The sequence below is a fragment of the Panthera uncia genome, chromosome B4 (genome assembly GCF_023721935.1).
Source record: "Panthera uncia isolate 11264 chromosome B4, Puncia_PCG_1.0, whole genome shotgun sequence".
Classification (NCBI taxonomy): domain Eukaryota; kingdom Metazoa; phylum Chordata; class Mammalia; order Carnivora; family Felidae; genus Panthera; species Panthera uncia.
In genome coordinates, this window is record NC_064809.1 from 79,298,898 (window position 1) to 79,361,798 (window position 62,901).

Below are 62,901 nucleotides of genomic sequence, written 5' to 3' on the forward strand. Positions count from 1 at the left end.
CTCTCCTTCTATTCTAAATGACAGACTTGCTGGATAAAGGATTCTCGTCTGCATATTTTTTTCTGTTCATCACATTGAAGATCTCCTGCCATGCCTTTCTGGCCTGCCAAGTTTCAAAAGAGAGATCAGTCACAAGTCTTATAGGTCTCTCTTTATATGTTAGGGCATGTTTATCCCTTGCTGCTTTCAGAATTTTCTCTTTATCCTTGTATTTTGCCAGTTTCATTACGATATGTCATGCAGAAGATCGATTCAAGTTACGTCTGAAGGGAGTTCTCTGTGCCTCTTGGATTTCAATGCCTTTTTCCTTCCCCAGCTCAGGAAAGTTCTCAGCTATTATTTCTCAAGTACCCCTTCAGCACCTTTCCCTCTCTCTTCCTCCTCTGGGATACCAATTATGCGTATATTATTTTTTTTGAGTGTATCACTTAGTTCTCTAATTTTCCCCTCATACTCCTGGATTTTTTTATCTCTCTTTTTCTCAGCTTCCTCTTTTTCCATAACTTTATCTTCTAGTTCACCTATTCTCTCCTCTGCCTCTTCAATCCGAGCCATGGTCATTTCCATTTTATTTTGCATGTCGTTTAAAGCATTTTTCAGCTCCTCCTGACTGTTCCTTAGTCCCTTGATCTCTGTAGCAAGAGATTCTCTGCTGTCCTCTATACTGTTTTCAAGCCCAGCGATTAATTTTATGATTCTAAATTCACTTTCTGTTATATTATTTAAATCCTCTTTGATCAGTTCATTAGCTGTTGTTATTTCCTGGAGGGGAATTTTTTGAGGGGAATTCTTCCTTTTGGTCATTTTGGATAGTCCCTGGAGTGGTGAGGACCTGCAGGGCACTTCCCCTGTGCTGTGGTGTATAACTGGAGTTGGTGGGCGGGGCCGCAGTCTGACCTGATGTCTGCCCCCAGACCACCGCTGGGGACACAGTCAGACTGGTGTGTGCCTTCTCTTCCCCTCTCCTAGGGGTGGGATTCACTGTGAGGTGGCTTGGCCCGTCTGGGCTACTTGCACACTGTCAGGCTTGTGGTGCTGGGGATTTGGCATTAGCTGGGGTGGGTAGGCAAGGTGCACGGGGGGCAGGAGGGGCAGGCTTAGCTCACTTCTCCTTAGGTGATCCACTTCAGGAGGGGCCCTGTGGCAGCGGGAGGGAGTCAGACCCGCTGCGGGAGGGTTGGCTCCGCAGAAGCACAGCGTTGCGTGTTTGCACTGAGGAAGCAAGTTCCCTGGCAGGAACCGGTTCCCTTTGGGATTTTGGCTGGGGGATGGGCGGGGGAGATGGCGCTGGCGAGCGCCTTTGTTCCCCGCCAAACTGAGCTCTGTCGTCCCGGGGCTCAGCAACTCTCCCTCCCTTTGTCCTCCAGCCTTCCCGATTTCTGAGCAGAGCTGTTAACTTATGACCTCCCAGATGCTAAGTCCCGCTTGCTGTTGGAACACACTCTGTCTGGCCCCTCCGCTTTTCAAGCCAGACTTCGGGGCTCTGCTTGGCTGGGGGGCCGCCCCTCCAGCCCGGCTCCCTCCCACCAGTCCGTGTAGTGTGCACCGCCTCACTGCCCTTCCTACCCTCCTCCGTGGGCCTCTCGTCTGCGCTTGGCTCCAGAGACTCCATTCTGCTAGTCTTCTGGTGGTTTTCTGGGTTATTTAGGCAGGTGTAGATGGAAAGTTTATAGCAATACAGGTCTATCTCAAGAAGCAAGAAAAAATCTCAAACAACTAATATTATATCAAAATAGGAATAAATAAGACATAAACCCAGGGGAAGGAAGAAAATAATACAGATTAGAGCAGAAATAAACAAAATAGAAACAAAAAATAGAGACTGGGTCTTTGAAAAGATCAATAAAATGGATAAACCTTCAGTTAGACTCAAAAAAAAGAGGACTCAGATAAACAAAATCACAAAAGCAAGAGGAGAAACAGCAACTGACACTACAGAAATACAAAGAATTATAAAAGAATATTATGAAAAATTATGTCGAAATATTGGACAACCTAGAATAAATGTATAAATTCTTAGAAACATATAAGCCACCAAAACTGAAACCAGAGGAAAATTTGAACTGATAAATTACCAGCAATGAAATTGAATTGATAATCAAAAAAACAAAAACAAAAAAACCCAACAAACAAAAGTCAAGGACCAGATGGCTTCACAGGTGAATTCTACCAAACATTTAAAGAAGAGTTAATACCTATTCTCAAAATTTTCCAAGAAACAGAAGAGGAAAAAAAGCTTCCATATTCGTTCTATGAGGTCAGCATTACTCTGATACCAATACCAGATAAAGACATTAAAAAAAGAAAACTAGGCCAATATCTCTGATGAACATAGATGCAAAAATCCTCAACAAAATATTAGCAAACCAAACCCAAAAATACATTTAAATAATTATTCACCATGATCAAGTGGGATTCTTTCCCCTGAGATACAAGGGTAGTGCAAAGCAATCAATATGTTATATCACATTAACAAAAGAAAGGATAAAAATCATATAATCATTTTAATGTAGAAAAAGCATCTATTTGACAAAATATAATATTCATTCATGATGAAAACCCTCAACAAGGTAGGTGTGAAAGGAACATACCTCGATAAAATAAAGGTCATATATGAAAAACTCACAGCTAACATCATAGTCAATGGAGATAAACTGAGAGCTTTTCCCCTAAGGTCAGGAATAAGACAAGGATGTCCATTCTCACCACTTTTATTCAACATAGTACTAGCAGTCCTAGCCATAGCAATCAGACAAGAAAAAGGAATAAAAAGAATCTAAGTTGGTAAAGAAGAAGTAAAACTCACTACTTGCAGATGACATACTATATAGAGAAAACCCTAAAGACTCCACCAAAAAACTACTAGAACTGATAAATGAATTCAGTAAGAAAACAGGATACAAAATCAATGCACAGAAATCTGTTGCATTTCTATACACCAATAATGAAGCAGTAGAAAGAGAAATTAAGAAAACAAACCCAGTTAGGGGCACCTGGGTGGCTCAGTCAGTTGAGCATCGGACTTCAGCCCTGGTCATGATCTCACAGTTCATGGGTTTGAGCCCTGCATCAGGCTCTGTGCTGACAGCTTGCTCAGAGCCTGGAGCCTGCTTCAGATTCTGTGTCTCCTTCTCTCTCTGCCCCTCCCCCGCTCACACTTTGTCTCACTCTGTTACTCAAAAATAAGTAAATGTAAAAAAAACATTAAAAGAAAAGAAAAGAAACCCATTTACAATTACACCAAAAAATAAATAAATAAATAAAATACCTAGGAAAAAACTTAACCAAAGAGGTAAAAGACCTGTACTCTGAAAACTATAAAACAATTGTGAAAGAAATTGAAGATGACACAAATTGAAAGATATACCATGCTCATTGCCTGAAAGAACAAATATTGTTAAGATGTCTATAGTACCCAAAGCAATCTACACATTTAATGCAATACCTATCAAAATACCAACAGCATTTTTCACAAAACTAAAACAAGCAATCCTAAAATTTGTAAGGAACCACAAAAATAAAAAAACCCAAATAGCCAAAGAATGTTGAAAAGGAACAAAATCAGAGATATTACAATTCCAGACTTCCAGTTACATTAAAAAGCTAGCTACTAATCAAAACCATAGGGTACTCGAAGAAAAGTAGACACCTAGATCAATAGAACAGAATAAAGAGCCCAGAAGTAAACACATGATTCAATAACTCTTTGACAAAAAGAAGCAAAAATATGCACTGGGAAAAAATGGGAAAAACTTCACCAATGGTGCTGGGAAAACTGGAAAGCTACATGCAAACCACTTTCTTACACCAAACACAAAGGTAAACTCAAAATAGATAAAAGACCTAAATGTAAGACATAAAACCATAAAGTTCCTAAAAGAGAGAACAGGTAATAATTTCTCTGGCATTGGTTGTAGCAACATTTTTCTAGATATGTCTCATGACATAAGAAAACAAAAGGAAAAATCATGTTAGGATGGCTAAAAACAAAAACTAAAGAAACAATAAGTACTGTTGCTGATGTGGAGAAAAAGGGACCTTCATGCGCTGTTGGTGGAAATGCAAACTGGTGCAGCCACTGTCGAAGACAGTATATATGGAGGTTTCTTAAAAAATTAAAAGTTGTGGGGTGCTTGAGTGGCTCAGTCAGTTGACTCTTGATTTCGGCTTAGGTCATGATCCCAGGGTTGTAGGATTGAGCCCCACACACTCTGTATGGATACAAAGCCTGCTTGATATTCTCTCTCTCTCTCTCTCTCTCTTCCTTCTGCCCGCCCCTCCCTCCATCTCTAAAAAAAAAAAAAAAAGAACTCCCATAAGATCCATTAGTTCCACTACTGGACATTGACCCAAAGAATATGAAAATACCAATTTGAAAAGATACATGCACCCCTATGTTTCTGAGGCATTATTTACAATAGCCAAAACGTAGGAGCAGCCCAAGTGTCCATGGATAGATGAATAAAGAAGGTGTATGTGTGTATATATATAAATATACATGTGATGAAATATTAGTTAGCCATAAAAGAGAATAAAGTCTTGCCATTTTCATCAACATGGATGAGTCTAGAGAGTATAATGCTAAGCAAAATAAGTCAGTCAGAGAAAGACAAATACCATTTGATCTCACTCATGTGGAATTTAAGCAACAAAACCAATGAAGAAAGAAAAAAAAAAGACAAACCAAAAACAGACTCTTAACTATAGATAACAAAGTGATGGTTACCAGAGGGGAGGTGGGTGAGGGGATGAATGAAATAGATGAAGGGATCAAGAGTACATTTATCATGGTGAGCACTGAGTAATACATACAATTGTTGAATCAGTATATTGTACACCTGAAACAAATACAACATTGTATGTTAACTACACTGGATTAAAAATTTTTAAGTGTGCTTATAGTCAACTTAAAGAAAAAACAAAGAAAAAGGAAAAAAAGAATTTGCAACCAACATTCTTGAAAGTGAAGGAAAGACAGGGACGCCTGGGTGGCTCAGTTGGTTAAGCATCTGACATTGGCTCAGGTCATGATCTCTCAGTCTGTGGGTTTGAGCCCCGCGACCAGCTCTGTACTGACAGCTCAGAGCCTGGAGCGTGCTTCAGATTCTGCGTCTCCCTCTCTTTCTTCCCCTTCCTTGCTTGCACTCTCTCTATCTCTCTCAAAAATAAATAAACATTACCAAAAAAAACTTAAAAAAAAAAAAGAAAGTGAAAGAAAGACTAGGGAACTATTCCAAATTAAAGGAGACTAAAACATGGTAATTAAAGTAACATGCAATTCTAAATTGAATTTTTTTTGTATAAAGAAAATTTTTAGACAATTGGTGAAACTTAAATAGGATTGGAGAAGAACATGTTAATAATGTAGCAATGTTAATGTCCTGATAACAATGGTTATATTGTACTTATCTAGTAGAACATATTCTTTTTTGTCATAAACACATACTACTCTACTGAGAGCAGATGGAGGATCAAATGGTGCAGGAATAAAAGATCTTCATCGTGTATTTGTTCTTTTTATTTATGTTTATATTGTTTCAAAATTTAAAAATAAGGAAACATGTAAGTACTGCCGTACACCTTCAATTTGGGGCATGTGTCATAAATTAATGAAATCCTAACATTGACTAGGAAGCAAGAGAGAGGTTTCTTTTTGGGGTAAACCCTCTTACATGTAGAATTGGTCATATTGTCCCAGGGAAGTGGAATATGTGAAATTCTTGTTGGCATCAACTTTAGAGTTTAAATTAGTTCTAGCTACCTTTTGGGGGGAATATCTGTTCTGTTTTATAGTCAAAGAAATTAAGTTTTTTCAATTTATTTATTTTTGACAGAGAGAGAGAGAGAGAGAGAGAGAGAGAGAGAGAGAAGTGGGGGAGCAGCAGAGAGAGAGGGACAGAGAGGATCCCAAGGAGGCTCCACACTGTCATGAACTGTGAGATCATGACCTGAGCCGAAATCAAGAGTGGGATGCTTAACCAACTGAGTCATCCAGGTGTCCCAAAGAAATTCAGTTCTATGGTTAAAGCAATTCACAGTTTTTATTTCCTTCCTTCTTTCTTTTGGTTGTTATTGTTTTTATTTTATATTTTACATACACGCCCCCTGACACTAGTCTTAGGGGGCATTATTTTTTTTTGGTAATTTTAATTAATCCCCATGTGTCTCTTATGAGCAAAATGATAAAACTGTGGCTCTAATTGTTAGCACACAATTTGAAGCAATAATTCTTTGTTACAAAATTCGGGTTCCTTTCATATGGGAAACTTCCTAAAACATCTATTTAGAGCATTGCATTTTCACTTAGAATTTTTATGGAGATATTCTCCTTCATTTTAATATATAAGAAAAGAAGACAGAAAATGAATCTTATCTGGCCTGAAAGAGGATTTTAACTGAATTATTTGTAATGTCTGGGTCATTTTAATGAGCGTGAGTGAAAGTGAAAGATATTAAAAGATGCAGATAATTTCCAGAATACATATCTGTTTTAGAATTCTTCTCCAGAAAACCTTTGGAATTAAATTTCCTCTTAAAATATTGAATTTTTTTATAATATTGTAAGAGAGAAAATACTCATCATTTATTTTTTACTCCTGTTTTTGCCATATTCCCACAGGGAGAAAAGTATATCAATGTATCCAAGATATGGTAAGTCATTTATAATTAGCAATAAATATCTAGATCATATATAAAAAGCAATTCTGCAAGTACAAGTCAGATAATATCCATTGACTTTAGAACTGTCATAGATTTTTCTATTTTCATGCAGATGCAATAGTCAAAACTTCCTGATTAAATGCAACTAATATGAGAAGACTGATGTGTTTGAAACCAAAGAAAAATAATAAAGTGAAATGAGATGAAGGAACAATGGGGATGTACTACATCAGGACTAAGTAATTAATGAATATTAATTATTAGAATATTTCAATCATATAAAAATATGTAATTGTCATTATTTCTATATTTCACATATTTTTTAAGTGTTTTAGTGAGCTAAGGACTTTTGAATAAACGCTGTAAGTTGACATTGGTACAATTTTCTAGATGTTATGAGCATTTTTCAATAATTTATAAGATATACAAAGAAAATACATTTAAAGTCATACTTATGTTTATTTAGAACATTTAAACAGAATTCAGCTCATTTGGAGATGATCAGCTCAAATTTAAATTATCTTTCAATTGCAAATAGGGAAAAAGAAAAAATTCAATACTGTTGTTATAACTGTGGCTCAAATGGAACAATCAGAGGCTGCACAGGTTGATCTATGCTATAATTTTAAGTATCATGTCTTGTTAAATTGGATCAACCTTTTAAACTTGTTTACATTTCTATGTTTATCTTTCTGTTTGTAGTTTTTTAAAGAAAAATTTTCTTCTTTCCACTTTTGGGGTTGTTTTCCTATGTCTATTTCATAGGACTCAAATCTGAAATGAGGAATCAGTCAAGAGAGATGGAGTTCATTCTCCTAGGACTGACCGATGACCCACAACTGCAAATTGTGATTTTTGTATTTCTCTTTCTAAATTATGTGTTGAGTGTAATGGGGAACTTATCCATCATCCTCCTTACCTTGCTAGATCCCCGCCTCAAGACTCCCATGTATTTTTTCCTCCGAAATTTCTCCTTCTTGGAAGCTTCATTGACAACAGTCTGTATTCCCAGATTCCTGATAAGCATCGTGACTAAAAACAAAACGATATCCTATGACAGTTGCGCATCTCAGTTATTCTTTTTCCTCTTATTAGAAATTACAGAATTTTACCTACTGGCTGCCATGTCTTTTGACCGTTATGTAGCAATCTGCAAACCCCTACATTACCCAGTGATTATGAACAACAAAGTGTGTTACCAACTTCTATTCAGTTCATGGACATCAGGCTTTCTATTTACATTTCCACCATTGGCCTTGGGACTGACATTGGAATTCTGTGCTTCCAGAGTAATTGATCATTTCATGTGTGACATTTCCCCTGTGCTGCAGCTTTCTTGCACTGACACTCGTTTCCTGGAATTATTTTCATTTGTCTTAGCTATTTTAACCCTCCTGGTCACACTGCTGTTAGTGATTCTTTCTTACACATATATTATCAAGACCATTCTAAAAATCCCCTCTGCTCAGAAAAGAACAAAGGCTTTTTCTACTTGTTCTTCTCATATAATTGTGGTCTCCCTTACTTACGGTAGCTGTATCTTTAATTACATAAAACCAACAGCAAAGGAAAGGGTGACTTTATCCAAAGGTGTAACTGTTATCTATACCTCAGTTGCCCCTTTATTAAACCCTTTCATTTACACTCTAAGAAACCAGCAAGTGAAACAAGCCTTCAAAGATATACTCCAAAAGACTTTCTCTTTTTTCAAAAAATGAAAAGAAACTTTAATTTTTAAATCTTGGAGAAAAAAGTAAATAGAAATGTTTACTCATTTCATAAATTAACTTAATCTGCCCTTCAATTAGTTAACCTGATAATATTTTAACCAGAGCTTTCAGCACAATACATCTATCCTTTCCTGTTTCTCTTTATGATTAGCATTCCTTTCTGTGCCTCAGCAGGAGTCCTCTCTTTAGTTAACAACACAAATGTTAAATTTCATTTACTTTACAAAACATGGTACTGACCTCCTCAAAAAAAAAAAAACGTATTAGATATTCATCATAAGGATGTTATCAATTATACAGACATCAATATAACAACATGCGCTACCACTGGGGCTCTAGGAAATTCTTCAAATGTCATTCCAATATTTTCAACAAGGCAAGAAAAAAAGGCAGGCTTCAAATCATAAAAGGCTCATATGTCCTAAAATGCACCAGGACTTTATCTGGTAGGTCTAGAGACCTAAAAATCTGGAGTGAATAAGAATCACACACCTGGTTAGCTTTTTTTAAACAAAGTCAATGTTCTTATCCCTAAAATGTCTTTTCAATTTGTCTGGATTGCTGTATAGAAACATGGACTGTAGCCGATTCTGATGCATGTGGCTCCAATGAGAGTTTTATTTCTTGTTTTTTTTTTTTTTTTAATGTTTATTTATTTTTGAGAGAGAGAGAGAGAGAGCAGAGGAGGGGCAGAAAGAGAGGGAGACAGGAACCAAAGTGGCTCCATGCTGACAGCAGAGAGCTGGGGCATCCACAAACCCTAAGATCATGACCTGAGCTGGAGCCAGGTGCTTAACTGACTGAGCCACCCAGGCACCCCGAGAGTTTTCTTTTTTAATATAAGAACCTATGCAAGTAGATTTTTATTTTTAAAGACTGCTATGTTAAACATATTGAGGATGGGTTTTTGGATGTTGGAGTCAGGAGGACAAGTTAGAGGGCTAATATTTTAAATGAAATGAGTTTTCTGAGAGTTGAAATGCAATAGAGTCAATGAATCTGAAGCTCCAGGTGATGGTTCCAGGGATATTTAGGAAAACAAACTGAGCCAAACTGTTGAACATTTGGATATATGGCATAAATGAAAACAGACTTTTTGTGTCTTCCTTGGACTTTCCTTCTGCCCACTCCTGCATGTACTCACTCATATATTTAATTCTTTTAAAGAAGGGAGCATTACTGATACCCTGTCAGATTTTTTAAAAATGACCTTCAAAGAAATCCCTGAAATATATAGAGTCCCATATTGAATATAATTTTCCATCAGAGAAACATGAGTGAAAAAATCACTAAGGTATTTAATGCTGTAACTACTATGCATGTGGCCCTGAAAAGAAAAAAATTAAGTTCAGTTTGTGTTCTGATTTATTTTACTATTTTAAGCCTGCACTGTTAACCATCTTCTTTTCTATGGCAATTAGAAGGAAATAAGCTCAAGTTATTATATTCTAGGCCCCCAAAGCTTTCTAATAAGTTCTTTAAAAACTACTAGGCTCTTATTAGATATGGTTTGTGAGTATTTTTTCAGTCTTTGGGTTGTTGTTTCACTTTCTTGATAGTGTACTTTGGCCACAAAAGTTTTAATTTTGATGAAGTCAAATGTATTTATTTATTTATTTTATTTTGTTACTGGTGCTTTTGGTGTCATATTTGAAAAATCATTGCTTAATCCAAAGTTGCAAAGATGTATATTTATCATTTATTGTAAGAAATTTATAGTTTTAGATCTTATATGTAGGTCTTTGATTTCTATTGAGTTAATTTTTGTGTATGGTTTGAGGTACAGATTAAAGTCACATTTTGCATAAAAATGTTCAGTTATCATTAACGTGATTTGTTGAAAAGGATATTATTTCCCCATTAATAATCTTGGCACCCTTGTGAAAAATCAATTAACCATACATGTATGGGTCTAGTATAGGATTCTCAGTTCTCTTCCTTTGAGCTATGTTTAATTGCTATTTCAGTATCTCACTGTCTTGATCAACGTAGTTTTATATTAAGTTTTGAAATTAGAAAGTATTACTTTCAATTTTGTTCCTCATTTTCAATACTGTTTTGATTATTCAGGGTCCTTTGAAATTCCAGATGAATTTCAGGATTACCTTGGCCATTTATGCAAAAAGAGCAGTTGAAATTTTAATGAGGATTGCACTGATTCCATAGAGTAGATAAGTTTGGGCAATATTACCATCTTAATTAACAATGTCAAATCTACTATCCAGTAACATGGGATGCCTTTATTTATTTAGGACTTTTAAAATTTTTTTGTTTTGTTATTTCTTTTGTACAAGTGTTGCACTCCTTGGTTAAATTCATATAAACTCACTTCTATAAGGGAACAATAAAAAAAACCAAAAACTCAACAAAATATAGACAAAGGCCCTGAGTAGACATTTCTTCAAAGAAGATAGACAAATGGACAAAATGACATGAAATGATGCTCTAGAACAGTAGTCACTAGGAAAATGCAAGTCAAAACCACAATGACATACCATTTTGCAGTCACTGGGGCAGTTATGATATGTATGTGTGCTGTGTACATATATGTTGGTTATATACATCACAAAAAATAACAAGTGCTATTATACAGAATAACAAGTGATGATGTACAGAAATTGGAATGCTCATACATTGCTGGTGGGAATGTAAAATGTGCAGCCACTCAGAAAAGTCTGGCAGCTCATCAAAAAGTTACATATAGAGTTACCATATAACTCAGAAATTCTACTTCTAGGAATTGAAAACACACGCTCACACAAAAACTCTTACACACATTTCCATAGCAGCATCATGCATAAGGGCCAAAAAGTAGAAACAACCTAAGTAACCTTGAAATGATGAATGGACAAAAAAAATGTGGTACAAGAATATCTCATTTTATTGAGATATTGCTTTGCTTTATTGCACTTTGCATATATTGCATTCCTTACAAATTGAAATTTGTGGCAATCCTGCATCAAGCAAATGTAGTCACCATTTTTTCAACAGCATTGCTCATCTCTGTATCACATTGTGGTAATTCTCACAATAGTTCAAGCTTTCTCATTATCATTATATTTGTTATGGTAATCTGTGACCTTTGATGTAGTAACATACAATAGTAATTGTAATTGTTTTAGAACACCATAAACAACGTCCATATAAGGCAGCAAATGTGATCAGTAAATGTCATGTGTGTTCTGACTGTTCCACTGACCAGCTGTTCCCCTTTCTCTCTCTCCTCTGGCCTCTCTATTCCTTGACACACACCAATATTAAAATGAGGCTAAATAATGACCCTACAGTGGTCTCTAAGTGTTCAAGTGAAAGGAAAAATCACTTGTCTCTCACTTTAAATCAAAGCTAGAAATGACTAAGCTTAATGAGGAAGACATGTCAACAGCCAGGACAGGCCAAAAGCTAGTTCTCTTGTGCTAATTATTCAGTTGTGAATTCAAAGAAAAAGTTCTTGAAGAAATTAAAAGTGCTACTCCAATGAACACATGAGTGATAAGAGAGTGAGTCTTTTTTCTTTAAATTTTTTAACATTTATTTATTTTTGAGAGGCAGAGCGAGACAGAGCACGAGTGGGGGAGGGGCACGGGGGGAGACACAGAATCCAAAGCAGGCTCCAGGCTCTGAGCTGTCAGCACAGAGCCTGACAGGGAGCTTGAACTCACAGACCACGAGATCATGACCTGAGCTGATGAGGCACCTGAACTGACTGAGCCACCCAGGCACTCCAAAAGTGAAACAGTCTTATTGATGACATGGAGAAAGTTGTAATGGTCTGGTTTTCTAACCAGATCAAACCAGCCACCACATTCCCATAAACCAAAGCCTAATCCAGAGCAATTTCTTCAATTCTATGCAGATTGAGAGAGGTGAGGAAGCTACAGAAAAAAAAAAAGTCTGAAGCGAGCAGAGATTGGTTCATGAGGTTTCATTTTTGTATTTTTGCTGTTTTTGTATTTTTTTATGCCAGTTAGTTAATATACAGTGTAATGCTTTCAGGAGTAGAACCCAAGTATTCATCACTTACATATAACACCCAGTGCTCATCCCAAGTGTCCTCCTTAATGCCCATCACCCACTAGCCCATCCCCCTACCCAATACCCCTCTAGTAACCCCGTTTGTTCTCTGTATTTAAGAGTCTCTTATGGTTTGCCTCCATCTCTGATTTAATCTTATTTTTCCTTCTCTTCCTCTATGTTCATCCACTGTGTTTCTTAAATTCCACATATGATTGAAGTCATATTTGTCTTTCTCTGCCTGACTTATTTCACTGAGCATAATATGCTCTAGTTCCAATCACATTGTTGCAAATGGCAAGATTTCACTCTTTTTGATCACTGAGTAGTATCTATCGTGTGTGTGTGTGTGTGTGTGTGTGTGTGTATGTATGTATATGTATGTGTGTATACATATATATATACACACATACATACACACACCAATTGCACTACTAGGTATTTATCCAAAAAGGCTCATGATATTTAAGGAAAGAAGCCATCTCCATAACATAAAATTACAAAATGAAGCAGGAAGTATCATGTAGTAGCTGCAGCAAGTTATCCAGAAGAGCTAGCTGAGATAATTAATGAAGGTAGCCTAAACACCAATTTTTTAAATGTAGATGAAAAAGACTTATAGTGGGAAAAGATGCCATATAGAACTTCTATAGCAAAGAAGAGTACCCAATGCCTTGCTTCAAAGCTCCAAAGGATAGGCTGACTCTCTTGTTAGGGCTAATGCAGCTAGTAACTCTAGATTGAAACCAATGCTCATTGACTATTCTGAAAATCCTAGGGCTCTTAAGAATTATGCTAAACCGGGGTGCCTGGTCAGTCAGTTAAGCATCCAACTTCAGCTGAGGTCATGATCTCACAGTCTGTGAGTTTGAGCCTCCCATTGGGCTCTATGCTGACAGCTCAGAGCCTGGAGCCTGCTTTGGATTCTATGTCTCCTTCTCGCTCTCTCTGCCCCTCCCCCACTCTGTCTCTGTCTCTGTCTGTCTCTCTCTCTGTCAAAAATAAACAAACAAAAAAAGAATTACGCTCTGTGCTCTGTAAATTGAATAACAAAGCCTAGATGACAGCACACCTGTTTAAAACATGGTTTACTAAATATTTTAAGCTCACTGTTGAGACTTACTTTTCAGTGAAAGATTCCTTTTGAAATATTGCTTTTCACTGACAATGCACCTGACCACTCAAGAACTCTCATGGAGTTGTACAATAAGATTGATGTTGTTTTCATGGCTGCTAAAACAACTATTCTGCAGCCCATGGACCAAGAAATAATTTTGATTTTCAAGTCTTATAATCTAAGAAATACATTTCCCAAGGCTAGATTTGCCATAGATACTAATTCCTCTGATGGATCTGGGCAAAGTAAATTGAAAATTTTCTGGAAAGGATTTACCACTCTGATGCCATTAAGAACATTTGTGATTCATAGGAAGAAGCCAAAAAGTGCCAACATGAACAAGAGTTTGGAAGAAGTTGATTGCAGTATACAGTATTTATAAACATTATCAGTTATTGTTCTGTGTAGAAATAATCAAACCCTGGACGTTGGTCAAAATCACTATATTATGCAAATGATAGTGACCCTTGGAAGAAATTCAAGGTATAATTTTTTATTTCTGTGTTTGGGGATCTTTCTATATTTTAAACCATTTGTAAATTAAAAATTCCTGATCCATTCTGGTTGTGTCAATGTAATCAAATTTATTAAGTATATCTTACATAAAAGCATATGTAATCATTTTTATCCCATAGATTTGGGCAAATATTGACAAAACATATGCAGAATATCTTCATTATACTAAATAATTCCCTTTGCCTCTTCAAAAGCATTCCCTCTACTCTCCATGCCTGCCATTGAATTTAAGTATCCACTGATGTCCTATGGTCACATACATTACTTTTGTTTTTTTCTGGAATTTCTTTTTTTTTCTTTTTTCTTTTTGGAATTTCTTATAAAAGAAATCACAAATTGTGAACTTTAAAGTTTGATTTCTCTTGTTCAGTCATATTTTTGACATTGACCCATTTTATTGCATGCATCCTTACTTTTTTCCTTTTTGTTAATGCAATTTAGCCAAATCCAATTTAGCATATTTGATTTAGAAAATTTAGACCTCTGGTGATCTTTTGTGATAGCCAGATTTCCCTCCCAATTCCCACACACTGGTGCCCATATTCTCTGAGGAATCTTTCCACAAGACTGAGTCATTTGCTTTGATCACTGTAACAATCAAGCACACACCATATACTGAAACGTCAATCCCTAAAAGCCTGTATCCTCCCATAATGTCCTTCTGGTAAGCGTCTGCCAAAGGGAAACTAATTGGAAGGAGTTATTCCCCCTATGCCTTGGTGAATCTACTACTCAATTCCCATTCTCCATGGCAGTTGGAGTTACAGAATTACAGGAATTATCTTTAGAGGAACATAAGAAGGACACATGTAGAGGAATACCATCACCATTTTGTGGCTTTTTTGGCATCTCATCCCAACTCCTAATTAACATCTTCTATTCTCCTTCTAATGTAGCATGATGCAAAATTCTACCTACTTTTCTCCTTTGTGCTAGCAGCTCAGTTGGTCTTTAGGAGTTGATACTCACAAAGAGATGCTGAAGAATAATAGTACACTGTCTTACCTCCTGTCTTTGCTAACCTCTCATGAGTCAGCATATTTATTTGTTTTAAAGTTATACTGTCAGATATATATGAAATCACAAAATATTGTAATTATAGGAAATCACAAATTTGTAAATTCTTACAGCATGGATCCTGTTATTAGTCAGGGTTCATTTGAAGGTAGGATTTCTGTAACTACTCTGGAAATAAAGGAGATAATGGAGGAATTGTAGCTTTTAAAAATAATGAAATAGGGGTGCCTGCATAGCTCAGTTAAGCATCCAACTCTTTATCTCTGCTCAGGTCATTATCTCACTGTTCATGAGATCAAGCCCCACATCAGGCTCTATGCTCATAGTGTGGAGCCTTGTTGGTATTCTCTCTTCCCTTCTCTCTCTCTCTCTCAAAAATAAATAAAAATAAACTTTAAAAATAAAATAAATAAAACTAATGACAGAGATAGAGAAGGAAACGTTTGAACACCAGACGGAATGTTGAGGAAACTAATTCCAAGTATCTCATGTTGAAGCCTTATAGAAAATGGGTCAAGAAAGCTTAATGTGAAATCATAGTGACTCTCAGTTATTTCTGAGAGAGCATCTACCAATAATCTTAACAATAAAGTGGGTAGTTAGTTCTCAAATACTTTCTGAAAATCCACTATGGATCTAGCCTCCACTCACCAGCCTGACTACAAACTGAACAATATCCTCTGCTTCCCTTCCAACTTCCAAATTTTGTACCAAGTCCTCTCACGGACAAAATATAAATTAGAACCATTCAGAGAAGGGAACTCTCAGAAATAGCATCCCAGTTTTTCCACTCCACTGAGAGAACAACTAAGACAGTATTTGTAAGGTCAAGTTGGCAACAGACAATGCAGATACTTTAAAAATAACCAAAGATCTAGTCTCAGAAATTGCAAATTATTGCTTTTGTCATTGGCTTTGTCCATAGTGTGATATCAGTATTGGGAGCAAATTAGAAGAGATGAGACTTGTATTTCCCTGATGAAGAGTGACATTGAGCATCTTTTCATGTGCCTGTTGGCCATCTGGATGTCTTCTTTAGAGAAGTATCTATTCATGTTTTCTGACCATTTCTTCACTGGATTATTTGTTTTTCAGGTGTGGAGTTTGGTGAGCTCTTTATAGATTTTTGATACTAGCCATTTATCCGATATGTCATTTGCAAATATCTTTTCCCATTCTGTTGTTGTCTTTTAGTTTTGTTGACTGTTTCCTTTGCTGTGCAGAAGCTTTTTAACTTCATGAGATCCCAATAGTTCATTTTTGCTTTTAATTCCCTTGCCTTTGGGGATGTGTCAAGTAACAAACTGCTGTGGCTGAGGTCAGAGAGGTCTTTTCCTGCTTTCTCTTCTAGGGTTTTGATGGTTTCCTGTCTCACATTCAGGTCCTTCATCCATTTTGAGTTTATTTTTGTGAATGGTGTGAGAAAGTGGTCTAGTTTCAACCTTCTGCATGTTGCTGTCCAGTTCTCCCAGCACCATTTGTTAAAGAGACACACTCAGATATCACCTCACGCCAGTCAGAGTGGCCAAAATGAACAAATCAGGAGACTATAGATACTGGAGAGGATGTGGAGAAATGGGAACCCCCTTGCACTGTTGGTGGGAATGCAAACTGGTGCAGCCACTCTGGAAAACAGTGTGAAGATTCCTCAAAAAATTAAAAATAGACCTACACTATGACCCAGCAGTAGCACTGCTAAGAATTTACCCAAGGGACACAGGAGTACTGATGCATAGGGGCACTTGTACCCCAATGTTTATAGCAGCACTGTCAACAATAGCCAAATTATGGCAAGAGCCTAAATGTCCATCAACTGATGAATGGATAAAGAAATTGTGGTTTATATACACAATGGAGTACTACTTGGCAATGAGAAAGAATGAAATATGGCCCTATGTAGCAACGTGGATGGAACTGGAGACTGTGATGCTAAGTGAAATAAGCCATACAGGGAAAGACAGATACCATATGTTTTCACTCTTAGGTGGATCCTGAGAAACTTAACAGAAACCCATGGGGGAGGGGAAGGAAAAAAAAAGAGGTTAGAGTGGGAGAGAGCCAAAGCATAAGAGACTTTTAAAAACTGAGAACAAACTGAGGGTTTAAGCCGGGGGGGGGGGGGGGGGGGGGGGGGGGAGGGTGGGTGATGGGTATTGAGGAGGGCATCTTTTGGGATGAGCACTGGGTGTTGTGTGGAAACTAATTTGACAACAAATTTCATATATTAAAAAAAAGAAGAGATGAAACTCATTCTGCATCTTTTTGTTCAATTTATAGGACATTATGTCAAGATCCTGAGACTATGAATATTTAATCCATGTAACCCACTCATATAAATTCCAATATCTTTTGCAACCTGGTTGAAAATTATATTTCTAATGTAATGGAGGAAAAAAATGAGAAAAAAGAGTGATAAAATCAGGGTAATGAATTATATCACCACTAAAGTAGTGTAATTTCCCATGAGGCTAGCACAAGTCTAAATATTAAGCTCTAGAATATCCCAGGGAGAGTAAGACCTCTGAAACAAGGTATTCTAAAATAAATTCTTTTTACTCAGTAAATCCCAGATCTTGAAAGGAGAACTGTTTGTTCATTTATTCCTTAATAAATCAATTAACTTTTTTGATTGTTTATTTATTTTTAAATCTTTATTTAAATTCTAGTTAGTTAACATATAGTGTAATATTAGTTTCAGGTATACAACTCAGTGACCCAACACTTCCATACAACACCCAGTGCTATCACAAATGCCCTCCGTAATCCCCATCAACTATTTCACCCATCCTCCACCACCTCCCATCTGGTAACAGTTTGTTCTCTATAGTTAAGAGTCTATTTCTTAGTTTGCCTCCCTCTTTCTTTTTTTTCCCTTCACTCATTTGTTTTGTTTCTGAAATTCCACATATGAGTGAAATCATACAGTATTTGTCTTTCTCTGACTTATTTTGCTTAGTTTAATACTTTCTTACCTCCATCCACATCATTGCAAATAGCAAGATTTCATTATTTTTCATGGCTAAGTAATATTCCATCATATATGGCTAAGTAATATTCCATTATATATGCATATATATGTATACATATATTGGGGTGCATGTATCCCTTTGAATTTTTGTATCTTTCAGGTAAATATTTAGTAATGCAATTGCAGGATCATAGGGTAGTTCTATTTTTAACTTTTTGAGGAAACTCCATATTGTTTTCCACAGTGGCTGTACCATTTTGCATTGCCACCAACAGTGCAAAAGGGGTCCCCTTTCTCCACATCCTTATGAAACTTGTTATTTCTTATATTGTTGATTTTAACCATTCTGACAGGTGTGAGGTGATACCTTATTGTAGTTTTGATTTGTATTTTCTTGAGGATCAGTGATGCTAAGCATCTTTTCATGTGTCTATTTCATATCTGGATGTCTTCTTTGTAAAAAAATGTGTATTCATGTCTTCTGCCCATTTTTTAACTGGATTATTTGTTTTTGGAGTGTTGAGTTTTATAATTTCTTTAAAATTTTTGGATACTAACCCTTTAGCAGATGTATCATCTGCAAATATCTTCTCCCATTCCATAGGTCACCTTTTAGTTTTGTTGACTGCTTCCTTTGCTGTGTAGAAACTTTTTATTTTGGTGTAGTCTCAATAGTTTATTTTTGCTTTTGTTTTTCTTGCCTCAGGAGACATATCTAGAAAATAATTGCTACAGCTGATGTGAAAGGTTACTACCTGGGTTCTCTTCTAGGGTTTTTATGGTTTCAGCTCTCACAGTTAATCAATTTTGAATTTATTTTTGTGTATGGTGTAAGAAACGTTGTGGGTTCATTTCTAGGTTTTCCATTCTGTTCTATGGATCTATGTGTCTCTTTTTGTGCTAATACCATACTGTTTTGATCACTACAGCTTTGTAATGTAACTTGAAGTCTGGAATTGTGATGCCTCCTGCTTTGCTTTACTTTTTCAAGGTTGCTGTGTCTATTTGGGGTCTTTTTTGTTTCCATACAAATTTTTATGATTGTTCTAACTCTGTGAAAATTGCTGTTGGTATTTTGATAGGGATTGCATTTGTGTGGTATAGACATTTTAACAATATTTGTTCTTACAATCCAAGAACATGGAATGTTTTTCCATTTGCTTGTGTCATCTTCTATTTCTTTCATCAGTATAGTTTTATAGTTTTATAGTTTTCAGTATAGTTCTTTCACCATTTTGGTTAGGTTATTCCTATGTATCTTATTGTTTTTGGTATAATTGTAAATGGGATTGTTGTTTTAATTTTTCTTTCTGCTGCTTCATCATTGGTGTATAGAAATGCAACAGATTTCTGTAGATTGATTTTGTATCTTGTGAGTTTACTGAATTCATTTTTCTGGTTTTGTTTTTTAAATTTATTTTTTCATTTTGAGAGAGAGAAAGGGGGGGGAGGGAGGGAGGGAGAGAACAAGCTGGGGAGGAGCAGAGAGAAAGGGAGAGAAGGAATCCCAAGCAGACTGGGCACTGTCTGCACAGATCCCAATGTGGGGCTGGATCTCACAAACCATGAGATCATGCATGACCTGAGCCAAAATCAAGAGTCAGATGTTTAACCAACTGAGAGCCACACAGGTGACTCTGGGTTTCTTATATATATAGTATCATGTCACCTCCAAATAGTGAAAGTTTTACTTCCTCCTTGCAGATTTCGAGGACTTCCAGTACTATGTTAAATACCAGTGGTGAAAATGGACATCCCGGTCTTGTTCCTGACTATAGAGGAAAAGCTCTCCATTTTTCTCCATTGAGGATGATATTAGCTGTGGGTTTTTCATATATGGGTTTTATTATGCTGAGGTATGTTCCCTCTAAACCTACTTTGTTGGATTCATACTTTAAATAACCACATGTGTAGCACACTGTGAAACTTATTCTAGGAAGGATGACACCTTGTTAACAATCAAAATATAATTACTACTACAAAGAGGTAGCACAGGGAATTACCAAAGTTTGAGAAAATCAAAGAATCAAGAAGACTACTATAAAGGGTAAAATTAAACTAGCATTAACAAAACAAAGGAATTAACAAACAGACAAAAAACAGACAAAAAGACCATAAATAGAGAGAACGAAATGATGGTTGCCAGAGGGGAGCAGGGGTACAAAATGGCTAAATAGGAGTGAGAGGTACAGGCTTCCATTATGGAATGAATGAGTCATAGGAATAAAACATGCTGCATGAGGAATACAGCCAATGTTATTGTAATAGCATTGTATGGTAACAGCATTGTATAGCTACACTTGTGGTAAAAGTAGCATAATGTATAAACTTGTAGAATCATTACTTTTCCACCTGAAGCTAATGTAATAATGTAACTAATGTACTAATATAACTAATAGTTTTGTGTCAACTATACTCAAATATAAGCAAATAAATAGATAAATTAACATTTATGAATGATTAGAAGTGAATTTAGATGCCAAAGAAACCAGTTCCAGTAGGGAAAATAACATATGTGAGGGTGAATGACTTTCATTCATTATTTCACTTAATTTTTACAATATCCTATGAGTTGAGACTACTAGTCCTCCCATTTTATGAATAAAGAAATTGATATAAAGGATTAATACATTTTGTAAGTTAAATAAATTTTGCAATTTTACTAAGATATTGGGTCACTTTAACCTCAAAATCTAGGAACTGTGATCTGATCTATATGATACTATATCATTATGTGAATTATGGCTCCATTTTTATCTCTCTTTTATAAAATGTATAAATGATTTTTAATACCTGTGATGGTTAGGATGCAATGAAAAGGACACGTTCTTGTCTGTAGGAGTGAAATTTTGAAGTATCTATCAAGATTTGGTACTCATATATATTTTCAGGTAGCACTTGTATATATGCAAATGAGCATAAAAATGGACTTAGCATTGTAGCAAATGATGTAAAATCGATGGCAAGTCAATCCCCTGAATCTTAATAAACAAAGTAATTATTAAATTATTAGAAGTCTCCTTTGGTATTCCATGAACTCGTTATGAAAGGATGAGTCCCATCTAGAAAATTTATAAGGAATGATACCCGTTGTATATTGTTAACTGAAAAAGAAAAAAAGAAAAATTGCAAAAATATTTTCTGTAGTAAAACTGCATTACTATATTTAAAAAATTGCCTCTGGGTGTGTGAACATGACTGTGTTTGTGAGTGAATATACAGAAAAAAATCTCTGAAAGGATATACTATAAATATTTAATACTGGTTGATTTGAAGATGTGAGGGCAAATAGAGGATGAGTTAGAAAACATAAGGGCCATGCCATCTGACATCATATACCATTGATTTGATAATTGATTCTCTGACATTATTTCTCAAGGCATTAAGTCTATATAACTCTTTAAATTAAAAAATTAAAAAATGAGTTTAAAATACCTTTCTGATTTTTAAAAATATTACGGGGGCGCCTAGGCGGCTCAGTCAGTTAAGCATCTGACTTCGGCTCAGATCTGATCTCATCCTTCATGAGTTTGAGCTCCGCATCGGGCACTGTGCTGACAGTTCAGAACCTGCAGCCTGATTCGGATTCTGTGTCTCACTCTCTCTCTGACCCTCTCCCACTCACACTCTGTCTCTCTCTCTCAAAAATAAAGAAACATTAAAAAAAAATTTTAATATTAAAATTCTTTCTTGACTAATTCATTCTTCTTTGTTCTGGTAGAGATGTATAAATGAATAAAACCTGAGTGCCACCCTCAATGAAGGGTTTACTGTGGTGGAGTTCAGCTCTATATTTAATGAACCCGAAGCAACTGAGAATAACTTATCTCCTGAGTATAGATTGAATGTCATGTGCATATTAGAAAAATTAAATACAGCCAAGGGGAAACCAGGTTGATTGTACACACTGGTAGGCACATTTTTGCTTTTAGTCTCACTGTATTGCTTAGCTTTCTGGAAAGATGGATGTTATGACATCACTATACCATGTAAGACCATCTTGCCTGCATTCTGATTTTCTTTATTCTGGTCTCTCATACATTTATAGAGTGACTAGAGAAGGTAAATTTGTTTTATCTTTGGATAGTATTAATCTTTATCATATCCAGTGAGCTTTGAAATGTTTTACCTTACAGTCAGGAAGCAGTATTCCCTGGAAATTTACTTAAAGCACTCTCAGGGTTACAATAGTAATTTCTTGAAATTTAGGTCACAACAATGTTTATGCTTATATGGAAAGATAAAAGAGATAAAGAAAAATTCCTTTCCTTTTAGCAGAGGCTATATAGCAATCAAGCCTGCATTTTCTCTGTCTGCATAGACAGAGCAAGGGTAAATGAATGATAAAAAGTCTCCTGAAGTAGATTATGAATGCATTGCCTCCAATATTTTAAGCAAATTAAGAAAATCTGGGATTATATTTTTGTCTGGGATCATTAGACATAGCAGAAATAAAGTATGTTTTGTATTTGTGAATAAATGTATTTTTATCTTTCTCCCATTAATAAGGTTATTTTTTGGAATACATTGCCAGGATCTCCAAATTACTACTTCAACATATTTACTATTTTTAATTTTATATTTTAATATTTCAGTTTGTTCAAAAACTATTAACAGTCTCTGTCTTTTGATATGCCAATTTTGCTGAAATGTGTCAAAAATGTGTCTTTTTAAAAAATTTTTTAATGTTTATTTATTTTTGAGAAACAGAGAGACAATGTGAGTGGGGAAGGGCAGAGAGAGAGAGGGAGACACAGAATCTGAAGCAGGCTCCAGGCTCTGAGCTGTCAGCACAGGGCCCAATGTGGGGCTCAAACCCATGAACTATGAGATCATGACCTGAGCTGAAGTTGGAAGCTCAACCTGAGCCACCCAGGTGCCCTAAAAATGTGTCTTTTTCTAAAGGAAGACAATGCTGGTTGTCAAGGAAAAAACATAAAGCAAGGAAAATAAGGCACAATACAATCTTTGACACTTACCACCTACTGACTTCTCCAGTTAATGCTGTAAAAACAAGTACAGACATAAAAAGGAGATCTTTGAAATGTGACAATGCGTAATAAGTGAATTTCATTCTAGTGTATAAAATGTGACATGTGAGAATTAATTACTGATACTAACTTGATTCATATTACATTGCCAGTGATTTTCATTTTTTAAAAAAGTACAATAGCACAAATAAAAGCTGGTTGCTAAGATAAAGAGAGAACAACATAGACAGAAGTCATATAGACTACATTTTAGCAATTTGTGGTTTCTATAAAGTAAATCTTATAGAGAATTTTTTACTTAGTCTTCTAGAAAGAAGGCAATGAGATATTTTGTGATTAAAAAAAAAACTCCTTTATGAGTCCCTTCTTGTACTCAAGTTTAAGAGTGAAAAGACAAAGTGAATATAGTTACAAAACAAAGTTAATTGTTAATTTAAATGAGGGACATAAAAATTATATAAAGGGACTATATTACTGAGATAGCTCTATCGATGTAAATATGGATATCACTGGCTTCAAGTTTTTTTTCCCATAAATTAAGAACTTTACTCTTATTACAGCTAAGACAATTCTAGTCCTATATTTTTATGATTAGAAATACATTTATCTAATGAGCATATTAAAAAGAATGTATATTAAGAATAAAAATGACAGCTATTATTAAGCTCAGGAATTGTGTTTGAGTCATCAGTTTCCAACAAAGCTTTACAACAAACTAAAGTTTATACATGGCATAAAAATTAAAACTCAAAATTAAATATTTCAGTCCTAAAAGCATGCAATCCTGGAAACCTGAAAACAATATCTCAATATCTAAATTACAGATATAATTACTAAATATTGTTGTAGAAATATATAAATAAGAGATGTATTGCACATATAGAAAATTTGGTTACAAGTACAGATGCTATATAAAGTCACTCGTGAGTGGACTTTTAATATAGACTTAAGAATACATTTTTCCTTTTCAACAGAGGATGTGCAAAATATTTCTACTTAATGGGATTGAGTGGATATTGCAAAAAGGCAAACAGGAAAAAAGTTCCATTGGCTTCATTTCATTGGAACTAATAGTGCAAACATTTGATCTTCAATTCCTTTATCATTCACAAACTCTGTTTTGTTTTTCACAGATTTTGCTTAAAGATGATAAAAATCAGTATGCAAAACCATACAATGATTAGAATTTTTTCTCTTGGGCATCTCAGATGACCCAAAGCTTTAGGCTATAATCTTTATCATTCTGCTTAAGGCTTATATGTTAAGTGTCACTGGAAACCCAACCATCATCATCCTTACCTTGACAGACTGTCCTATGTATTTTCTTCCTGTGGAATTTCTCCTTAGAAATTACATTCACCAGTGTGTCTATCCCCAGATTTTGGGGGACAATCATTACTAAAGTTAGGACCATTTCCTATAATGATTGTTTAGCTCAGCTATTTTTCTTCATCTTCATGGGTGTGTCTGAGTTTTTTCTTCTCACTGCCATGTCTTTTGATCGCTACGTTGCCATCTGCAGGCCTCTTCACTACACCACCATCATGAACAAGAAAATCTGCACCCTACTGGTCTTTGGGTCATGGCTGGGGGGATTCCTTACCATTTTCCCACCACTCATGCTCATCCTCCAGCTAGATTTCTGTGCTGCCAATGTAATTGATCATTTCTCCTGTGACTATTTCCCCATTTTACAACTCTCGTGCTCAGATACATGGCTTTTAGAGATGATTGGCTTTTACTTTGCTTTTGTTACTCTGCTCTTCACATTGGCATTAGTGATTCTTTCCTACACGTGCATTCTTAGCTCCATTCTGCGAATCCGTCTGCTACTCAAAGAAAAAAGGTTTTCTCCACATGTTCCTCTCACTTGATTGTCATTTCCATCTCTTATGGGAGCTGTATATTCATGTATGTCAAGCCTTCAGCAAAAGAAAGAGCATCACTGACCAAAGGGGTAGCTATTCTCAACACCTCAATTGCCCTATGTTGAAACCTTTTATTTATACCCTGAGGAACCAGCAAGTAAAACAAGCTTTCAAAACTTTGCTTCATAAAGTAGTGTTTTCTAGAAACAAATGAAAGTATGTATTAACAAGAAAGGATGTTATTGGGAAGATCCACTAAAGGAAAAACAAAATTTTGACTTCTACAATATGCTCCCATAAGCAGCTCACAGATATTTGCAAGGTGCCAGAGTCCAACTCCAGCTTAAGAAACCTTATTTTCTTTCCCCAATGGTTCTTTTCCCAGGGGGTCTGTCGAGAGCAATTCCCCAACAGACAATTCCCCAGGTACTTTTATTAAGGCCAAATTACATAAAATCGGGAGTACAAGAAGTTTCACTGTTGATGGGCAGCCCTGCAGTCCCGATCTGTCCACCGCCTGGGCCCTGCCATCAGGCTGGTAGGATAGCTCAGCTTCCGGCAGCAAGACTGTGCTCATTTGCTTAAGCTTTCTTGTACACTGAAAGTAACTATGTTGTGTCTATCTTTCAAACTATCTGTAGGTTCAATTTCCTCACTGATTTACAATTCTGAATATAGCCAGTAGCTATAAAGTATAAATCATTTTCCTGATTGTTTATTATTTCCAAATAATAAAAAGGTTTTAAAAAGACTTGAGGAAACACTCTTTTAATTGATTTATCCTTAAATTTTATTTTCTGTTACTAATATCACATTTTCCTTTTTTTTTTTTTACATTTCCTTTTTAAAGCTATAAATAATATGGAACAAATTCTCTAACAATTATATTTTTTGCACAATATCTATAGTATCTGTCTAGTTCTTCTCACTCAGCTAATACAGCTGAATGTCTATTTTACTGCTTATAAATTATTTAAAAGTCATATATCTTTTGCTTTCTAGTTATGCTCAGGGTATGTGTTATTTTTTTATATACTCCCCCTTGTTTATTTCTATTATATTTTATAATATGTAAAGACAAATATTTAGGCAGTCACTATTATATTTATGCCACATGAAAGTTTGATAGGACTTTCATGAATAATACTATCTCTTCTTTAGAGAGCAGTTATTCTGTGCTATATGCTCAACTAGGTATGTCCTAGGTATTTAATCTGCACAGCTATATGGCAACATAGACTAATTATATCTTTCTTACAAGTGGGCAAACTGATGTTCAGAAGGGTTGAGTAATTTGCCTTAGGTCTTGAGGCATAACAGCCAGTGTGATAACCTGACTTGAAAAACAAAACAAAGGCAAAAACTTGTGTTTATTTCACATATACTTAAGAATCTGTGGGAACTTGCAAATATCTATAGCTTTTACCTAGGACATGCACAATTTTATTGATGTTTTACACTCACATTATACTACTTGGGCATGATTATATTATTATAGTCTAGTAGGAAAGTAGTAATTCCTAATATTATACTTGGCACATAAACTGGAACTGTAATCGTTCAAAACCAGAAACTCTTCAACTGCCATTACTGGTGAGAAACAGAGGGAGAAGGAAAAAAATTATAAAGTATTAGCCATATTATAATACCAAAAATTCTTACTGAAAGGCAGATTAAATTATTGAAATGCAGATTAAAATATGGAGTAAAGAAAAGACTTAGTACTAGGTAGTAGATTATCAGTTTTTTAAAGATGGCACAGGTTAGAGATGCATTCAGTACAGCTATGTGTTATGAGCTAGGTTGTTAATCTCTGAAAAATACTGTCAGGGGACATGAACTTTCCCCTTAGTGTGGTTGTTTGCTTGCTTTTTTTTTTTTTTCCTGTCTCATCAGACACAGTCCCACAGCTTCCTTTTCTCATTTTAATACTAATGTGTATTATGCTTTATATTCCTTAGTGTTTTGTGTGTAGTTCTGTTCTGGCAATTTGGATTCACTGAATTATCCCCCTGGAGGCAGCAGTGAAGACAATATATAAAACACTAAGTAGCTTATACTATACAGAATCTGCGTAGCAGCCATAGTGGATGGTTTTAAAACATCTTCTGATTTTTTTCCCCTTTTATACATGCATTTCTTTCTCATTCAAAGAAATATATTCCCTCTAGATAAAATGAAAATTTAAGACCAAAATATTAACATAGAAAGCAAAGGGGTTCACGGAGAGGACGTATGTCCAGGAACACTGGTTTCCTTGGATTACAACAATAGCAATTGCTAGTATTTTTTGTATCCAGCCATTCTGCGTGTTAGTGAGCCTGTATGAAAATTAGAGGTAAGTCAGACATATAGAAGGCAATGGAAGTCTCCCAAACCGTATCATTGATTCATCAATTATCAGTTCAACTTTTAATTAGATCAAATAGAGTATTCTGGAGTTTTATTTTGTAACTGGATATATTTTTTTAAATGTAAAGATATGTTAGTATATTTTGGTTTATTATATCAATTTATTCATTCTCTATTAAATAAAATGCAGAAAATTACCATCTCTGTGCTTGTGTTTCTAATTGAATACAAGTTATATCATACTTTCTTTAAGAGAACAGACTTTAATTTAGAGAATCTGTGATTATATTTATCACTTGTCAGCTGTATAAATATATCTAATGTACAAAACCACACTGACCCTGGTGCTTCGTTTGGGAATAAAGATAAAAGTTCCAAAGATGTGTCATAAAGGCTAAATGAGATAGAATATAAAAGTCCTTAGAATTTCATTGGAATCAATAATGGCTTTGCTCAATCACAGATAGTATTAATAATCTTCCCAGACTTGGAAATCAATTTCAACTAAAAGAAAATAAAGTAAATACACCAGCTCTTCTTAAAGCATAGTAAGTGCCACATAGTTTATAGAGCACTTGCATTATATTATTTCAGTTAGTTCCCAAAACACTCTTCAAATTTCAACTCCATGATAAACAGAACTGATGCTTAGGGAAATTGAGTAAAGTCCAAAGTCATCCATTAAGCAGCCCATGCGTATTTTTAACTCACGTTCCTCTAACTGCAGAGCCCACATACACTCTGTGACAGTAATGTACCCTAGAGTGTCATGAATAAGCAATTAATAGTGTTTTGATACCATAATCATTATCAGTTTATGCACTTTCCCTCTTTTCTTTGCTTATTGATGTCTAAATAAAGAACTGAAAGCTTGAGGTTAGGAACTGGTATTTGCCACCAACTCCTACAGGTACAATCCTTCCAGTGGCTCACTAGGTTCTCCGCGGGAGACTTTGCTTTATTCAGTCCCAAAGAAGTTCTTAGAGAACACCTGTGTCATGGCCCAAAGCCCAAGACTGAACATTGCAAGTAAATTTTGAGTAATTATGAAGCAGAACTAGATGTTACCCATGACACTGGATTAATCAATTTTCTTTTCCTCTAATGTATGAGCCTAATCTCTGAACAACTCTTTACTCATGAGGTAAAAAAAAAAAAAAAAAAAAAAAGAGTGATTTGATCATAAAGCACATTGCTTGGAAGCTATGATTTGTGAAGTTTTGCTAATGACCTCTAGCGAAGTTTAACTTAGTAAACAGAAAAAGTTGAAACAATTAGATTCTCAAAGTTATTGCATTACTAAGGGATATGTCCATCCAGGGCAACTGAGACATTAACAACAACAACCAAATTCACCACAAATAAAATGGAATCAGTCTAAGACTCCTAGTTTCTCAAAAAAACATCCTTTTTGTCCGTAATGTATCCTTTAAAACAAATTCCCTTTCTCATCTTGGGCATCAAAGAAGTTATCAGTATCTAGTTTATAAAGGCCCATTGTCTTTTTTTAAAAATTTATTTATTTAAATTCAAGTTAGTCACAATACTAACAGGTCATTGTTAATACTAAATTGGTGGTTAACAACTTTGAAAGGGCTTATGCAGGGGTGCTTTCAGAATGAAACCTTGAAGGTACTTTGTGGCCATCTTATTCAACAAAAATGAAGTATTATTGTTAACTTTCATTTTGAATATGTCAAAGAGCTGTCTCAGGGGTCCTCGAAGGGATTCTTGATTTTGACTAAACAGGTGGAAGATAATATAGAGGTTAACCTAAACCGTGTTCTTCCAGGGGGAAATATGGATCTGCCTTCAGAAACAATAAAGAGGAGTTAAATGCTTAGAGATATCCTTTATCCACTGCATGAATACATCCTTGGGATGGCCTCAGGCTTGAGGAATCATATGCACCTTGTTAAACACTGAAGTTTATTTCTCCCAAAAGGCTGCTGAATGAATGAAGGCCTAACATGTATCAGGCTTAGTTGATGTTGGTAAATGAATACAATTCATTGAATTTTCATTAACATCTTTACATAAATAGTATAGCATATCTCCCCCAAGTCTGTGATAGTGGATCATCTCTTCTAACAGTTCTTTTAAAAAAAATTTTTTTTATGTTTATTTTTGAGAGAGAGACAGACAGAGTGCGAGCAGGGAAGGGGCAGAGAGAGACGGAGACACAGAATACAAAGCAGGCTCCAGGCTCTAAGCTGTCAGCATAGAGCCCGAAGCAGGGCTCAAACCACCAACCGTGAGATCATGATCTGAGCCAAAGTGGGACGATCAGCCCACTGAGCCACCCAAATGCCCCTCTTTTGCAGTTCAAGTGTGTTCTCTGGTCCTACAAAATTGGCCTGTCAGTATTCACTTTCAGATGTTCACATGAAGTCTTCCTTATCTATTAATACCTTTCTTCACAGCTCTTTGTGCATTCCTACAAAGGGTTTAATCAGTAGCCAGAATGTGTAAATCTGTCATGGTATAATTTTTCAAAAATGTTTTAAAATTGATAGGAATGTAAGAGGAAAAAAGCAAAAGCAAAAAAAAAAAAAACAACCTTGAAATTGTGGTAAAAATACAGTGCACTGACACATTATTACCTATGGAAGAGTAATATACACTATTTTTATTCCTGGATCTCCAATGCCAGTAAAATAGTACAGAAATTTCAATTTTCAGAATGATATTTTCTATTGGATAAGAATGCCTTTTGGGACTTCCAGGTGTTAGGAAAAACTAGCACTTTCAATGAAAAGGAAACCCTGATCAAAGACAAGTGATGTTATTGAGCAGAAATGATCTTAATTAAAAGAATGAACGTTAAAGAAGTTTAATGAAAGTAATTTTATGTATTTAAAGATTATTTATTTATTTTGAGAGAGAAAGAGAGAGAGAGAGAGAGACAGTGTAAGTTGAGGAGGGGCAGAAAGAGGAAGAGAGAGAGAATCCCAAGCAGGCTCTGGGCTGGCAGCATGGGGCTTGACCCCAAACCATAATCTCATGACCTGAGCCAAAACCAAGAGTTGGACACTCCACCTACAGAGCAACCCAGGCGCCCTTAAGGAAAGTAATTTTAAAATAATATTTTATGATGTTTTTAAAAATTATATATCCAAAAATATTGGGCTCCTTTACATGTCCTTTGTTATAAATTTACTCAGTACAGGGAATTTAGGTCCAGTAGGTAAATACACTCTGAAAAGTAGATAAAGTAGGCAACTACAGCTTGTAAAAGAAAGACACAACCTACATAATGCAGGTAGGAATTGGACATACAATGGAGAATCTCACCTGTTGGTGTGATTCAACAACAAACTCAACATCACTTAATTAATGAATTAAACAAGTGTTTATTTTAAGCCTACTGTGACTCTTCTGGGCATTAGATTGTGTTACATGGTTTTGAAGGCAACACTGCATCCTAACTTTCAGACACACACAATGTGGTGAGGAGTTCACAGGAGGTGTCAGCACAGATGTTTGGTGGATTGGGAAGAATAAGTCTAAGATTCTTAGGGGACTGACTCCTACTAAGGGTATTAAACCTAGTGTTGTGAAGTTGGGAAGAAGGTGATTTGAGGTGTCATTGAAATCCGCTACCCACAAGGCTAGTTACCTATACATATTTTATTTAAGGCAAGTTTCACAATCATTCTCAGAAAGATTACTGTTACTAAGGAGAGGCAGAGAAACTAAGCGGCCATTGGCAGCCATTGGTAGCAGTGTTGAAGTGCAGCAAATTTCTACATGTGGTGATTGTATCTCAGCTGATTGAGAGAAGTGAATTGTTGGAGGGCAGAGAGTGTGATGGAGTGCAGGAAGCAGATACACCATGGTGGCGAGAGGTCACCATGGTCATAAAGTGGAAAAACAAAGCTAAGATTTTCACAGGTACGATACATCCAGGTGATTCCACCTCATTTTTGTTGTTATTGTCCCTATGTGATTCTCTCCATGTTCATTTATTCATTACTATTTATTTTAGGTAAATCTTTTAAAAAAAGACACCATCTAATCCCAGAGGTTTTCAGCTCAGGGGTTAGAGAACATTTTCTCCACTGAGCAATCTTATTATGGCTTTTTTAAAATACTAAGCATGTTTCTAAACGCTTCATATATATATATATATTTTTTTAATTTTTTTTAACGTTTATTTATTTTTGGGACAGAGAGAGACAGAGCATGAACGGGGGAGGGGCAGAGAGAGAGGGAGACACAGAATCAGAGGCAGGCTCCAGGCTCTGAGCCATCAGCCCAGAGCCCGACGCGGGGCTCGAACTCACAGACCGCGAGATCGTGACCTGAGCCGAAGTCGGAGGCCCAACCAACTGAGCCACCCAGGCGCCCCACGCTTCATATATATTAACTCATTTAATACTCATGATGACTTTGTAAGATAGGCCTGTATACAGAGAAATAAACTGTATTTATACAAGTAACACAGAGAGACCACATGGCTTCATACCTAATAAGTGGCTTGGAATCAAACCTAGATATCGTCACTCTTCCTTACGGAAATAACTATGATAATATCATTTAAATTTTGTTTTAAAAAAAGAAATTAAAACTCACTATTTTGAAACCATATGCAAATAAAGAAATTAAACTATTTACCCCATCTTCTTGCAGAGCACTTATGTAACTCTTTAACTGAGGGAAATTCTTCAACAACAACAATATTTTAAATAGAAGGACAAATCATTTGTATAGGAACATGGGTCATAATAATTACACATAGGCTGAAAAATTATAAAATATTGCCAGGGATTCAGATGTGATCAAGCTCAGTTCTAAGCTCTTCCAGCTTAAATTATTTTCTGCCTCTTTCTTGCCTGTAACTCTAACACCTAAGGTTGCTGGTAGTGATGACTGTAATATATCTGACTTTGTGAGGTACTAGGAAGAATTGTAAAAGCTGAGCGTTAGCAAAAGTTGATCAATGCTGAAGGACAAAACACACTCTATATTAAAAAATACAGTATCTTTCCATTTTTTAGGATTCTCAGTGTAATTAAAGTTTAAGTTACAGAGAAAAAGAAACTGGTGTACAATTGGAACAAAAGCACAAAGTAGTTCTCACTGGAAAGAAACGTCACGGGCATGTCTCTGAAAGTTAAAAGGTAATATTTGGAGTCAGAAAAGCCTGGGGAAAAAACCCTGCTCTAGCACTTCAAGTTTTGTGATATTGAACGTTTTCAAACCTGCCTAAACAAGCGTTTTCTCCTACAAAACAGAAGAAATTAACAGGTCATTGCTATTATCAATTCACTTAAAATTTCCCCTGCAGAGGAAATGACATACTATTTAAGCAAAATTCTGGCTTCACACTTGGACCTTTGTTAACCACTCTTCGAGTTTGTTCCTTGGGCTTTCTTCTGGAGGTTTGGAGAAAACAATAAATAAGCAACTGAGGAATGAGAAACCACACAGAAATAGCAGAGTTTATCCTCCTGGGATTGTCAGATGACCCACAGCTTCAGGTGGTGATCTTTGTCTCTCTGCTCGTCACCTACATGCTCAGCATCACTGGCAAACTGACCATTATCACCCTTACCCTGCTGGATTCCCACCTCCAGACCCCCATGTATTTCTTCCTCAGAAACTTCTCCTTATTAGAGGTTTCATTCACAACTGTCAGCATACCCAAGTTCCTGGGCACCATGATGACTGGAGATAAAACCATTTCCTTTAATGACTGCATTGCTCAGCTATTTTTTTACATTCTCTTGGGAGTCACTGAATTTTACCTTCTGGCCGCCATGTCCTATGACCGTTAGTTACATTGCCATCTGCAAACCTCTACATTACATGACCATCATGAATCACAGAGTCTGCATACTCCTTGTCTTCTCTTCGTGGCTAACGTCATTCTTAATCATATTCCCCGCACTCATGTTGCTCCTAAACCTTAATTACTGTAGGTCTAATATTATAGACCATTTTACCTGTGATTATTTTCCCCTGCGGCAACTTTCCTGTTCAGACACAAAATTCTTAGAGGCGCTGGGGTTTTCCTGTGCTGTGTTCACGTTAATGTTCACTTTGGCCTTGATATTTCTGTCTCACACACATATCATCAGAACAATTTTAAGAATTCCTTCTACCAGTCAGAGGAAAAAGGCCTTTTCCACATGTTCATCCCATATGATTGTCATCTCCATCTCCTATGGCAGCTGCATTTTCATGTACATTAATCCATCAGCAAAAGACACAGTGTCTCTGAGCAAGGGAGTTGCTGTGCTAAACACCTCAGTGGCCCCCATGCTGAACCCATTTATTTACAGCCTAAGGAATCAGCAAGTCAGGCAAGCCTTCATGGACAAGGCAAGGAAGATAGTATTTTTCTCAAGCAAATGAAATGCTGTGGTGTCATATATTAGACACACACTTGCACAGCAATTTAAAATATACAAACATGAAATTCAAGGAACTTCTTCAAATCACAATGGCCTTCCTGTCATCCTTATACTTTTGTTCTCTGTTTTTAACAGCTTACAAGCACTATAATATATTTCCCATTCAATTGCAGTAATTTCATACGTCTTTCTAAAGGTTCCATTTTCTGAACACTTTGTTAGATGCAACTTCTCGAGCAATAATTGTTTTATAAAATAAAGTTGTACTTTAAGTTTTGTTTAGGAAAACCATTATCACCAGGAATGGAGGGGACACTGTGTAAATACTGTTATGATATTTTACTTACTCTATACAGAAAACACAATTTTATTATTTCATTGATATTTGACAGAATTTCTCTTAAACATCTTGCCACTTCTCTAGGGAAAAAATTATTTAACTGCCATGTGATTTATAGAACATGTGAATGCTTTCATTTAAAAACCAAGAAATACTGCTCACTTAATGGAGTATGTGCATGTAATTTACCTATTGGCTAAAAGAAGTGTAGATCTTTAACAATATAAATACATCTTCATATTTCCAAATCCTGTACTCAGTAGATATAGGTAGATATACAGGTAAATATATATATGCATATACATGTGTACACATATTGTGTGACAATAGTGAAGCAATATCTGTTTTAGATATGTAAGATAAGTCACTTTCTCTAATTCCATGGAGGGTAAGCTCCATTTTCTGACTATGCTGAAATACATATGTATAGCTTCTTTAGTTTTGGACAAGTTTCCAACAGGACATGTATCTAAATTATTTAATGCCTAAACAAAATCATTTAGGTTTCATAGAAAATAAAAGCTTCATAAGAAGAAAATTTATCCATTTCATATAAAATAAAATATCACCTGATAATATTCTTCCACTCACTCTATGTAAGGCATAAGTGCCTAAAGTATTTTGGAAAGATGTGTATGTGTGTGTGTGTGTGTGTGTGTGTGTGTGTGTACATTAAATAAGAATTGTGGAAACTTAAAATGTAATCTAAATTATATGAACTACTTTTTAGTAATAGAAAATATACTACAATCCTAATTAGTAGCCCAACATGCCTAATGATCACTATGCAATTTATTCAATTGAGGAATATATCACAGGAGTTGTTGAGAAACAAACAAAATAAATTACAGAAAAATGAAGGAGACTCAAAATGTAAGGGAAAACCTATGCATGGTTTCTCAATTTCATCTTCTCTGAAGTATAATTTGTATGCTAAATAAGGCAAATGGTTGGCAAACTGAGGGTTTCTATAACCTCTCAACATATACTTCCCCATTGATAAGGCAGGTGTCAGATAAATCTGGCATATATAATGTACTTAGGGATGGAAATGAACCTGTCAGGCATATAGTATAAACAGCTAACAATAAATAGCAGTGATTGTTATTGTTAATATTGGTCTTTATATCTAACCGCTATAGTTTGGAATCAGTACAAATTATATTTATTAAGTGGTGAGAATATTTAACACAAAATCTACCCTCTTATTTCTCAAAAGCACAATATAGTATTAACTGTAAGCAAATGTACTACAGCAAACAATGTTCTTCAACAATATTCATCTTCAACATTCTCAGAACTTATTCCTCTAACAGAACTTAACTTTTTTCTTCTTAATGTGTATTTTTGAGTGAGTGAGAGAGTGAGAGAGAGAGAGAGAGAGAGAGAGAGAGAGAGAGAGAGACAGAGCATGAGTGGGGGAGGGGCAGAGAGAGAGGGAGACAAAGAATCCAAAGCAGGCTTCAGGCTCTGGGCTGTCAGCACAGAGCCTGACACAGGGCTTGAACTCATGGCCAAAATATCATGATGTGAGCCAAAGTCAGACACTTAACCAACTGAGCCACCCAGGAGCCCCACAGAATGGAACTTTATAGCAGCTACCATCAATTCCCCATTGGCCACTCCAACCTGTCCCAAGGCAGCCACCATCTATCCTCCATTTCTATGAGTTTGACCAATTTTAACACTTCATAAAAGTGGATTTATCCTTTTTGTGTTCTTCTGTCATGTGACTGACTTATTTCATCTAACCTAATGTTCTCCAAATCCATTAACACTGTCACATATTGTTAAAAAAAGAGGAAAGAAAAGAGAAGGAAATGAACAAGCACAAAATGACCAGTTTGTTCTGCTGGGCCTTTATGATGATCCTGATCTTCTGATTGTGATTTTCATCTTTTTATTCATCACATACATATATGTGTCACTGGAAACCTGACTAATCATCACTCTAACCTGGTGATGATCTATGGATCTACACATGCCTATGTATTTCTTGCCTGGAACTTCTCTTTCTTAGAACTCTCCTTTACAACTATATATATTCCTAGATTTCTGAGGGCAATTATTACCAAAGACAAAAACATTTCTCATAATAATTGTATAGCGCAAGAATTTTTCTTTCTTTTCATGGAGGTGGCTGAACTTCCCATCCTAATTGCCATGTCCCTTGACCACTATGTTGCCATTTGCAAACCCCTTCATTACACAACCATCAAAAACAGGAATCTCTGCAACCTGTTTACGCTCTGTGCATGACTGGGCATGTTTCTGGTCATTTATGCTACCCCTTATACTTCTGCTCCAGCCGGATAACTGTGCTTCTAATATCACTGACCACTTTGCATGTGACTATCTTTCCCTTGTACAACCATATTCTCAGATGCACGGTTCCTAGAAGTAATTGGCCTTTACTTTGTTTGGATTACTTCGCTATTCACTTTGGCGTTTGTGATTTTGTCCTACATGTATATCACATCTGTCAGTCAGACAAAAAAAGGTTTTCTCCTCTTGTATTTCTCACATGATTGTTACCTCCATTTCCAAATATGCTAATTATTCTGCAGGAAAAAAGGCCATCACTGACAAAAGTAGTAGCTATTCTCAATAACTCCTTTGTCCCCATGTTGAAACACTTCACGTACCCCTTAAGGAACCAGAAAGTACACAAACCTTCAAAGATATGGTCCTTAAATTACTGTTTCACACAAATACATCAAAATTTTGATTAAGATGAATTAATATTATCATGAATATTTAATAAGAGAAAATGAAATTTTAACCTTCTAATCTCCACTATCTTGCTATATACAGCTATAGGAAATCTTGAGTTCATTAGCTAAACATTCCAAGTTCCCATGTAAATGATTTATGATTGTGAACATAAAACCAGTGGTTATGGAACACAAATCATTTTTCTTACTATTCTAAGTAATAAAAATATTCAACTAAAAATACCAATTCCAAAAGATATATGCAGCCCTGCAGTTTTTGGAGCATTATTCACAAAAACCAAGATATGGAAGCAACCCAAAGTGCACACTCATAGATGAATGGATAAAGAAGACATTATACACACATGCACACAGACACACACACACACACACATATACAATGAAACATTATTCAACTATAAAAGAGGATGAGATATTGCTATTTAAAACAACATCGATGGACATAGAGGAGATTATGCTACATAAAATATGCCAGACAAAGACAAATACCACCTGATTTCACTTATATATAGAATCTAAAAAAAAAAAAAAATTAACAAACAACCAAAGCTGAAACAAACTCATTATTACAGACAACTAATTGATTTTGCAAGATGGGAGGGGTTGGGGTGATGGGCAAAATAGGCAAGAGGAGTGGGAGGTATAGGCTTCTAGTTAGGGAATAAATAGGTCATGAGAATAAAAGGTACAGAATAAGGAATACAGTCAATGCTTTTATAAATGTGTGGTATTGTGACAGGTGGTAGCTATTCTTACGGTGAACACAGCACAGTGTATGCACTTGCTGAACTGCAGTATTATAACCTGAAACTCGTGTAACTTTGTGTGTCATCAATACTCAAGTAAAAACAAAGCAATAAATATAAATAAAGTATCATTGATGAACGAGTAGAAGTGAACTGAAGTGCCAACGTTTTCCTCATTTCCAACAGGGTAAAGATCATATGTGACTGTGAATGCCCTAAAGGAGAAGAAAAAGTAAGATTATTACAACAAATACACAAATAAAACCGCAGGTATTCTGGAGTGGAAAAAGTGAGGGTGGATGGTAAGAAGTGAGTCTGAAATGGCAGAAAGGGGTCAAATATTACTGTGCCTTAGCCCTGTTAAATTTAGACATATATATATTGAGGGTACTAAGAAACCTTTTTTTTCCCCTGAAAAATGAGAAGTATGAGACCACACGAAAGGACACAGAAGGCATCATGTAAAGTGAAATGACTCAGACCAAGAAAGAAAAATGCCATATGATTCTCCTCATAAGTGGCTGTTAAAAAAAAAAAAAAAGTAAACAAACCAAAAGCATAATCATATCTGTAAATACAGAGAAAAAACTGATAGTTGCCAGAGGATGGGGGGGGATGGGTAGGAAAATGGGGGAAGGGGAGAGGGAGATACAGACTTTGTTATGGAATGAATAAATCATGGAAATAAAAGACACCAAAAGGATTACAGTCAATGATATTGTAATAGCAAGTAATGGGAGCTGGTAGCTATACTTGTGTGAACACAGTGTAATGTATAAACTTGTCAAACACTAAGCTGTACACCTGAAACTAATGTAACAGCGTGTGTGCACTATAATCAAATTAAAAAAAAAACTCAACAATAACTTGAAAAAGAGAGCATAAGTAAGTTTGTTGAACACAGAACAGGCATTTTCAAGGCATAATGAGATCCACAGTTGGGTCACAAGGAGTACAGATGTAGTAAGCTGGTTGGGGCTGACAGGTGACAAGATAAAGGATTTCTGGGAAGATTTTTCTATCTGGCAGAGGATTTCATCCAAATGTTTTTGGGAGAGGGTGGGCAATAACCTAACACTCAAGTCTGAATGTTTTTATGTTTTATGATTTTTTATAACAAATTTGGTAACCAGTGAGGACATTTTCATTTTAAAGTTAATAATAAAAATGCACAACAAAAATAAATGAAATAAGTTGTTTATGTATTCATTCTACTTTATACAAGTGGGGATTGTATCAATTAATAAAGCTTTGGTGCCACCTTCAATGAAGAGTCCACTACCATGTGGCTCAGCTCTGTATTTAAAGAGTCCCAAAGGAACTGAGAATAAATTACCGCCCAAATGTAGACTAAGTGCCATGGGCATATTAGGAAAAGTAAGTACAGCCAAAGGGAAACCAGGGTGATTGTATATGCTAGCAGGTACACTTTTGCTTTTACCTCACTGTATCACTTAGCTTTCTGGAAAGACGCGTGTCATGGCATCACTACACATCTGAGTTTATCTGTCCTTGCACCTTTCCTTTCTTGACCGAGGTCTCTTGGGGGATTTATACAGTGACCAGGGAAGGTAAAATTGTTTTATCTTTGGATAGTAGTCAATCTTCCTCTTATCCAGGGAGCTTTGAAATGTTTTAACTTCCAGTCATAAGGCAGTATTCCCTGGAAATCACTTAAAGAACTCTCAGAACTTAAGAACTTCATTAAGTTCAGGTCAGAACAATGTTTGTGGTTATATGGAAAGATAAAAGTGATAAAGAGAAATTCCTTCACTTAGAGCAGAGGCTATAGAAAGCTTGCATGCACTCAAGCCTGCCTTTTTCTCAGTATGAGAGGCTTTTACATAACAGAGGCATGGGAGAACTGATGACAAAGTATCCTGAAGTAGTTTATGAATGCATTCTCTCTCACATATTAAGTAAATAAGAAAATCTGGTGTTGTATTTATGACTGGAATCATTAGACATATCAAAACGTAAGTATGTTCCAGATTTGTCAATAAATGTGTTTATCTTTCTCCCATTCCAAAGGTTACTTTGTTGGAATAAAGCAGGGTGATTCCCAATTTATCATATCAGCATATTTACTAAAACAAATTTTATATTTTAGCATTCCAGTCATGTTTCAAAATACAATAATAGTCTCTGCCTTTTGATCTGCCGATTTTGCTGGTATGTTGCAACAAATATGTGTCTGTTCCTAAAGGAAGAGAATGCTGATTGTCAGGAATAAAGAAAAGAAAATAAAAAGACACAATACAAGCCTGAAAGTTACTCCTACAGACTTATCCAGTTCACCCCATAGGGGAAAAAAAAAATACAGCAAATATTATTGAGGACTTAGACCGTAGATAAAATCTGATTGATTTTTAAGAATAAAAAGAGAAAAAGACAGGTAAAAGTAATATAATTTACATTTTAGAAATTTGTGGTTTCTATAAACTAAATTTTACAAAGAATTTTATTTATTCTACTTATTTAGTCTCCTAGAAAGACAATGAAAGGTTTTGTTATCAAAAACACTTGTCAGTTCCTGCTTGCCCTCAGACAAATTTGAGAGTTTTAAAAGATAAATCGTGGAAAAAGAAAAAACAGAAAACAGTTGTTAATTTAAATAAGGAACATAAAAATGACATAAGTGAAACAGTATGCTGTCAAAATGTATTATTGATATAGCTCTACCTATGTGAGTATTAACTAATATCTCTGGCTTTAGTTTTCTTTCTCATAAATAGAGAACTTTACTCTTATCTATCACTAAGGAAATTCTAATATTTCCTGATAGACAACACATTTATTTCCTCTGCTCATATTTAAAAGAATATATATTAAGAATAACATTAATCATAGCTACTATTAAGCTCAGGAATTGTGATTTGGTCATCAGCTTCTACCCAATTTTATAAGACAATAAGGTTTGTAAATGGCATAAAAATTAAAACTCAAAATTGGACATTTTGGTCCTAAGAACACAGTCTTAGAAACTGGAAAACAATGTCTCAATATCTAAATTAGAAACAGAGTAAGTATTGTTGCAGAAACATATTTCCTTTGACTCAGGAGACATATCTAGGAAATGTTGTTAAAGCTAATGTCAGAGACATTGTTGCCTGTGCCCTCCTCTAGAATTTTTATGGTTTCAGGTCTCCCATTTAGGTCTTTAATCCATTTGGAGTTTGTGTATGGTCTAAGAAAGGGGTGTATTTTCATTCTTTTGCATGTCCTGACCAGTTTTCCCAATACCATTTGTTGAAGAGACATTCTTTTTCCCATTAGATATTCTTTCCTGCTTTGTCAAGCCAAGAAACACACTCTTAACCATAGAGAACAAGTTTATGGTTACCAGAGAGGAGGTTTGCAGAGGGATGGGTAAAATAGGTGATGGGGTTTAAGGAGTTCATTTGTCAGGATGAGCATTGGGTGATGTATGGAACTCTGGAATCACTATATTGTACACCTGAAATGAATATAACAGTGTATGTTAACTATACTGGAATTAAAATAAAATGAAAATGAATAGCTAAATATTAAAAGATGTAGTGCACTATTAGAAATTTGGTTACAAATTTGCTCACAGGTATAGATGTGGTATACAGTCACTCATGAGGGGACTTTTAACATAGATCTGTGAATACATTTTTCCTTTTCAACAGAATGTGCAAAATGCTTCTGCTGTAATGGGACTGAGTGGATATTGCAAAAATGCAAACAGGAAAAAAGTTCCATTGGCTTCATTTCTTGGGGCTAATAATACAAACATTTAAATCTTCAACTCCTTTACTATGCACATTTTCTTTCTGTTTTGTTTTGCAACAGATTTTGCTTAAAGAAAATAAAAAATCAGCATGAGAAACCATACAGTGATTACAGAATTTGTTCTCTTAGGCATCTCAGATGACCCAAAGCTTCAGATTATAATTTTTATCTTTCTGTTTATGGCTTATGTATTAAGTGTCACCGGAAACCTAACCATCATCATCCTCACCTTAACAGACTTTCATCTCAAGACTCCTATGTATTACTTCCTGAGGAATTTCTCCTTCTTAGAAATTACATTCACCAGTGTGTCTATCCCCAGATTTTTGGGGACAATCATTACTAAAGTCAAGACCATTTCCTATAACGATTGTTTAGCTCAGCTATTTTTCTTCATCTTCATGGGTGTGTCTGAGTTTTTTCTTCTCACTGCCATGTCTTTTGATCGCTACATTGCCATCTGCAGGCCTCTTCACTACACCACCATCATGAACAAGAAAATCTGCACCCTACTGGTCTTTGGGTCATGGCTGGGGGGATTCCTTACCATTTTCCCACCACTCATGCTCATCCTCCAGCTAGATTTCTGTGCTGCCAATGTAATTGATCATTTCTCCTGTGACTATTTCCCCATTTTACAACTCTCGTGCTCAGATACATGGCTTTTAGAGATGATTGGCTTTTACTTTGCTTTTGTTACTCTGCTCTTCACATTGGCATTGGTGATTCTTTCCTACATGTGCATTCTTAGCACCATTCTGAGAATCCCGTCTGCTACTCAGAGGAAAAAGGCTTTCTCCACATGTTCCTCTCACTTGATTGTCATTTCCATCTCTTATGGGAGCTGTATATTCATGTATGTCAAGCCTTCAGCAAAAGAAAGAGCATCACTGACCAAAGGGGTAGCTATTCTCAACACCTCAATTGCCCCTATGTTGAACCCTTTTATTTATACCCTGAGGAACCAGCAAGTAAAACAAGCTTTCCAAAACTTGCTTCATAAAGTAGTGTTTTCTAGAAACAAATGAAAGTATGTATTAACATGAAAGGATGTTATTGGGAAGATCCACTAAAGGAAAAACAAAATTTTGACTTCTACAATATGCTTCCATATCCATCTCACAGATACTTGCAAGGCTGTGCTCATTTGCTTAAGCTTTCTTGTACACTGAAAGTAACTATGTTGTGTCTTTCTTTCAAAGTGTGTATACGTTCCATTTCCTCATTGATTTACAATTCTGAATAGAAAGGCAGTGGATATAAAACATACCATTTTGCTGATTGCTCCAAATAGTAAAAATATTGTATACTATAATGGCTAATGGAGTAAAATGTTTTAAAAACATACTCTTTATATTTTATTTTCTTGTACTAATATCTTTCTTTCTTAAAGTTATAAAATATATGAAATACAGTATCTATAACAACCATATTTTTTGCATACTATCTGCAGTATCTAATTCTTTCCACTCTGATATAGGCTTGAGTGTTTACTGTATATAAACTATTTGAAAGTCATATGTCTTTTATTTTCTACTTATGCTTAAGGCATACATTGTCTTATTTTATATGCTCTCCTTGTTTATCTGTATTATATTGAAACATATGAGATTGATAAACATTAGGCAGTCACCAAGACATGGCACCTGGAAGTTTGATAGGAATTTCACAAATAATAGTATCTCTTTTGTAGAGAATATTTACTCTATGCCATTTGCTCAACTAGATATATCCTAAATCATATCATATTTAGCTGTCACAGCTATATGGCAAATTTTAGTGATTATCTATTTTTCACACATGTGTAAATTCTAAGCTGGAGGAACTTGCCCAAGGTGTTGAGCTATCACAGTCAATGTGATAACCTGATTTGAAAAATGAAACAAAATGACAAAAACTTGTGTTTGCTCTATTGTGTACATTTTTCAAATCTAGAGACCTGCATATTTTGCATAGCTTTTACTACAGACCAGCACAATTTTATTGGTGTTTTGCACTCACATTATCTCATTTGGCCATGATTATATGATTATAGTCTGGTCAGGGAAGGTACTCATCCCTAATATTGTCGTTGGCATATACTTTGGAACACTAATCAATCAAAAGAAGAAACGCTTCAACTGCCATTGCTGGTGCCACCAGAGTGACAAAGACAAAATATAAAGTACTAGCAGTATTATAGTCCCAAAATTCTCTGTGGAAGGCACATTAAAGTTAATGGAGCCAACGAATGACTTAATACAATGTGGTAGATTCTCAGTTTTTAAAAATGGCATGGAGGAGAGATGCATTTGGTAGAGAGCTGATGTAAGAATTAAGATATTTTATAGTAATCTCTGTCTGGAAAATAATCTGTTGGTCTCCGTTTCTCAAGAGAAACAAATCACACTACAAGGTTGTTATTTTTTTCTGTCTCATCGGACACTGTCCCCCAAGCTTCCTTTTCAAATTTCTGTACAAATGTGTTCTGCTTTATATTCCTTAGTGTTTTGTGTCTAGTCCTGTCCTGGCAATTTGATTCACTGAATTATTCCCCTTGAGCCAGTGGCAGAGAATAGATAAAACATAAAGTAGCTTATGCTACATAAAATCCATGTAGGAACTGTACCAGACAGTTTTAAAACACCTTCTGAAATTTTTCTCTTTCATATATTTGCTCCTTTCTCACCCTCTTTCCTCAAAGAAATCTATTCCCTCTAGATAAAATGGAAAATTTAAGTCAAAAACATTAACAGTAGAGAGCAAATGTGTTCAGTGAGAGGAACTGTGTTCAGGACACTGATTTCCCTGGATTACAACAATGGAAACCACTAATATTTTTTATATTTCAGCCATTCTGCATATCAGTGAGACTGTATGAAATCAAGGTAAGTAGGACATAGGGGAGGGAATGGTAGTCTCTCAAACCTTATCATTGATTCATTACTTATCAGCTCAAAGTTTAAGCATATTAAATAGGGTATATTGGAGTAGTATTTTGCAACTGGATATATTTATAAATTAAAGAGATCTTAGTATATTTTATTATATAAATTTATTCCTTTTCTTAAATAAAAAGCAAGAAATTACCACTCTATGCCTGTGTTTCTAATTTAATATAGACTATGTAGTACTTTCTTTAAGAGAACAGACTTTAATTTTAGGTATTCTCTGATTAAACACTTGTTAGCTATACGAATATATCTAAGGTACAAAAACACACTGACCCTAATGCTTCATTGGGAATAAAGATAAAACTTCCATAGATGTGTCCTAATGGCTATATGAGATAGAATATAAACGTCCTTAGGATTTCATTGGAATAATGGTTTTGGTCAATTACAGTTAACTATGAATATTCTGCCCAAAGTTGGAAATCAATTTCAACCAAAAGAAAATAAATACACCAGTTCTTCTTAAAGCATAGTAAGTGCCACATGGTTTATAGAGCACTTGCATATATATTATTAAATTCATTCTGAAGATGCCCTTGAAATTTTAACTCCATGATAAACAGAAAAAAACTGATGCTTAGGGAATTTAAGAAACTGCCAAAGTCACACTTCCATTTGTATCTTCAAATCACATTCTCTAATTGCAGAACCCATATACTTTCTGTGATAGTAATTTACCCTAGACTGTCATGAATAAGACATTAAGTGGTTTTTTTTTAATGTTTATTTATTTTTGAAAGAAAGAGAGAGAGTGAGTGGGGAAGGGGCAGAGAGAGACACACACACACAGAATCTGAAGTAGACTCCAGGCTCTGAGCTGTCAGCACAAAGCCCAATACAGGGCTCCAACCCACAAACCACGAGATCATAACCTGAGCCAAAGTTGGATGCTTAACCAGCTGAGCCACCCAGGCACTCCAAAAATTAATAGTGTTTTGATATCATAATCTTATTATCACTTTATGTACTCTTCCTCTTTGCTTATTTTTGTCTAAATAAAGAACTGAAAGTTTGAGGTTAGGAGTTGGTATTTGCCAACAATTCCTACAGGTAAAATCCTTCCAGCCACTCATTGGTTTCTCCAGGGGAGTCTTAGCTTTATTCAGACCAAAAGAAGTTCTTAGTGAACACTTGTGCCATGGCCCAAAGACCAGCAAGATTGAACATTGAAAGTAAATTTAGAGTAATTATGAAGCCAACCTAGATGTTACCCACAACACTGAATTAAACAATTTTCCTTTCCTCTAACGTATCAGCCAAAATGCTGAAGAACTCTTTACTCATAAAGTTAAAAAAAAAAAAAAAAAGAAAGAAAGAGTGATGTGATCATAAAGCACAATGCTTGGAAGCCATGATTCATGAAGTTTCTCTAATGATCTCTAATAAGGTTTAACTGAAGAGTGAATTTAGTAAACACAGAAAAAGTTGAAACAATTAGCCTCTCAAAGTTATTGTATTACTAAGGGATATGTCTACCCAGTGCAACTAGGACATTATTAACAACCACAAAATGCACCGCAAATAAAATGGAATCAGTCTAAGGCTCTTAATCTCTTAAAGGAACATCCTTTTGGTTCTTCACATATCCTTTAATACAGAGTCCCTTTCTCATCTTGGGCATCAAAGAAGTTATCAGTTTCTACTTTATCTAAAGGGTCATTGTTAATACTAAATTGATGGTAAAAAATTTGAAAGGGCATTAACTAGGGGTCCTTTCAGAATGAAACCTTGAAGGTACTTTGTGGCCATCTTATTCAACAAATATGAAGTATTATTGTTAACTTTCATTTTGAATATGTCAAAGAGCTGTCTCAGGGGTCCTTGAAGGGATTCTTGATTTTGACTAAAAGGGTGGAAGATAATATAGAGGTTAACCTAAACCGTGTTCTTCCAGGGGGAAATATGGATCTGCCTTCAGAAACAATAAAGAGGAGGTTCCTCAAAAAATTAAAAATAGATCTACCCTATGACCCAGCAATAGCACTGCTAGGAATTTACCCAAGGGATACAGGAGTACTGATGCATAGGGGCACTTGTACCCCAATGTTTATAGCAGCACTCTCAACAATAGCCAAATTATGGAAAGAGCCTAAATGTCCATCAACTGATGAATGGATAAAGAAATTGTGGTTTATATACACAATGGAGTACTACGTGGCAATGAGAAAGAATGAAATATGGCCCTTTGTAGCAACGTGGATGGATCTGGAGAGTGTGATGCTAAGTGAAATAAGCCATACAGAGAAAGACAGATACCATATGTTTTCACTCTTATGTGGATCCTGAGAAACTTAACAGAAACCCATGGGGGAGGGGAAGGGAAAAAAAAAAGAGGTTAGAGTGGGAGAGAGCCAAAGCATAAGAGACTGTTAAAAACTGAGAACAAACTGAGGGTTGATGGGGGGTGGGAGGGAGGGGAGGGTGGGTGATGGGTATTGAGGAGGGCACCTTTTGGGATGAGCACTGGGTGTTGTATGGAAACCAATTTGACAATAAATTTCATATACTGGGGAAAAAAAGAAACAATAAAGAGGAGTTAAATGCTTAGAGATATCCTTTATCCTCCGCATGAATACATCCTTGGGATGGTCTCAGACTTGAGGAATCATATGCACCTTGTTAAACACTGAAGTTTATTTCTCCCAAAAGGCTGCTGAATGAATGAAGGCATAACATGCATCAGGCTTAGTTGATGCTGGTAAATGAATACAATTCATTGAATTTTCATTAACATCTTTACAAAAATAGTATAGTATACCTTCCCCAAGACTGTGATATTGATCATCTCTCCCTACAGTTTCTTTAAACATGTTCTCTGACCCTACAAAACTGGGGTATCAGTACTCATTTTCAGTGATGTTCACATGAACCCTTCCTTACCTATTATAACTTCCTTCATAGCTTTTCGTACATTCCCTCAAAGGTTTCATCAGTAGCTAGAGTATGAAAGTCAATCATGGTATTATTTTTCAGAAAAGTCTTAAAATTGAAAGGAAACACGGGAGAAAAAAAGACTATGCAAAAAAGTTTAAATAAGGGTAAAAATACAGTGCACTGATACATTATTAACTATGGAATAGCAATAATAGATTTTTAAAAGCTGGCTCTCCAATGCCAGCTAAATAGAGCAGAAATTTCAATCTTGAGATTGAAACCAAATATTGTCTATTTGATGAGAATGCATTTGGGGATTTCTAGGTGTTATGAAAAACTAGCGCTTTCAAAAAAGCAACCCCTGATGAAGGAAGACTGACATTACTGAACAGGAATAAAGTTAATTGAAGGAATGAATTCTAAAGAAACTTAATGAAAGTAACTTTAAAATAATGTTTTATGAAGTTTTCTTTTTTAAATTGCATATTCAGGGGCACCTGAGTGGGTTATGCATCCAATTTTTGGTTTTGGTTCAGGTCATGATCTACGGCTTCGTGGGTCTGAGCCCCACATAGACCTCCTCGCTGGCAGTGTGGAGCCTGCTGGGGATTCTCTCTCACTCTCTCTCTGCCCCTTCCACTTGTGCTGTCTCTCTCTCACACAAAATAAATAAACACTAAACACTTTTAAAAAACTAAATTGTATATCCAAAAAATTGGGGTTTCTTTTACATATCTTTGTTATATATTTACTTGATATAGGGAATTTAGGCCTAGCGGATACATACATCTTGAAAAGTAGATAAACTAAAAAAAAAAAAAAAAAAAAAGCTTTTGCAAAACTAAGACCCAGCCTGTGTGATCTGCAGCCTGGAATTTGAAATACAATAGAGAACTTCACCTCATGGGTGTGTTTGATTCAACAACAAACTCAACATCACTTAATTAATGAATGAGACATGTGTTTATTTTAAGCCTTCTATGACTCTTCTAGGCACTGGATTGGGTTGCAATGGCTTTGAGGGTAAGAATCTGTGCTAACTTTCAGACAGGCACAATGTAGTGGAGGAGCTCACAGGAGTTTTCAGCACAGATGTTTAGTGTGCTGAGAAAAATAAATCAAAGACTCTTAAACTTTCCCCTGTAGATGAAATGACATACTATTTCAGCAAAACTCTGGCTCTACACTTAAACTTCTGTTAATCTACGTTCAAAATTTGTTCCTTGGGCTTTCTCCTAGAGATCTGGCTGGAGGACAACAAATAAGCAACTGAGGAATGAGAAACCACACAGAAATAACAGAGTTTATCCTCCTGGGATTGTCAGATGACCCACAGCTTCAGGTGGTGATCTTTGTCTCTCTGCTCATCACCTACATGCTCAGCATCACTGGCAACCTGACCATTATCACCCTTACCCTGTTGGATTCTCACCTCCAGACCCCCATGTATTTCTTCCTCAGAAACTTCTCCTTATTAGAGGTTTCATTCACAACTGTCAGCATACCCAAGTTCCTGGGCACCATGATGACTGGAGATAAAACCATTTCCTTTAATGACTGCATTGCCCAGCTATTTTTTTTCATTCTCTTGGGAGTCACTGAATTTTACCTTCTGGCCGCCATGTCCTATGACCGTTACATTGCCATCTGCAAACCTCTGCATTACATGACCATCATGAATCACAGAGTCTGCATACTCCTTGTCTTCTCTTCGTGGCTAACGTCATTCTTAATCATATTCCCCGCACTCATGTTGCTCCTAAATCTTAATTACTGTAGGTCTAATATTATTGACCATTTTACCTGTGATTATTTTCCCCTGCTGCAACTTTCCTGTTCAGACACAAAATTCTTAGAGGCGCTGGGGTTTTCCTGTGCTGTGTTCACTTTAATGTTCACTTTGGCCTTGATATTTCTGTCTTACACATATATCATCAGAACAATTTTAAGAATTCCTTCTACTAGTCAGAGGAAAAAGGCCTTTTCCACATGTTCATCCCATATGATTGTCATCTCCATCTCCTATGGCAGCTGCATTTTCATGTACATTAATCCATCAGCAAAAGACACAGTGTCTCTGAGCAAGGGAGTTGCTGTGCTAAACACCTCAGTGGCCCCCATGCTGAACCCATTTATTTACAGCCTAAGGAATCAGCAAGTCAGGCGAGCCTTCATGGACAGGGCAAGGAAGATTGTATTTTTCTCCAGATAACGAAAGGCTGTGGTGTCATGAATTAGCCACATACCACATGGCAATTTAAAATATACAAACATGAAATTCAAGGAATTCTTCAAGTCACAATGGCCTTCCTGTTTCCTTATTCATTCTTTGTTTCTTTCTAACAATTAAGAAGCACCTTTAATATATTTCCCATTCAATTATAATAACTTCATATGTCTTTCTAGTTCCCAGTCTTCTGAACACATTGTTAGTTGCAACTTCTTGAGCAACTATTGTTTTATACAGTATCATAGTTTGAGTTTTGTTTAGGAAAACAATTATCATCAGGAATGGAGAGGCTCTGTAAATATTGATATATTTTATTTAATCTATACAGAAAATATAATTATATGATTTTCATTGACAGGAATTCCCTCATCATCTTGTCATTTTTCTAGGAAAAAAAATTCTTCAAATGCCATATGATTTACAGAAAAAAATGTGAAAGTTTTCATTTAAAAAACATATTTAAAAAACAAGAAACATTGCACACTTAATAGGTATGTCCATACAAATTATCTGTTGGTTCAAAAAAAAGCAATCTCTAATAATATATACTTTTGTATTCGTGTTGCCAAATCTCCATATTTACAAATTCCATAATTACTCAGTAGATATAGGTAGATATACAGGTAGATACATATATACAAACATGTATGCATACATACATACTATAGAATATATATAGCATAGTATACTATATATAGTAAGCATACATTTGCACATACTGTAGAAAATTATGAAGTAATAGCTGTTTTAGATATGTAGGATCAGTTTATTTTCTCTAATTTCATAGAATGTAAGCTCCACTCTCTAACTATGCTGAAATATTAATTATACTTCTTTCTCTACTTTTGGACACGTTTGACACAAGACATGTGTCTGAATTATTTAATGCCTAGACAAAATCTTTTAGGTTTTGTAGAAACTTTGTGAAAGCTTTATAGCAGAGCAAAATTTTATATTTATATAAATTTATATTTATATTTATATAAATTTATAGCAGAGCAAAAAAAATCTATAAAACTAGAATTTCACCTGTTAAACTACTCTTCCACTCATTCTACTTAAGGTATTAAATGACTAAAGTATTTTAGAAAGATGTAGAGATGTGTGTGTGAGAGAGAAAGAGAGAGCGAGAGAGACAGAGAGAGACTAAAGTAAGAATTATGGGTACAAAAAAAGTATTCTAAATTATATAAATTACTTTTTAGTAATAGAAAATATAATATAATCCTAATTAGTGGTGCAACGTTCCTAATGATCTCTATGCAATTTATTCAATTGACAAATACAGGAGTTGTTAGAGAAGAAAAAAACAAAATAAATAATAGAAAACTGAAGGAGATTCAAAATGTAGGAGAAAACTTATAAATGGTTTCTCAATTTCATCTTCTCTGAAGTATAATTTGTGTGTTAAATAAGACAAATAGCTGGCAAACAGGGTTCTATAACCTCTTAACATATACTTCCCCACTGATAAGGCCAGTGTCCAATAAATCTGGTATATATAATGCACTATAGGGATGGAAATGAACCTGTCATAGAGAATAATTAGCTATCAGGAAAAAGTAAGGATTATTGTTAATATTGGTCTCTATATCTAACTGCTACAGTTGAAAATCAGTACAAATTATATTTATAAAGTGATGAGAACATTTAATATGAGATCTACCCACTTATATTTTAAGGCCACAATATAGTATTGTTAACTGTAGGTAAAAATGTACTATAGCAAACAATATTCTTTAATAATATTCATATTCAACATCTTCAGAACTTGCTCCTTTTACAGAAGTGAACTTTGTAGTGTCGTAGACTTTGGGTCTGGAGTTCTCTCTTGTCTAGCAAGAGAGTGGGACACAGGATTGAAAATGTGAGAGAAGCTAATGCCCGGGAGGAGACAAGAGCCCTGAGTAAGGGTCCTTGCTCCATTTTTATTAGGTCAGAAGGCTTACAAGAGTGAATGATGTGCATAGAGACACAATGAAACCATGAACATTAAGTCATGGGCATGGGGAAAAGGGGGTTTTGGAGATATGTGGTGTTAGGGATTTGGGTAAATACAAAACAAGATTCTGCTGCTGGGTGGGAAGGACCCACCTCTGTTTACCTAAACTGGTCTAGAGGACAAGAAAGACAGAGCATGCTACCTCAGGTTCAACAAGGTGCTTTCTTTTGCTAATTAGCTCCACTCTGGGCAACTCTGCACTGTTGTGGTCTATAGCCCTATTTGCCTGTTTACCTAATTTGGTCCTTCCTTCCTTCCTGTGAAACCATCTTTCTGCTATTGTCCCATATCTTTGTCCTAAACTGGGGGCCTTTGCCCCATTTACCTAATCTTATTTACCCAAACTTGGGTGTGTTCATCCTATGGCTTTCTAATTATTTATGCCTTGCTAACCCATCAGTGCAGGCTCAGAGAATTCCTAAGCTTATTCCCCACATATAGCAACTATCATCAATTCCCCATTGCCCACCCCAACCTGTCCCAAGGCAGCCACCATCTATTCTCCATTTCTATGAGTTAGACTAATTTTAATACCTCATAAAAGTGGATTTATCCATTTTTTGTTCTTTTGTACTGACTTATTTCATCTAAACTAATGTCTTCCAGATTCATCAATGTTGTCATATATCTTTAAATGAAATAAAAATGAAAGAGAAAGAAATACCTATATATTTCTTAGCTGGAACCTCTCTTAGAAATCTCATTTACACTGTATGTATTCCTAGATATCTGGAGACAATTATCACCAGGGATAATATCATTTCCTATAACAGCTGTGCAGCCCAACTATTTTTCTTTGTGTTCATGGGAGTGGCTGAATTTCAATTTGAATTTCCATGTCCTTTGGCTACTATGCTGTCATTTGCAAGCCCCTTCATTATACAACCATTATGAGCAGGAAACTCTGTACCCTGTTTATGCTATCTGCATGGCCAGGTATGTTTTTGATCATTTTCCCACCCCTTATACTTCTCCTCCAGCTGGATAACTGTGTCTCCATTGTCACTGATCATTTTACATGTGGCTATCTTTCCCTTTTACAACTGTCTTATTTAGATACATAGCTCCTAGCAGTAATTGGTTTCCACTTTTCTTTCATTACTTTACTATTCACTTTGGCATTTGTGATTTTGTCCTACATATATATCATATCTGCTAGTCAGAGAAAAAAGTTTTTTCTGCTTATTCTACTTACATTAATGCCATTTCTATTTTCATATATGCTAATTCATCTGCAAAAATAAAAAGTATCATTGACAAAGGCAGTAGCTATTCTTAGTAATTGTTTCCCTCAGGCTGAACCCCTTTACACCCTAAGGGGCCAGAAAATATACAAACCTTCAAATATTTGGTCCTTAAGGTATGTTTCATACAAGCAAATCCAAATTTGGGGTAGTATGAATGAATGTTATCATAAAGATTTGATAAAGGAAAATGAAATTTTAAACTAATTTGTACTATCTTCCTATATCTGTGTCACAGCTACAGGAAATGCTGAGCTCATTTGTTAAGCATTGTTCATAACATAGATGTGGATGGGTTGTGTCTTCCTTTAAAACTATCTGTAAGGGTGCCTGGGTAGCTCAGTTCATTAAGCATCCAACTTCGGCTCAGGTCATGATCTCACAGCTTGTGAGTTCAAGTCTCACACTGGGCTTGTGCTGACAGCTCAGAACATGGAGCCCACTTCGGATTCTGTGTCTCCCACTCTCTCTCTTCCCCTCCCCCACTCATGCTCTATTTCTCTCTCTCTCAAAAAACAAATAAACATTAAAAAAAAATTTAACTATCCGTAGGTTCCATGCCAGTGATTTATGATTGTGATTTATGATTGTGAATATACAACCAGTACTTATGAAACATAACTCATTTTAATGACTATTCTTATTAATCAAAATGTTTTATCAAAAACACTAATTCCAAAAAAAAATACGAAATCCCTGTGGTTTTTGCCACATTATTCACAATAGCCAAGATATGGAGGCAACGTAAGTGTACATTGGTAGATGGAAGGATAAAGAAGATGTGATATATCCACAATGGAATATTGCTCAGCCATACAAAAGGATGTTTTGCAACAACATGGATGGACGTAGAGGGTATTTTGCTAAATGTAAAAAATCAGACAGAGAAAGGCAAATACCATATGATTTCACTTGTATGTGGAATCTCGAAAACAAAATAAAGCAACGAACAAACAAATAAAGCAGAAACAGATCCATAAATAGAGAACAAACTGATGGTTGCCAGAAGGAGAGGATTGAGGGATAGGTAAAATGTGCGAAGGAGAGTGGGATGTACAGACTGTCAATTGTGGAATAAGTCACAGAAACAGAAGTTACGGCATAAGGAGTATAGTCAACACTATTTTAATAGCTCTGTAGGTGGCAGCTACACTGTGGTGAGCACATCATAATGTATAGACTGATTGAAATGTTATGTTGTACAACTGAAACTAATATAACATTGTGTGTTAGCCACATTTCAATAAAAAGTGTTTTCTACTTTAATGACTTGAAGTAACACTGTTTTAATCAACTTATTTTAAATATCTCTTTCTCTTGATATACAAATATTTTTCCTTTTAAAAGTTACATGAATCACGAAATAAATATCTACAGCACCATTGTTTTTTCATACTACCTGTAGTGTCTGTCCAATTCTTCCCATTCAGCTAATAAAACTGGGTGTATATTTTACTACTTTCAAATTATCTGAAGGTCCTGTGTACACTGTTTTCTGTATATGCTGAAGTCATGTGTTATGTGTTATTTTATGAACTCTTCTTATTTTCTGCATTATTGTTTCTAAAAAAAAATGTAACACAAATATTTAGGCAGCCACTGCCTCTTCTGCTACATAAAAGTTTGATAGGAATTTCATAAACGATACCTCTTCTATACAGAGCATATATTCTGTGTCATATATAAGCCAGGTATGTTCTACACCATATCATAATTAATCTTCACAGCTATATAACAAATTAGGCATAGTTATCCCTCTTTACCAATGTGTAAATTGATGCTTATAAGTTTTGAGTGACTTGGCTAAGATCTTGAGCTATAACAGCCAATATAATAGCCTAATTTGAAAATAAAAACAACAAAACAAAGAAAAACTTGTGTTTGCTCTCTTTTACACATCTTTGAAACTCTTCGAGGAACTGCAAATTTGGCACTGATTTTACCACAAGCACAATTTTACTGGTGCTTTTAACACATGATCTCCTTTGTGCATAATTATATTACTATTATTGAGTTCTAATTATATTATTATAGTCTAGTCAGGGAAGGTACTAACTCTTAATACTCTACTTGGCATTTAAATGCCAATCAATCAAAACAGGAAACTTCAACCGCCATTACTGGCGAGCAATACAGTGAGCAGGAAAAAGAGTCTTATGTATTATGTATAAGAGGTATTATGATACCAAAAATTCTTCCAGGAGGCAGATTAAAAATAATGGGAGTCAAAGAATGGATTTAGCACAATGTGGTAGATTACCAGTTTAAAAATAAATGGCACGGTGTAGAGATGCATTCAGTAGAGATCTACATTAGAAATTAAGACATTTGGTTGCTAATCTGTGTGAAAAACAATGTCAAGGAAAGCAAACAATCACACTTAGTGTGATTAGTTTATCACTAGTTTATCAGAAGGTCACTACATATTTACTTGATGGTACATTTTTCAGAAGGCCAGGATATCGACACATTTTAAGAACAAAAGCCCTGAAGATGCTTTCTAGTCTTCTTATTTAGCCAATGTTCAGTATTATTTTTTAATTTCAATTTCAAATGGCTCAGTGAATCTGTCTCAGGAATCCTTAGAAGGCAAGTCAATATTAATTGTGATAAAAGGAATGGAATAAAATGTGTATCTTAGTAGCATAAGCCATTAACACTTAACTGGAATAAATGTAATTAAGTGCATTTTTAGTTGGTGAGATAACCACATGAAGCCAAATTATTCCAAGAGATTTTAAATGCTGTAATTGGACCATATATCCAAGTGGGATTTAATCCAGGGACAAAAAGAATAGCTTAAAATATCTGAAGTTGTTCCTAGGTAGGAATAATATTGTGGATGGTAGGCTGTCACTGTTATTCTAATAATGCTGTATGTGCAATGTGAGGATTGCAAATGAAGATTAACATGATATTACAATTTTATCTAATGCTATTCATAGCCAGGGCTCTAATCATGAGATAAAGGAAATATAAAGTTATAAAAGATAAAAGGGGGTTCTTAAAAATATTGTAGTCCTAAATTTGAATGATACACTTATATTGCACTAATAAATGTGCCTGTGTGGCTCAGTTAAGTGTCCAACTTCAGCTCAGATCATAATCTCGCAGTTCATGAGTTTGAGTCCCATGTGCTGATAGCTCAGAGACTGGAGCCTGCTTCAGATTCTGTGTCTCTTTCTCTCTTTCCCTCTCCAACTAGTGATCTCTGTCCCTCTCTCTCAAAAATGGACAAATAAACATTTTAAAAAATTAAAGAAAATAAAAATAAACTGCATTCATAGACCTTTTATTTGAAAAAAAAAGTGTTTGCTGGTCCTGTCCACTGAAAATACCTAGAAAGAATGATTGAACTCATAGTAATTATCACAGCTAGTGTCCAGATTCTTAACTTGATTTACCATTTCCTAATCAATGGAGGAGGGACTCTTTAGAGAAATGACTCAGTCCAGTTCTCATACAGAAAAGTATAGCATGAGCCTGGGAACACTTGTCATCCAAGATGGGAAGGAAGCAATCAAAGAGGAAAAGTGTACTGCCCAAAAGGAAGAGTTTTCTCACTGGCTGAAAAACATACTAGAGAACCAACTCTGACTATGCAATAGAAATAAAATAGGCATTCATCTGGGCTTTTCAGTATAAACTGTACCAATGAATGAGCAAAGAAAATGACAGATTAAGAACAGAACCATCTTGCAGTACATAATGAATTAATGGGCCCAAATATTGATCAACAATGGCTGCTAAGAATAAAAAAATAATAGTAAGACAATTGAACAAGTATTTCCTGTTAAAGTTTAAATACCATCTCTAGATTACTCTTGCAAATAAAGAACCCAAACCTAAACCTGGATTAAGCCTCTAAATCTAACTAGCAACTAGAGGAAGTCATGACGATGAGCTTGCAATCAAGTGAAGCATGACTGCACATTGCCCTCCATGAATAATAATAGATTTTCTTGTTGCCTATTAGCTGGGCTTTTAGGATAAAAACATAATATCATTTCATTATTACAACAAAATTGATCTGTAAGATATTATATACTTGAAAGTTGCTGAGTAAACCTTAAATGTTCTCACCACAAAAAAGAAATGGTAAATATATAAGTGATAGATCTGTTAGGTAACTCCACCAGAGTAATCATTTCACAATATACAACTGTATAAAGTCAACACATAGTACACTTTAAACTTACACAGTGTTATGTGTCAACTGTGCCTTAATAAAGCTGAAAAAAATAAATGAAATGAACAAGGGTATCACTCTATATGATACAGAGACACATCTGCCAAGAAGGCTTCTTTACTGAGTGCTCCATTACTAGGTTAAATACACACTCATAAATTTGAGTTATGCCTACCTTTTTCTTCCATTTTTTTTCCACACTCTAACTCCACTCTTTCAGTAACTAATTCCCAAATAAACATGCATTCCAGCTGTGATTTACTTCTGCAATGGTAACTCTACCATTATCTGATTATACAAACTATCGTATTTTTTATGTTAAATATATGGCTTGTTATTTTATTTAGATATATGACACTTATTTAATTTTAACTAGTTATTATATAATATGTATTATATGTTTATACAATTATAGAAATATGCCTTATTAACTGCTTACATGTAAAAAGTTTTATTACCAAATATTAGAGAAACATAAAAACAACAATAAAGAAAATAATCAACAATAATTCACTACCCAGAATTTCAAATAAACAAAACATTACTACTTGGTGATATTTCTCATTAGAATATTAAAGGTATGATAAGTGATAAATAAACGTAAAGGCTAAGATGAAAAGTAAGATGGGCAAATTGGTATAAGTAAATATTGCTATATGTACTCAGGATTAAATTAATTAACCTATGTAATTAACATTAAAATGTGAACATAATCTGTGCATTTTAATAGCTATTATTTAATTTAGAATTATGAAATGGCCTTAGTTCTCAGTGCCTCACCACTAACAGATCCTAAGGATAAACAATAACAAAAAGGGTATATGTTAAAAACTTTGTATTTCCAGAAGCTTAAATATAAATTAGATTCTCAATTTTATTTTTGTAAGAAAGTCAGTTTCACAACTGTTTTTATTATTCACAAAATGTTAGGTAATTGTGATTAATGGAAGCAATTATTTTATAGAAGACAACATTTCAGGTTCTCTGTGGGATACGAAGGTGAACATAACCATGCTCAAGGGAGATTCACCATAGAGAAGAGCTAAAAGGCTACTGAGAAATGCAAGGCTTCCAGAAATCCCTCATGGTCTCCCATATAGCACAGATCTGACCTGGACTTGGCCTTGTTCCCAGGAGATCAATGAATAAAACCTTCTTTTGAGGTCAAAAACAAGTAGACTTGGAAAATTTGAGCTATAAGTGAAACTAGAGGGAAGCCAATCTTAAGAATCTGTCCTTAGCATCACCATATATGATGCTATATCCCACTCAGTTCTCTAATTATTGCTTTCTTAAGTTTTTATATCAACATTATTGAAGAGGATTGTCATATTATTTCTACATTGTTTTAAGGTTTCTGACATTCCATTTTTATATCCTGAAGTATTTCCTTTGAGCCATCATAAAATGGAGACAAAGCAAATCAAATTTGATTTTAGTGAACTTTGCTACAGTCTGACAGAAAAGCAATGAGGTGCATTCTACTCTTCACAGCACAAATTTGTTTAAAATTTAAAGTAGGTAACTGTCATAATTTGGGGAAACAAAATCTACAGCATAGCATATCCAGCACAGCTGAGAATTAACTGAATGGGTTAGTATGAATAAAAGACATTTTCCTATATTTTTCTGAAATATACTTATAGATCAATGGTCTCATGTAAAAGATAAGTGTGAGGCAGAATTATAAAAGAATCAAACATTTTTTCATAAAGCTAATATATAGGAAAAAGGATGTTCAAATGGAAAATGCACTGGGTAACAATCTCAGAGACAGAGCTTTAAGATCTGAAGCAATTAGTTACTTCCCGATTTGTGCTTCCGTGTAAAATAAAAACTAGATAAATACTGTATGTCCCTTTAAGCTCAAAAAAAAAAGTTCAATATATACATTATTGGCATATAGCAGAAGATGTCAAACATTGATGATTTTGATGAAATTACAAGACTATCCAATAAGTAAGTGAATATGTTCTCTATTTGTTATATAAAATAATAGGCTATTTACTCTCATATAGAAAACATACATAATATACTACTATATAATATGTATACAACATTCCCTATTACCTTTTTTTTTTTTTTATTTTTTATTTTTTAATATATGAAATTTACTGTCAAATTGGTTTCCATACAACACCCAGTGCTCATCCCAAAAGGTGCCCTCCTCAATACCCATCACCCACCCTGCCCTCCCTCCCACCCTGCCCTCCCTCCCACCCCCCATCAACCCTCAATTTGTTCTCAGTTTTTAACAGTCTCTTATGCTTTGGCTCTCTCCCACTCTAACCTCTTTTTTTTTTTTTTTTTTTCCTTCCCCTCCCCCATGGGTTTCTGTTATGTTTCTCAGGATCCACATAAGAGTGAAACCATATGGTATCTGTCTTTCTCTGTATGGCTTATTTCACTTAGCATCACACTCTCCAGTTCCATCCATGTTGCTACAAAAGGCCATATTTCATTTTTTCTCATTGCCACGTAGTATTCCATTGTGTATATAAACCACAATTTCTTTATCCATTCATCAGTTGATGGACATTTAGGCTCTTTCCATAATTTGGCTATTGTTGAGAGTGCCGCTATAGACATTGGGGTACAGGTGCCCCTATGCATCAGTACTCCTGTATCCCTTGGATAAATTCCTAGCAGTGCTATTGCTGGGTCATAGGGTAGGTCTATTTTTAATTTTCTGAGGAACCTCCACACCGCTTTCCAGAGCGGCTGCACCAATTTGCATTCCCACCAACAGTGCAAGAGGGTTCCTGTTTCTCCACATCCTCTCCAGCATCTATAGTCTCCTGATTTCTTCATTTTGGCCACTCTGACTGGCGTGAGGTGATATCTGAGTGTGGTTTTGATTTGTATTTCCCTGATGAGGAGCGACGTTGAACATCTTTTCATGTGCCTGTTGGCCATCCGGATGTCTTCTTTAGAGAAGTGTCTATTCATGTTTTCTGCCCATTTCTTCACTGGGTTATTTGTTTTTCGGGTGTGGAGTTTGGTGAGCTCTTTATAGATTTTGGATACTAGCCCTTTGTCCGATGTGTCATTTGCAAATATCTTTTCCCATTCCGTTGGTTGCCTTTTAGTTTTGTTGGTTGTTTCCTTTGCTGTGCAGAAGCTTTTTATCTTCATAAGGTCCCAGTAATTCACTTTTGCTTTTAATTCCCTTGCCTTTGGGGATGTGCCGAGTAAGAGATTGCTACGGCTGAGGTCAGAGAGGTCTTTTCCTGCTTTCTCCTCTAAGGTTTTGATGGTTTCCTGTCTCACATTCAGGTCCTTTATCCATTTTGAGTTTATTTTTGTGAATGGTGTGAGAAAGTGGTCTAGTTTCAACCTTCTGCATGTTGCTGTCCAGTTCTCCCAGCACCATTTGTTAAAGAGACTGTCTTTTTTCCATTGGATGTTCTTTCCTGCTTTGTCAAAGATGAGTTGGCCATACGTTTGTGGGTCTAGTTCTGGGGTTTCTATTCTATTCCATTGGTCTATGTGTCTGTTTTTATGCCAATACCATGCTGACTTGATGATGACAGCTTTGTAGTAGAGGCTAAAGTCTGGGATTGTGATGCCTCCTGCTTTGGTCTTCTTCTTCAAAATTACTTTGGCTATTCGGGGCCTTTTGTGGTTCCATATGAATTTTAGGATTGCTTGTTCTAGTTTCGAGAAGAATGCTGGTGCAATTTTGATTGGGATTGCATTGAATGTGTAGATAGCTTTGGGTAGTATTGACATTTTGACAATATTTATTCTTCCAATCCATGAGCAGGGAATGTCTTTCCATTTCTTTATATCTTCTTCAATTACCTGCATAAGCTTTCTATAGTTTTCAGCATACAGATCTTTTACATCTTTGGTTAGATTTATTCCTAGGTATTTTATGCTTCTTGGTGCAATTGTGAATGGGATCAGTTTCTTCATTTGTCTTTCTGTTGCTTCATTGTTAGTGTATAAGAATGCAACTGATTTCTGCACATTGATTTTGTATCCTGCAACTTTGCTGAATTCATGTATCAGTTCTAGCAGACTTTTGGTGGAGTCTATCGGATTTTCCATGTATAATATCATGTCATCTGCAAAAAGCGAAAGCTTGACTTCGTCATTGCCAATTTTGATGCCTTTGATTTCCTTTTGTTGTCTGATTGCTGATGCTAGAACTTCCAGCACTACATTAAACAACAGCGGTGACAGTGGGCATCCCTGTCGTGTTCCTGATCTCAGGGAAAAAGCTCTCAGTTTTTCCCCGTTGAGGATGATGTTAGCTGTGGGCTTTTCATAAATGGCCTTTATGATCTTTAAGTATGTTCCTTCTATCCCGACTTTCTCAAGGCTTTTTATTAAGAAAGGGTGCTGGATTTTGTCAAAGGCCTTTTCTGCATCGATTGACAGGATCATATGGTTCTTCTCTTTTTTTTTGTTAATGTGATGTATCACGTTGATCGATTTGCGAATGTTGAACCAGCCCTGCATCCCAGGAATGAATCCCACTTGATCATGGTGAATAATTCTTTTTATATGCTGTTGAATTTGATTTGCTAGTATCTTATTAAGAAATTTTGCATCCATATTCATCAGGGATATTGGCCTGTAGTTCTCTTTTTTTACTGGGTCTCTGTCTGGTTTAGGAATCAAAGTAATACTGGCTTCATAGAATGAGTCTGGAAGTTTTCCTTCCCTTTCTATTTCTTGGAATAGCTTGAGAAGGAGAGGTATTATCTCTGCTTTAAATGTCTGGTAGAACTCCCCTGGGAAGCCATCTGGTCCTGGACTCTTATTTGTTGGGAGATTTTTGATAACCGATTCAATTTCTTCGCTGGTTATGGGTCTGTTCAAGCTTTCTATTTCCTCCTGATTGAGTTTGGGGAGAGTGTGGGTGTTTAGAAATTTGTCCATTTCTTCCAGGTTGTCCAATTTGCTGGCATATAATTTTTCATAGTATTCCCTGATAATTGTTTGTATCTCTGAGGGATTGGTTGTAATCATTCCATTTTCATTCATGATTTTATCTATTTGGGTCATCTCCCTTTTCTTTTTGAGAAGCCTGGCTAGAGGTTTGTCAATTTTGTTTATTTTTTCAAAAAACCAACTCTTGGTTTCGTTGATCTGCTCTACAGTTTTTTTAGATTCTATATTGTTTATTTCTGCTCTGATCTTTATTATTTCTCTTCTTCTGCTGGGTTTAGGCTGCCTTTGCTGTTCTGCTTCTATTTCCTTTAGGTGTGCTGTTAGATTTTGTATTTGGGATTTTTCTTGTTTCTTGAGATAGGCCTGGATTGCAATGTATTTTCCTCTCAGGACTGCCTTCGCTGCATCCCAAAGTGTTTGGATTGTTGTATTTTCATTTTCGTTTGTTTCCATGTATATTTTAATTTCTTCTCTAATTGCCTGGTTGACCCACTCATTCGTTAGTAGGGTGTTCTTTAACCTCCATGCTTTTGGAGGTTTTCCAGACTTTTTCCTGTGGTTGATTTCAAGCTTCATAGCATTGTGGTCTGAAAGTATGCATGGTATAATTTCAATTCTTGTAAACTTATGAAGGGCTGTTTTGTGACCCAGTATATGATCTATCTTGGAGAATGTTCCATGTGCACTTGAGAAGAAAGTATATTCTGTTGCTTTGGGATGCAGAGTTCTAAATATATCTGTCAAGTCCATCTGATCCAATGTATCATTCAGGGCCCTTGTTTCTTTATTGACTGTGTGTCTAGATGATCTATCCATTTCTGTAAGTGGGGTGTTAAAGTCCCCTGCAATGACCACATTCTTATCAATAAGGTTGCTTATGTTTATGAGTAATTGTTTTATATATCTGGGGGCTCGGGTATTTGGCGCATAGACATTTATAATAGTTAGCTCTTCCTGGTGGATAGACCCTGTGATTATTATATAATGCCCTTCTTCATCTCTTGTTACAGCCTTTAATTTAAAGTCTAGTTTGTCTGATATAAGTATGGCTACTCCAGCTTTCTTTTGGCTTCCAGGAGCATGATAAATAGTTCTCCATCCCCTCACTCTCAATCTAAAGGTGTCCTCCGATCTAAAATGAGTCTCTTGTAGACAGCAGATAGATGGGTCTTGTTTTTTTATCCATTCTGATACCCTATGTCTTTTAGTTGGCGCATTTAATCCATTTACATTCAGTGTTATTATAGAAAGATATGGGTTTAGAGTCATTGTGATGTCTGTATGTTTTATGCTTGTAGTGATGTCTCTGGTACTTTGTCTCACAGGATCCCCCTTAGGATCTCTTGTAGGGCTGGTTT

General features: G+C 35.5%; 3 protein-coding genes and 4 pseudogenes across 3 annotated transcripts; all 7 read left to right on the forward strand.

The window, feature by feature from the left end:
* Positions 1–7,317: 7,317 nt before the first annotated feature.
* Positions 7,318–8,668, forward strand: LOC125919167 (olfactory receptor 6C6-like). Its single transcript, XM_049625677.1, has one exon. It carries the CDS (start codon positions 7,440–7,442, stop codon positions 8,376–8,378), a length of 939 nt encoding a protein of 312 aa, XP_049481634.1. The 5' UTR covers positions 7,318–7,439; the 3' UTR covers positions 8,379–8,668.
* A 15,506-nt stretch (positions 8,669–24,174) lies between these two features.
* On the forward strand, positions 24,175–25,095 carry LOC125919173 (olfactory receptor 6C3-like; annotated as a pseudogene).
* Positions 25,096–32,586: 7,491 nt separating this feature from the next.
* On the forward strand, positions 32,587–33,593 carry LOC125919164 (olfactory receptor 6C1-like; annotated as a pseudogene).
* A 720-nt stretch (positions 33,594–34,313) lies between these two features.
* Positions 34,314–36,660, forward strand: LOC125919854 (olfactory receptor 6C3-like; annotated as a pseudogene).
* Positions 36,661–41,214: 4,554 nt separating this feature from the next.
* On the forward strand, positions 41,215–42,197 carry LOC125919168 (olfactory receptor 6C3-like). The gene has a single exon (XM_049625678.1). The coding sequence runs from the start codon at positions 41,259–41,261 to the stop codon at positions 42,195–42,197; it is 939 nt and encodes a 312-aa protein (XP_049481635.1). The 5' UTR covers positions 41,215–41,258.
* A 6,044-nt stretch (positions 42,198–48,241) lies between these two features.
* LOC125919172 (olfactory receptor 6C1) lies at positions 48,242–49,302 on the forward strand. The gene has a single exon (XM_049625681.1). It carries the CDS (start codon positions 48,253–48,255, stop codon positions 49,186–49,188), a length of 936 nt encoding a protein of 311 aa, XP_049481638.1. The 5' UTR covers positions 48,242–48,252; the 3' UTR covers positions 49,189–49,302.
* Positions 49,303–51,853: 2,551 nt separating this feature from the next.
* LOC125919855 (olfactory receptor 6C3-like) lies at positions 51,854–52,604 on the forward strand (annotated as a pseudogene).
* The last annotated feature ends 10,297 nt before the right edge of the window (positions 52,605–62,901 follow it).

Bases quoted from the DNA above. Each gene is read 5' to 3' on its own strand.
- LOC125919167 (XM_049625677.1), top strand. From the start codon at position 7,440: ATGAGGAATCAGTCAAGAGAGATGGAGTTCATTCTCCTAGGACTGACC.
- LOC125919168 (XM_049625678.1), top strand. From the start codon at position 41,259: ATGAGAAACCATACAGTGATTACAGAATTTGTTCTCTTAGGCATCTCA.
- LOC125919172 (XM_049625681.1), top strand. From the start codon at position 48,253: ATGAGAAACCACACAGAAATAACAGAGTTTATCCTCCTGGGATTGTCA.